Source organism: Nicotiana tomentosiformis, chromosome 1 (genome assembly GCF_000390325.3).
Source record: "Nicotiana tomentosiformis chromosome 1, ASM39032v3, whole genome shotgun sequence".
Taxonomy (NCBI): domain Eukaryota; kingdom Viridiplantae; phylum Streptophyta; class Magnoliopsida; order Solanales; family Solanaceae; genus Nicotiana; species Nicotiana tomentosiformis.
This window is the reverse complement of record NC_090812.1, coordinates 1,631,860-1,703,948: the sequence shown is the minus strand read 5'-3', so window position 1 is coordinate 1,703,948 and position 72,089 is coordinate 1,631,860. Positions and strand designations below refer to the sequence as shown.

General features: G+C 40.0%; 1 protein-coding gene and 1 long non-coding RNA gene across 2 annotated transcripts; both read right to left on the bottom strand.

Annotated features, from left to right (window-relative positions):
- Positions 1–38,720: 38,720 nt before the first annotated feature.
- Positions 38,721–43,060, bottom strand: LOC138892239 (uncharacterized). The gene is made up of 2 exons (XR_011408199.1): positions 42,072–43,060; positions 38,721–41,402 (listed from the first exon to the last, which is right to left on the bottom strand). It is a non-coding gene; the product is annotated as an uncharacterized lncRNA (long non-coding RNA).
- A 4,382-nt stretch (positions 43,061–47,442) lies between these two features.
- LOC104118057 (uncharacterized) lies at positions 47,443–58,028 on the bottom strand. The gene is made up of 7 exons (XM_009629235.4): positions 57,758–58,028; positions 57,548–57,648; positions 49,626–49,694; positions 49,421–49,479; positions 48,908–48,968; positions 48,775–48,828; positions 47,443–47,742 (listed from the first exon to the last, which is right to left on the bottom strand). The coding sequence occupies exons 1-7, from the start codon at positions 57,906–57,908 to the stop codon at positions 47,464–47,466; spliced, it is 774 nt and encodes a 257-aa protein (XP_009627530.1). The 5' UTR covers positions 57,909–58,028; the 3' UTR covers positions 47,443–47,463.
- Positions 58,029–72,089: the final 14,061 nt, after the last annotated feature.

The window sequence follows — 72,089 nt, the reverse complement described above, 5'->3', positions numbered from 1 at the left end:
CGAAATTCTCAAAAGTGAGTTTGGTAATTACTCAAAAGGTTTAAAAAGGAACTCAAAAGTATTAAATTTAAAAGTAAAGACCTTTTTTATTGATTTAAGCCCTAATTCATGATTTTTTCAAATTTTTATCTTGTCCGCTAGTCTGCTAATATCTCCCAAAAGCAACGAATATTTAATTTTTTTTACAAATACAAAAAGAACTACATTTTTCTTCATAGCAGCCAATTCAAAGTTCAAATTGCAGGTTAATCATCCTTTTTGTTCCTCCATATAGAAAACTTTATTCTTTTAGACTCAAATTACTTGTGCTTGTAAGTAACGTATAATAGATTATTTTGATTAGTTTTTTGTGGGGATGAGCACACATATATATAGTTTTCTTCAATATTTATGTAATTTTACCTGTTTATAAATATTAATTGTCATTATATTATTTTATAAAATATTAAAAATTAAATACCTATGGGGCTTACGCCCCGCTGAGGCATATGTAAAATGCCCCGCCTTACGCCCACGCCTTTTAAAACACTGGATGTGGATATGATCAAAGCTGAGGCCGAAGAATGGAAGAAAAACATGGATCGCCTGGACACGGAGAAGGAGACTGCCCGGGCATAGTTGGCTTCGACTGAGGTTCAGCTTCGGGCTGTAAAGGAGAAAAACTCGGTACATGTCAAAAAGATCGAGGAGCTTCATTGTCAGCTGAACTCGGTTGTCTCCGGTCAAGAAGATCTGGCCAAGGATCTTGAGGCGGCCAAGTCAGAGGTTGTCGTTGTCAGGGCCGAGGCCGATGATAGGGTGGCTCTGCACAAGGCCGATGCTGAGGCGGCTTAAGACCAAGCGAGAAATATGGTGAAGCATGCGAAGTGGCAATTCCGAAAGGAGACCCTCGAGGGAGTCCATGCTCGGGATTTTAATTTATTGGCTGAAATCGAGAATGCCAAGATATACGAAGCAAGGCCAGGAAGCTTGCTTATCCAGATGGGTCTGAAAATTCGGGTGAGTCCGATGGTGGCGAAGACCCCGTAGGCGATTACGTATCCCCCGATGAAGACTAAGCCATTTAGGATCTTTTTAGGTGTTTTCTCCTTTTGTTTTTTGTATCATCTTTTTGTTGAGGCCGTTCGGCCTTTGTAAAAAATTTGTATCAGGGCTATTCAACTCTTTGTGAAAGATTTTTTGATATATATATATATATATATATATATATATATATATATATAAGGCTTTTTCCCTTTCATAGCTTTTGAATTTTTCCTTTGATTTTTTGTTTGTATTCGCAAAGATCGAAATGCCGAAATAGTTAGGTTATGTTCGAAGGTTCGAACAAACCTTGCCTTTAACATTATTTTATTTTAAGGAATCGTTGGGATTCGGTGTTACCGAAAACTTTTTCCCAAAGTAGTTTAGGTTTATAGTTTGTCGAGGGTAGCCTTTAGAACCGGTTATGAAAATATTTTGAGCTTGTTATCCCGAGTTATCTGGGCATGCCTAAGATAACAGTCCCCGAGTGGAGGTGGCCGTGGCCTTTGAAATTCGGGCGTTGCCTAATAAGCTTTTGTGTCCTCGGGTTTTGTTAACCCGGGAATGGCCTTAGCCTTTTAATTCGGGTGATGCCAAATAAGCTTTTGTGCCCTCGGGTTTTGTTAACCCGGGAATGGCCTTGGCCTTTTAGTTTGGGTAATGCCAAATAAGCTTCATGCCCTCGGGTTTCGTTAATGCAGGATGACCTTAGCCTTTTAATTCGGGCAATGTCAAATAAGCTTCATGCCCTCGCATTTTGTTAACCCGGAACGGCCTTAGCCTTTTAATTCGGGCAATGCCAAATAAGCTTCATGCCATCGGGTTTTGTTAACCTAGAACGGCCTTAGCCTTTTAATTCGGCCAATGCCAAATAAGCTTCATGCCCTCGGGTTTTTTTTAAACCCGGAACGACCTTAGCCTTTTAATTTAAGCAATGCCTGAAGTGGCTCTCGGGCTTGATGTCTTCGGGGAACCAAACGAAAAAATCTTTGAAAGGACATGAACTTTTCTCCAAAAGGCATAGACTTCATTTTAATTTTGTGCGTAATATAAAAAGTTAAACTTGTTTTTTGTGTCCGGGCTCGGGTGATCTATGTGGGCACGGTTCAATCGATCGTTTGGCCTATACAGAAAATCTTATCATTGAGCGAGCCTAGATTGTTCGAGCACAAGAAAAAATCATCCCCCCTAGATTATGCCCTCGAGTGTTCGGGGTTTATCGTGGAAAAGCCTCAAATACTGTTGACTTTGATTCTAAGTTAGCACGATTTCACTGTTGCCTCGTTAAAAAACTTGCCGAAAAACCCATTTGGGACAAAATCGGATCAAGGAAAAAAGAGTGCAACGCGTGCTTTCAAGCCTAAATAATTGTGTTGGGTACCTGTAAGGCCCCGAAAAATTTCGCTAAGGAATTTAAGGTTCTGTGGTGCCAGGGTTGGCTAATATATTGTATTTTCGGACTTTTTGGGTTGAACAATACGTTGGGGAGTTGAATCATTTCGACCTCGTGTCGCCCAGCTCCTAGTGCGCTAGACCGTGCTATATACCTCGCGAAGCCAAGTCATACTGAGATGGGCGAACAAAATGATCTTCCTGTGACGAATTTGTGAAAATCTCAAATTTCCCAGAAACTTTATGCGGACAAGTGACCCTTTTAATTTATAGGTACACATATGATAGGTTCTGAGATATGCTCTCATGTTACTAGACAGTGAAAAGGATTCATGATAATATTCACAAAGGAGTAAAGTGACTGTTCCAACCATAGGAGCCACATACACCGGAGAGAGAAAGAGTGGCTCGAGAAGGATCTCAATACTAGGCTGCTTTACATTGGATTTGATACCACATAGATAAGCTTTATGACGGTGCATGCATAAGCACAAGTGAGAAGATGTTATCCATTTGAATCAAAAGGTTCTGTAACAAATTCATCAGGTACAATTTCTTGTTGAGAATTTAGGGAAGCAAGTGGGAAATATTAGCCTAGAGTTATAACTCAATCCAAAGAAATAAATATAGAACTCAATTCCTCAAGAGGTCATAAATAAGAGAATTGTGATCAAGAGGCTTCACGAATACTGTGTCTCGTTCAAAGAGTAGGTACATGCAATGTTTTGTGATTCAACGTTTTGGTTAAGACATATTTATGTAGGCCCCTTCAATATGGATGTACATATACAACAAGAAAAATAATGCGGTGTTCACAATGAGGTAGCAAGGAGTGACTTACTTGGTGATTTTAGATTGACAGGGCAATACCGTAAATGATGCCCCTCCACTCCCCATCCATAACATACATTGGTACCATAGTGACATACCCCTGAATGACATCGCCTACAGTTCTCACAATGAGGATAAGGTCTGTTAAACTAACTAGCCCCACTGACTTGATATTTACCCTTTTTGCATAAATCATAAGAATCTCTCTTATCCTTCCTCCAAGCCTTCACGTCAGGAGTAACAATCTCTGTACCGGTTTGCTGTGTGGGACTTTGTAATTCCCCAAACCTACCACTCCTAACATGCTCATGAGCATACTCACAACACGACGAAAAATATTCCCGCCCGCATATCGGGCAGACAGGGATGGGTGTACCCAACCTAAGGGAATTTATTCTTCTTGTGCCCCCTCTTTCTACAACCATAACATATTTCAAGAATCATCCAACATAAATCTGAGTGGCTCTTCTTTCATATCAAACATTTCGGCTTATTGATGCCAATAATCCTCTTTCATTTCTTAGGTGCTCTCACCACATTCTCCGGTGACAAGGTAAGATACTTCCCCTAGCAACCGATTCTTTCAATACCTCTTCGCTGCCTCAAACACGTGGGTTACTCATACGGAAAATGAGATACGATGAGGACATTAGCTTCCTATCTTGAGCTTTACCGCACGATCTGGAATACCAAAGAAGGGTGACATTCCCAAATGCCCATGTAGCCTCCCCATTATAGATGTGGTCAACAACACACCGATCGGAAGGACTCTACTAGACACGGCTCCGAGACATCCTAGGACACTTTAAAACCTTAGGCTCTGATACCAAGTTTGTCACGCCCCGACCTCCTGGAGCGCGACCGGTGCTCAACCGAGTAAACCCGGCCGAGCAAGCCTGTTAGATTTCCTTCTACCCAAACTTAACCATGAATAAAGAGGGGATGCACTCCATTAATCAAACATTGAAAATATTTTATTAACAACTCCCATTTCATTTTCATTAGCAGCTTCATTCATAATTTCTAATATATTACAAGTTTATAGATGTAATGAAAAAAAACATGTTTGCCAAATACCAGTATTTCTAGTTCAATACCCCATATCAAACACCACCCACAACCAGTCTACGGAGCCTCTAAGTACAACGGAAGTGAAGAATGGAAGTGCCGGCAACAAGGCCCCGGCTATACCTCAAAATACAAAGTACAACATCAAATGACATCAGGCCGGGAATAAAGTAGAGCTTACCAAACCTGCTGAATAGGGAGTAATTGCTAACGAGGACCAAGGTTGCCTGTTGATGAACCACTTGCATCCATTGAAGATGCAGCGCCCCTGGCAAAATGAACGTTAGTACATATAGAATAATACTAGTATGTAAAGCTAACTGTCCACTTTTAAAAGAGAATGCCAATGTAATAAAGAGAAACCATGGAAACAATAATCAACAATCAATGATATCCAAATGCCAAGTTAAAACATAATTATTTCCAAAATACAAAGATAATATTACTTTTGGTTAGGAGATCTTTAGCACCGATATACCACCGTTCACAATACCAATACCACCGTACTTTTAGCATGGAGTCCGATCACGACCCGATCGACTAGGCCATCTCAACAGAGACATCAACCAGAATCACAATTTCAATTACAATTTCCAGCATAATCACTACCATGTGTGCGGCATGGCGTCCGATCACTACCCGATCGGCTAGGCCATCTCACCACAATGCCGTGTGGATCGACACCCATTTTTATCAATCATCTCATCCCAAATAAGGGGAATAATATCATCACATCAATCTCATCACAATTAAGGGGAATGATTTCATCATATCAATACGGGAATTTACCCCTTAATCACTCCTACACTGGCACGTGTAGTTTCGGGGTTAGGTTGTTACCTACCCTTCCTCGGTGACTAACGATACTCCCAAAAATATTTTTTATTTTCATACAAGGGAAACAAAAATATAATTGCATTTACCTCATAACCTTTCACACCATTTATAATCTCATTGGTACTTTTAACCACTTTCAATATCATTATTTCATTGGCTCTCTTAGCTATACATATGATTCTTCATTCATGGCACAATGGCCGTATTTCATATTCCACACTTTCATTTATTTCCTTTCATGTATCATCATCATAAATATCAACAAATCAAATATTTCAGAAATCATAACTTCAAGTTCATTAGTAATGGAAACTTTAAACATAATAGGTTTCTTTCCAAAGAATGGGGCAAACTGACCAGCAATAGATACACACGTTAAAATCATAAACGAGCAATACACCATTTATTTTTGAAATATTTTTCCCAAAAGGCAGTGCACAATTTCAACTCACAAATATGTAAAGGCTTAAAACACCTTGGAAATACTTGCAAATATAGCATCAGTTAAAGCAGTCATATTGGGGCATGACTTGAGGACATAAACTTTCAGGCAAATCTATTTTCGAAGTCAATTTGGAACAATTGAATTAAGGCTCATTTCTTAATCTTTCTCACATCACTTCATTTCATTGGCACCACTAGCCACAAGTATAACTTTCATTATTGGCACAGTGGCCACACTTTATATCTTCAACCCACTTCTTTCACTTTCAAGCATCTTTATAGATTATCAACAACAAGGCATTTCAAATCAAGACTTTAGGTACACATATGAGCAATTAAGATTCTTAAGCACATCGATTTTTTCTCCCACAATTTGGCATCATAACTTTCATTTGAAATACGACTCAAAGCCATAGCATTTTAATACACATATCATTCTTGAACACATTCTCGAAGGATAACATAATATGATAGGAGTAATTGGAACACATTTTGAATACATCATTCTCGACACTTTGCTTACTCGGGACAATCGAATTTATTGGGAACAACTCAGAACATGAAAATAAGGAACTTGAGCCAACCATACTTGAAACTTACGGGAACATCATGGAATTCATTTCTAAAAGAGTAGTTTAGCCGATATACCTCGCTTTGAGCTTTTCTTAGATTACTACAATGTTCCAAAAATCCTAGCAACTTCAATCTATTTTGAGACATAACAAAATTGAACAAAATTAGGAAGATATTCATGGTCTCAACTCATTTGAGCATTTTATCAAACACTAGATGTGCAAATTGGTTACAAGGTTCTTCTACAATATTTCCTTCACTCCATAACCCAATCGTTACCCCTTTGAGCTCAACAATCTTCCCACAAACCTTATAGGTACATGCATGTATAGATAATACTCTCACACCCAAGAATCATACTCCTAATCAACCATCTTCTGCCCAAATTCGAAATTAAAAACTAGGGTATGGAACCTTACCTCTTAGATGAAGAACTTGAGGGATTTCTGGATGGATTTCAAGGCTTGAGCAAGATTTGATGAACAAGGCTTAGGAATTCCTCCTCTCACTCTAGGGCACTTTTCCCTCTCTAAAAATATCAGATTAACCATCCAAAATGACCCTAAGATCGTTTTTTAGGAACTAGGGTCGGGTTATGAAATTAGAAAAACAGACCCTCAAAAATTCGGACCGGGTTATAGACTAGGCTAGGCACGCTTTGTAGCAAGCTACATACCAGGCTTCGTGAGGGATATATAGCACGGTCTAGCGCGCTACAGACCAGGCTTCACGAGGAATATAGCACGATCTATCGCGCTACAAACCAGGCTTCGCGAGGGATATAGCACGGACTATCGCGCTACATACCACATACTTGTATCAATTGCAGTGGAATTTCATCTCTCTTAGTGGTGTTACCTATTCTTTGACACATATCACATTGTGCAACGTATATTCGGGCATCTTTGAAGAGTGTCGGCCAGAAGAATCCAGCTTCCAAAATTCCACCTAGATCATGCCTCAGCGAGTAACTCACTTTGTTCCTAGTATTGTAATTGCCCATGATGTGGCCTGGTATTGCAGCTTGAGAGTTATTAAGGAAAAATATGTCTAGCTCATAGCAAAATATTCATTCTCTCTAATCAATACATGATTTCACCCCAATGTTAAGATGTCATAGCTACATGGTTTCACTCGTGTATGGCTGAAAGTTAAGTAGCCTCACCGCGACCTTTCCCTCCCAACCTCAGATGGATGTTTAAGATTCTAGCATATATCATGAGTATATTGATTTGAAAGATAAGTTTGTCGTATCTCTAGTCCTCTCATATAGGATCAACTATTGTGAAGGGTTAAGCTGTCAGAATGATAATAATTTCGTGAGTGTTTAACTTCTTTTTCAACCTCGTGGGCTTGTGGCATAGATTCCTTGTGCTAGTTACTGTTAAGATCATGATGCAACTTCATCTAATTTGAGTTAAACCAATTTTTCTTACACTCAAGAAGGAAATTGGTGTCACGTACTTGGCTATTTCTCCTTAAGGCTTACTATTGCCGAACAAGGCACATAGGGAATGAAACAATTGTTACTGTCCTTTTCATAACTCATAGTCTTCCAAGAATAGTTGATGCTAATGTCTTTATCCTCCCGATCATGCCTCCCATATGTCGCATGTCTAAAACGAATCATTTATTTTAAATCTCGGGATCATGCACATGGTTCTCACTTTATCAATGCCTACTAGGCAATTTTATTATACCCGATGTTTTATGTGTCTATGTCTAAGAAGGTAGTTGGGAATCCTTTGTCTACCGCTCCGGTGAAAGTTAGAGAAGGTGAAGTTAATGGATAATCGGATTATGATGGGTAATTATTTGTCATCCTTGTTAGATAAGTTCAGGAGTTGAGATTGCCTCCGTTAATGTGTTATGGCAAATTCTGTGAGTCGAGAAGGTCACCTTGAAGGCCGAAAGTATTGTGGAAAGAAAATATTTTCTCTTGATTGTATAGCAAATGGTTATGATTTGAAAGGTACTTTCTATGTGTTATGATTTAAATATTTGCAGCTCATGTCCAGATATCACTCTTGATAATATAATGCATGTAATGTTGAGATTAGTGCTGTTGATATACATTGTGATGCTTTGTCGAGTTGTAGATGTGTTGTTAGGAGTGGTTTTGGAGATTCTCTAGCAGGTGGTTTGGGGACGGATTCTACTCCGCATTCGAGGACGAATGATCCTAAGCGGGGGAGAATGTAAGGCCCCGAAAAATTTTGCTAAGGAATTTAAGGTTCCGTGGTGCCAAGGTAGGCTAATGTATTGTATTTTCGGACTTTTTTGGTTGAACAATGCGTTGGGGAGTTGAATCATTTTGACCTCGTGTCGCCCAGCTCCTAGCACGGTAGACCGTGCTATATCCCTGGCGAAGCCTGGTCTGTAGCGCGATAGACCATGCCATATCCCTTGCGAAGCCTGGTCTGTAGCGCGGTAGACCGTGTTATATCCCTCGCGAAGCCTAGTCTGTAGCGTGCTAGACCGTGCTATATCTCTCGCGAAGCCTGGTCTGTAGCTCGCTACAGAGCGTGCCTAGCCTGGTCTGTAGCCCGATCCGGATTTTTGAGGGTCCGTTTTTCTAATTTCTTAACCCGACCATGGTTCCTAAAAAATGATCTTAGGGTCATTTTGGATGGTTAATCTGATATTTTTAGATAGGGGAAAGTGCCTTAGAGTGAGAGGAGGAATTCCTAAGCCCTTGTTCATCAAATCTTGCTCAAGCCTTGAAATCCAACAAGAAATCCCTCAAGTGATTCATCTAAGAGGTAAGGCTCCATACCCTAGTTTTCAATTTCGAATTTGGGTAGAAGATGGTTGATTAGGAGTATGATTCTTGGGTATGAGAGTATTATTTATACATGCATGTACAAATAAGGTTTGTGGGAATATTGTTGAACTCAAAGGGGTAACGATTGGGTTGTGGAGTGAAGGAAATCTTGTAGAAGAACCTTGTAACCAATTTGCACATCTAGTGTTTGATAAAATGCTCAAATGAGCTGAGACCATGAATATCTTCCTAATTTTGTTTAATTTTGTTATGTCTCAAAATAGATTGAAGTTGTTAGGATTTTCGGAACATTGTAGTAGTCTAAGGAAAGCTCAAAGCGAGGTATGTTGGCTAAACTACTCTTTTAGAAATGAATTCTATGATGTTCCCGTAAGTTTCAAGTATGGTTAGCTCAAGTTCCTTATTCCCATGTTCCGAGTTGTTCTCAATAAAATCGATTGTCCCGAGTAAGCAAAGTATTGAGAATGATATATTCAAAATATGTTTCAATTACTCCTATCACATTATGTTATCCTTTGACATTGTGGTGAGACGGTCTAGCCGATCGGGTCGTGATCGGACGCCATGCCGCACACATGGTGGTGATTGTGCTGGAAATTGTAATTGAAATTTTGATTGTGGTTGATGTATCTGATGAGACTGCCTAGCCGATCCGGTCGTGATCATACTTCATGCTAAAAGTACGGTGGTATTAGTATTGTGAACAGTGGTATATCGGTGCTAAAGATCTCCCAACCAAAAATAATATTCTCTTCGTATTTTGGAAATAATTATGTTTTAACTTGGCATTTGGATATCATTGATTGTTGATTGTCGTTTCCATGGTTTTCCCTTTCTTACATTGGCATTCTCTTTTAAAAGTGGACAGTTAGCTTTACATACTAGTGTTATTCCCTATGTATTAACATCCATTTTGTCGGGGGCACTGCAATTTCAATGGATACAGGTGGTTCATCAGCGTGCAACCTTGGTCCTCGTTAGCAGTTACTCCCTATTCAGTAGGTTTTGGTGATCCCTACTCTATTCCGGACCTGATGTCATTTGATGTTGTGCTTTGTATTTTAAGGTATAGCCAGGGCCTTGTTGCCAGCACTTACATTCTTTACTTTTGTTGTACTTAGAGGCTCCATAGACAGGTTGTGGGTGATGTTTGATGTGGGGGATTGAGCTAGAAATACTGGTATTTGGCAAATATGTTTTTTTTTTCATTACATCTATAAACATATAATATTTTAGAAATTATGAATGAAGCTGTTAATGGAAATGAAATGGGAGTTGTTAATGAAATCTTTTTAGTAATTGATTAATGGAGTGCATCTCCTCTTTATTCATGGTTGAGTTTGTGTAGAAGGAAATATAACAGGCCTGCTCGGCTGGGTTTACTCGGTTGAGCGCCGATCGTGCTCTCCGAGGTTGGGGCATGACAGTACCTGCAACTGTTAGTTAAAAATGTAGCTTAGTAAAAGAATATGGTCGGGGTCGTACCTTAATAATAATATCACTTCAAGTGGGATATGTTCCAGTTATTTGGTAGCTGTTCACCGTTCATTATTTCGAGTTTGTACGACCCTTTTTTCGACTATCTCAATAATCTGATATGGACCTTCCCAGTTTGGTCCCAGCTTTCCTTCATTCGAATTTCGAGTGTTTAACGTGACCTTCCTCAATACCAATTCCCTGACATTGAAGTGTCGAAGGTTGGCTCTTCGATTGTAATATCTCTCGATTCGTTGTTTCTGGGCTGCCATTTGAATGAGGGCGGCATCACATCTCTCATCTAGTAGCTCCAAACTTGTGTTCAGGGTCTCGTTATTTGTTTCTTCGATAGCATATCGGAACCTGAGACACGGTTCTCCGACTTCGACCGGCATCAGAGCTTCGGCACCATAAACCAGCGAGAACGGGGTGGCCCCGGTACTAGACTTCGAAGTTGTACGATATGCCCAAAGGATTTCAGGAAGGATTTCCTTCCATTTTCCTTTGGCGTCGACCAACCTCTTTTTGAGGTTTTGGATTATGGTTTTATTAGTGGACTATGCTTGTCCGTTCCCACTAGGGTGGTAGGGAGTGGATAAGATCATTTTGATTTTATGGTCTTCGAGAAACTTGCTTACTTTGCTGCCACTGTTTCCTGTTGTCGCACACACTCTCGACCGGTACTCCGAACCGACATATGATGTTGTTCCAAATAAAATCAATGACTTCTTTTTCTCTGACCTTCTCATATGCATGTGCTTCCACCCATTTAGAAAATTAGTCAGTCATAAATAAAATAAATTGAACCTTACCGTGTGCCCGTGTTAGGGGGCCAACGATGTCCATCCCCCATTTCATAAATGGCCATGGTGACAAAACCGAATGTAGCAGCTCTCCGGCTCGATGAATCATCGGAGCATGCCTTTGGCATTCATTACATCTTCGCACGAATTCCTTCGCATCTTTTTCCATGTCGATCCAGTAGTAACCGACCCTGATTATTTTCTGGACCAGTGCTTCGGTACCTGAATGATTTCCACAGGTGCCCTCATGAATTTCCCTCAAAACGTATTCGGTATCCCAAGTCCAGAACATATCGCAATAGGTCCATCGAATGTTCTTCTGACTAAGGTTCCATCCTTGGACAAACTAAACTGGGCTGCCTTCGTACGTAGGGCCCTCGATTCCTTTGGATTAGAGGGCAATTTTTTGGTTTTCATGTATTTTATTTATTTGTTTGTCCAATCCCATATTAGGCTTGTTGAGTTGATTTCGGCATGTCCTTGTTCGACTACCGATTTGATTAATTGTACGACTGCCCCTGAATTGAGCTCATTTTCTTCTACCGACGACCCCAAATTAGCGAGGGCATCGGCCTCGTTGTTTTGGTCTCGAGGCACGTGTTGTAGAGTTTATTCCTTGAACTGGTATAGTGTTACCTGTAATTTATCTAGGTATCTCTGCATTCGTTCTTCTCTTACCTCGAAGGTCCCATTAACTTGGTTTACCACAAGGAGTGAATCGCACTTAGCTTCGATCATCTCCGCCCCCAAACTTTTGGCTAGTTCGAGACCTGCAATCATGGCCTCATATACGGTCTCATTGTTAGTCAGTCTTACCATTTGGTGATTTTAACACGATGCCAAGTCCGGACCCCTTTGCGTTCGAGGCCTCATCTGTAAAGAGGGCCCATATCCCCGAAGAAGTCCCCGAGTTCAATAATAGCTCTCTTTCAACTTCGGGTACCGGCGCCGGTGTAAAATCGGCCATAAAGTCTGCCAGAATTTGAGATTTAATGGCGGTTCGAGGCCGATATTCAATATCGTACCCGCTGACCTCAACGGCCCACTTGGCTAACCGTCCCGAGAGTTTGGGTTTATGCATTATATTTCTCAATGTGTAAGTAGTCACAACACGTATGGGGTGGCATTGAAAATACGGTTTCAACTTCCTAGAGGCGCTTAGCAAAGCAAGCGCAAATTTCTCTAAGTGAGGGTATCTATCTTCGGTCTCACCTAAAGTTCTGCTAACGTAGTAAATCGGGAATTGCGTACCTTTTTCTACCCGGACCAGGACCCCACTTACCGCTATCTCCGAGACCGCCAGGTATAGGTATAGTTGTTCGTTTATCTTCGGTGTGTAGAGTAGCGGTGGGCTCGATAAATAATGCTTGAGCTCTTCCAGAACCGTTGGCATTCCGGATTCCATGAGGAGTTACTTTTTTTCTTCAATAATGAGAAGAATCGGTGACTCTTATCAGGACCGCGAGATAAATCGCCCCAGAGCGGCTATGCGCCCGTTTAGCCTCTGCACGACCTTTAATTTATCTATGACCGTGATGTCTTTGATGGCTTTGATCTTATCAGGATTAATCTCGATTCCTCGGTTGGATACCATGAATAAGAGGAATTTACCCGATCCAACTCCGAACACACATTTCTCCGGATTCAACTTTATGTTGAATTTTTTCAATACGTTGAAGGTTTCCTGCAAGTGTTTTAAATGGTCCTCTGCTCGTAGGAACTTAACCAATATATCGTCAATGTAAACTTTCATTGATTTTCCTATTTGTTCTTCGAAAATCCAGTTTACTAGGCGTTGGTAAGTGGCACCAGTATTTTTTAACCCGAATGGCATTACATTATAGCAGTATGTGTCGTACTTAGTGATGAAAGAGGTTTTTTATTGATCAACGGGGTTTATTCGTATTTGGTAGTACCCGGAGTAGGCATCGAGAAAACTGAGGATCTCGTGGTCGGTTGTAGCATTGATCATGCGATCGATGTTGGGCAATGGGAAAGAGTCCTTGGGACATGCTTTATTCAAATCCTTATAGTCTATACACATTCTTAATTTATCCCCTTTCTTGGGAACTACCACTACGTTTGCTAATCAATTCGGGTACTTAACTTCCCGAACGGACCCTATTTTAAGGAGTTTAGATACCTCGTCCTTGATGAAAGCATGTTTGGCCTCGGACTGGAGCCTTTTCTTCTACTTGACCGGGTGAAACTTTGGATCCAAGCTTAGCTTGTGAGTGGTTATTGCCGGTGGTATCCCTGTCATACCAAGGTGGGACCAAGCAAAACAATCTTTGTTAGCTATAAGAAACTGAATAAGTTTTTTCCTGAGCTCGGGGTTTAACCTCGTGCCCAGGTATACCTTTCGATCGGGCAAGTGTTCCCTTAATACGACTTGCTCTAGTTCCTCGACCGTTGATATCGTAGCGTCAGAATCATCGGGGGTTATGCAATTGATACTGAACGATAAATTAGATTGCAATTGAAATAGAAAACGATAAATTAACTGCAAATCACATAGATTGAGTGATTTTGGCCTAGGAAAGCTGACCACCCTTGAGTCGGATGTGCTTTGATTGACACCAAGATGACAAAGAAAAAAGAATTTAGATAACGATAATGTATTGCTTATGAGTGTATGCTACAATGTCCTTCATTAATTGTGAGGCCCCTTTTATATATTAGGGGAATCTACTTTTAAGGTGTTATTCTATTATTCCATAAAAGATCCTTGATTTGCTGACCGTTGGTCCCTTTTTTTTGGTATATTCCGTGATTTCCGCCGTAATGCCCGATTAGTTGCGGGAATTTCGGACCCCTGTCGGATAATCTGGCAATGTATTCTTTGAGACCGTTATGATCGGGACCGGTTATGACTTCGATAAATCCGAGGGCAAATCTGGTGGTGTCGATGACTAATTTTAGCAATGCTTTGGGCCCGATCTTAATTATCATATTTTAATCTTAGCTGATTGTGTTGGACGTAAGATCGAACTTCGAGCTCGACTTTCACCCGATTACGGATATTTCGACCTGGCTTTAATTAGGGAGGTTGGAAGCTCGATCGAACATCGAGCCCGATTTTACCCGTATACAATTTAGTTTTTGAAAAAAAAAAGTACTTTCATTATTATTCATTGTTAATAAACAAGAACTTTTGTTAACTTCGTTTTTATCCCATAGAGATATTGAATAGAAGAGAATTTTTTATTTCCCACCATAATGTTAAAAATGAACATTTAAATGCCCTTCAAAAGTAAGAAAATAGACGTGAAACATATAAAATGCGGGATTCTTTCATGGACCCAAATGTTAACGGAACGCAAACGTAAAACAAATTGCAAACGTTAAAGGTATATTTTAAATATATGTATCAAGTCTCATTTTACTATGAGTATTCAACTATCCAGTAGAGAAAATTTAAAACTTTTTATTCGGGTTTTTTTAAAAGTAAGTATTGTTATCCATGTATGTAGTACAGTAGTAAAGAAGATGACACGTGAGGGGGTCAGTATTTTATAGCAGACAGGACCCAGAAGCAAATTTATTATGTTGGCTTTATAAAGTTTGGATCTGTTATTGGTGACTGGTGAGCATAAGCTGGAACTTTTTGTTCTTTTTTCATTTTTCTTTTCTTTCTTAGTGTTAGTTTATTCTTTCTGACCAAATATTAGGCAGTGTACAAGAAGCTAATCTGATTTTTTATTCTTGTTCTAAACTAATTGTCTCGAAATTCGATATTGAAAAAGACTAAAGGATGTCCTGTGCACGTAGTGTTTTTCATATAGTACTAATCAACTATCATCCTCTCTCTTAATGTTAAATCATCTCTAATGCTTAACTAATTATTTAAAAAAAAACTAGAGCCAAATCATTATAGATCTTGATATTCTCATTGTACTTCACTGTGTCACTTTGTAGTTATTATCGTTTATTTTTATTTAAGAACTATTTGTAACGGGCGAAACCAATCCCATGGGACGCTTCGGTTTCCAATGAAGTAAACGGAGCGAGAGACGTGATGGTAAGGAACCGGAATCGAGGCAAGGAGCCCCTCGAGCCGGGGACCTCACAAAACGCCTGCCCTCGGAAGTATCGGGACCGTGACCTCCAAGTTCGGTTCGAATCCCAAAGGCCTCAGAGAGCATTACCAGGTAATCGAGCACGAACAACAGAAGGTCGTGATATCCGTGACCAGCCGGATGCCACTGCGTGAATCTCTACACGTATCGGCAGAAAATCGGTGATTAGTTAAATAGAAGATTTTTACCTTTTATGTAATTGTACTTAGGGTAAAACTCCCATACTATATAAAGGGGGACCTCATTATTTATTAAGGACACTGTAACAGGCATATCAAGGCAATATACTCTTATTTTCTCTGTTATTTAAAGTACTTACTTTTTCAATCCATCAGTAACATGAGCCCGGGATCGAAGGCAAGCATTTCATCAAGCTGTCACTGAATCCGGGATCGCTCCTCTTGATTGGTTTGACAATTTATTACGTCCTTTACTTGTTTAATCTAACACAATTTTATCGTTTGTATTGAATTAACCCGCGTATCCTTAAAATCACTTATAAATTTAATTGTTATCTATTTTTTAAGGTAAACAGTCTGGTGCCCACCGTGGGGATAAGGATAATAGTGGCAATTTGATACAAATTTCCATAACACACTCTATTTTACACATATTCTTTGAGCTTTTAATTTCAGGTCAAATTAAAAATGTCGAACTCCCAATCTGCCCATTTGTTCTTCCGAGTCCGTTTATCTCGTTAGAGCGAGTGACAGATCCAAAAGAGACATTGATCGTGAACCAAGATCGAATAAAGACCGGTATCAACCATAAAATGAAGATCGAAGGGGTAATGGGTCCGGACGCAACATTGTGAGAAGTGAAAGAAGGAGCGACCGGGGTCATAATAACCGTTAACTCATGAGCAAAAGCAGTTTTGACTGACCCATCAGGTCTAAGGAAGCACCAAGTTTATCGGAGTACAACTTCAACGTCGACTCTGCCGCCATCGTATCAGCCATCGGACACATCAAAGATACTAAGTGGCCTCAACCATTGCAATATGATCATGCCCAAAGGGACCCCAACCTAATGTTTAAATATCATGGCACTCACGGTCACAGAACAGAAGACTGCCGATAACTAAGAGAGGAAGTAGCTCGGTTATTCAACAACGGACACCTCCGATAGTTTCTGAGTGATCAAGGCAAAAATCACTTCAGGAATAGCTAAGGACTCCAACAAGCAGATCGAATAAGAGGAACCTCAGTACGTCATTAACATGATCATTGGTGGGGTTGACGTCCCCTAGGGGCCGATGTTAAAGCGCACTAAGGTGTCCATTATAAGAGAAAAATGGACTCGAGATTATGTACCGGATGGAACTGTATCTTTAACGATGAGGATGCTGAAGGCATCGTGCAACCACATAATGATGCACTGGTAATATTTGTACTCATGAACAAATCTCGAGTTAAGCGTGTGTTAATTGATCCAGGTAGCTCAACCAATATCATCAGATCGAGGGTCGTGGAACAATTGGGTCTACAAGACCAAATTGTGCATGCAGTCCGAGTTTTAAACGGGTTTAACATGGCATGTGAGACCACTAAAGGGGAGATAACCCTGCCGGTAAACACTGCTGGAACCGTTCAAGAAGAAAAGTTCTACGTGATCGAAGGAGATATGAGATACAATGCTCTGTTCGGGAGGCCTTGGATTCACAACATGAGGGCAGTACCTGCAACACTATATCAGGCATTGAAATTCCCCACACCTTGAGGGATCAAAACAGTTTACGGAGAGCAACCGGCTGTAAAAGAGATGTTCGTGGTCGATAAGGAGGTCTCGATATCTACACTCTCAACATCAAAGAACCTGAGTTCGGTCACCAAGGAAGAAACCAAATGGTAATCACCGACACCGGCCCCGACCAAACCAGGAAAGTAGGGGACGGGCGATGAGGACGATTACAGAGTCCCCAAGTTTTTCACAACCCCTGACGATTTCGATGCCACCAAGTCGATGGTTGAGGAGCTGGAGTAAGTCATATTGATCGAGCACCTGCCCGTTCGGAAGGTATACCTGGGCACGGGACTCACTCCCGAGCTCAGGAAAAAACTCATTGAATTTCTTATAGCTAACGTGGATTGTTTCGCCTGTTCCCATCTTGACATGACATGGATCTCGCCAGAAATAACTACTCACAAGTTGAGCTTAGATCCGAAGTTTCACCCGGTTAAGCAGAAAATGAGGCCTCAGTCCGAAGTCAAGCAGGTATTCATCAAAGATGAGGTATCCAAACTCCTTAAAATATGTTCCATTCGGGAAGTTAAGTACCCGGACTGGTTAGCAAACATAGTGGTAGTGCCTAAAAAGAAAAATAAATTAATAATGTGTGTAGACTACAAAGACTTGAACAAGGCATGTTTTAAGGACTCTTTTCCTTTCCCCAATATCGATCGCATGATCGATGCGACGGCCGGCCACGAGATACTCAGCTCTCTCGATGCCTATTCTAGGTACAACCAGATCCACATGGATTCGGGCGACCAGGAAAAGACTTCCTTCATCACTAAATACGGCACCTATTGTTATAATGTAATGCCATTCGGACTAAAAATTGATGGTGCCACTTACCAACGCCTAGTAAATCGGATGTTCGAAGAGCAAATAGGAAAATCAATGGAGGTTTACATTGATGACATGTTAGTTAAGTCCATGCGAGCAAAGGACTATTTGAAACATTTGCACGAAACCTTCAACATACTGAAGAAATACAATATGAAACTGAACCCGGAGAAACGTGTATTCGGAGTCAGGTCCGGGAAGTTCCTCGTATTCATGGTGTCCAATCGGAGAATCGAGATCAATCCCGACAAGATCAAGGTCATAGAAGACATCACTGTGGTGGACAATGTCAAGGTCGTTCAAAGACTAACCGGGCGCATAGATGCCTTGGGTCTATTCATTGCAAAACCCTCCGATAAGAGCCATCAGTTCTTCTCGTTATTGAAGAAGAAGAATAGACTATCGTGGACTCCGGAGTGCCAGCAAGCTTTGGAAGAACTCAAACGGTACCTTTCAAGTCCGCCTTTACTTCATACTCCGAAGGCAGACGAGCAGTTATACCTATATTTAGCGATATCCGAGATAGCGGTGAGTGGAGTCTTAGTACGAGAAGAAGAAGGTACGCAATTCCCTATATATTATTTTAGAAGGACTCTTGGCGAGGTCGAAACGAGGTATCCTCACCTAGAGAAATTGGAGATCGCTTTGCTAAGCGCCTCCAGGAAGTTAAGGCCATATTTTCAATACCATCCCATATGTGTCATGAATACTTACCCATTAAGGAACATAATGCACAATCCCGAGCTCTCGGGATGATTAGCAAAATGAGGTATGGAAATTAGTGGGTACGATATCGAAATTTTGTCACACTTCATGGCTGATTTCACGTCGACCTTAATACCCGGAATTGAAAGGGAATTATTGTTAACCTCGAGGACCTCCTCGGGGATATGGACCCTCTTTACGGATGGTGCTTCGAACGCAAAAGGGCTCGGACTCGACATCGTGTTGAAGCCACCCACAGGTAACGTAATTAGGCAATCTATTAAAATTGTAAAATTGACTAATAATGAGGCCACAATTGCAGGTCTCGAACTAGCTAAAATCCTGGGGGCCGAGGTGATCGAAGCCAAATGCGATTCCCTCCTTGTGGTGAATCAAGTCAATGGGATGTTCGAAGTAAAGGAGGAACAAATGCTAAGATACCTGGATAAGATATAGGTAACACTACATCGATTCAAGTAGTGGACCCTCCAACATATACCTTGATATCAAAACAACAAAGCTGATGCTCTAGCTAACTTGGGGTTGTCGGTTAATGACGATGAATTCAGCTCGAGAACGGTCGTACAACTCATGAAATCGGTAGTGGAAGAAGGCCTCGCCGAGATAAAATCGACAAGCTTAACTTAGGACTGGAGAAACAAGTATATAGATTACTTGAAGACCGGGAATCTTCCCTTAGATCCTAAAGAATAGAGAGCTCTGCGCACGAAGGCAGCCAGGTTCAGCATGTCCAAGGATAACACCATGTTCAGAAGAATGTTTGATGGCCCACTCGCTATATGTTTGGGACCGAGAGACGCCGAATACGTTTTGAGGGATGTTCACGAAGGCACCTGCGGGAACCACTCGGGGGCCAAATCATTAGTTCGTAAGATAATCAGAGTCGTCTATTACTGGATTGACATGGAGAAAGATGTAAATGAGTTCGTACGAAACTGTGGCTGTTGTCAGAGGCACGCACCAATGATCCATCATCCTGGGGAGCTACTGCATTCGGTCTTGTCACCTTGGCCATTCATGAAATGGAGAGTGGACATCGTCGGTCCCCTGACATGGGCACCCGGTAAGGCTCAATTTATATTATTTATGACTGACTATTTTTCTAAATAGGTTGAAGCTAAGGAATTCTAGAAAGTCAGAGAAAAAGAAGTCATTGATTTTATTTGGGACCACATAATAAGTCAGTTCGGAATGCCGGCCGAGGTCGTATGTGACAACGGGAAGCAGTTCATCGGCAGTAGGGTAAGCAAGTTTTTCGAGGACCATAAGATCAAAAGGATCTTGTCAACACCCTATCACCCTAGTGGAAATGGGCAGGCATAGTCTACAAACAAGATCATACTCCAAAACCTTAAGAAGAGATTGACTGACACCAAACGAAAATGGAAGGAAATTTTGTTCGAAGTCCTGCGGGCATACCATACGACCTCAAAGTATAGTACCGAGGCCACCCCATTTTTGTTGGTATACGGTGCCGAAGCACTAATACCGATCGAGGTAGGAAAACTGAGTTTCAGGTTCTAATATACGACCAAAGAGTTAAACAGTGAGGCTATGAGCACGAGCTTGGAACTATTGGATGAAAGGCGCGAGGCCACCCTCGTCTGGTTCGCCGCCCAGAAACAACAGATCGAAAGGTATTACAACTGGAGAACCAACCTACGACATTTCAATATCGAAAACTTGGTGTTAAGAAAGGTGGCACTGAACACCTGAAACTCGAACGAAGGGAAGCTAGGACCGAATTGGGAAGGTCCATATCGAATTATCGAGATTACCGATAAAGGTTCATACAAACTCAAACCAATGGACGGTGAGCAGCTACCGAACAACTGGAACGCAACCCACCTAAAATAATACTATTGCTAAGGTACGACCCCATTCATTTTTTTTATTATTACATATATTGCGAATTGGAATAACACTTGCAGGCAACAACCAAAGAAAAGTGTAGTTGTTAGACCTGAAAGCACGCGTTGCACTCTTTTTTCCTTGAATCGGTTTTGTCCCAAATGGGTTTTCCGGCAAGGTTTTTGATGAGGCAACAGTGGATCGTGCTAACTTAGAATCAAAGACAGGTTGTGAACCAGAGTTGTTGGTCACATCAACAGTATCCGAGTCCTCTAGACGATCGACCTCGAATACTAGGGGCCATCACCCTCGGGTAATAATTTTTAGCAAGGAAGGAAACTTTATGCTTGAGCAGTCTAGGCTTAGAGAATTTAGGATTTATTGTAAGGCCAAACGGTCAAATGAACAGTGCTCGCATAGACCACCTAAGCCATAACACAAAGCTTATGCACACTTACAATCTTGGATGTTACGCACAGGAATGAAAGAATTTTTCTAACTTGCATATACATATTTTGTCCCTTAAGACTATTACATTTTGTTCCTTAAGGATACCGAGCCCAAGGGCTGCCTCTATCCGGACCCAATAGATCTCCCTCACTCGGGGACTGTCGTCCAAGACAAACTCCAATGGCTCGGGTTATCGAAGCCCAAAGGCACAGAAGCCTATTAGGTAGTGCCTGAACTTAAAAGGCTACAGCCACCCTAGAAACGGCTCGGAGACGTCCGAAGTCTGTAATCAAAACATAAGGCCTTCAAAATTCCAAACCGGTTCAAACGTTACTCTCGGCAAAATTATAGTCTAAAGTCATCTAAACAAGCACTTCAGGGAAAGCTTCCGGTCATAACGAGCCCCCACAAGTTCCAAACAAAATTCATATAGAGAACAAGTCTTGTTCAAACCTCCGAACAAAAACCTATTACTACGTTTTATTCTGTGCTAGAGCATTTGAAATTTTTGCAATTATAAAGAGGATGCCAAAAGTAACGGACTAAAAAATTGCCAAAAGGGAAAAAATGCCTTGTATACATTCCAAAAACGTCTTTACAAAGGCCAATGAAAACGGCCTCAACAAAATAAATGTACAAAGTGCAAAAACAAAGATTCCTAAGGCACCTACGCATGATCTTCACCAGAACCCGCCTCGTCACCAGAGCCGTCGGGTTCTTCTCCATCCTCCGGGTCATCAGATCCTTCCTCGCCCTCGGGTTCATCCAGTTTTTTAGCCTCGGCCTCAAGCTCTTTCGCCTCTTCAATCTCGGCCAACAGGTCAAAACCTCGGGCATAGATCTCCTCGAGGGTCTCTCTTCGAGACAACCGCTTCACATACTCAATGGTAACTTTTAGGCAGGCCTCGACTACCTCAACATCAGCCCTATACTGGGCCACCATCTCTTCAGCATCAACCCTGGTTATTTTTGACACGAACTTCGCTCTTTCGGGCTCCTTGACGAAGCAATGGCCGAGCCCAGTTGAGACTGGAGGTCTTCGATTTGTTGAGCCCGTGCTTCGATCTTATCTTTCGCCACTCGGAGTTGGACTTCTACCAATGCCAGCTGTTCCCGAGCGGTCTCCTTCTCTAAAGACAGCCGATCCATTTTTTCCTTCGAGATATTGGCCATGGCCTTGACCTTGTTCATTTCGACCCGGAGTTGGTCGATTCAATCAATATTCTGCTGGACCTGCGAGTTTTGATCGTTAGTCTCCATGGCTAACTCGTCATCGCTAACTTCAAAAAATCTTTACATGTTCCACCAGGTTGGCATGCTCCTTCTGAGCCGCGTCCAACTCGGCCCAGAGACTCTTGACAGCTTCTTCGTGTTGCTCGCTGAGAAGCTTATACGCGTCCCTCCTCTCGGCGAGCTCCCTGACCTCAGCCTCAAGCTAATTAGCCTCAACCCGGTACCTGAGAAAGCTTTCATGATGAAGTACCGAGGCCTGCCAAAAGGTAAAATAGAGAAGACATGAGAGATATCAAAAACTAAGTCAGGAGACGAAAGAGCATAATGACACCTTACTCGGCAGGCGCTTCGTTGAACAAGCACGGCACATCTACCTTGTGACCTCTTCTTCAGTTACCAGGCACCGGAGGTAGCTTGCTACACCAATGGGGGCAGAAAGAACCCAGGCATCCTCCGAAACGGTGATGATTATTGACCGCTTTCGGTCAGGATCCATACTCGGGGCGAAAAACTGGTTGATCAACTTTGGGGTCGAATTCAACCCGCTAGTTTCTGAAGACGGGTGCTTCCTTGGCACTTCCAGGTCGCCCAACCCGGTGAATTCTTCCAAAGCGTACGAGTCTACACCCTCAAAAAAAGAATGAAGGGGATTGTCCGCACCATGAGCTCCTTGTTGGATCGCTCCTTCACCGTTAGAGCCTCTTCAAGCATGGACTCGGTGTAAGAAGGTGACCCTGAAATATCTATTACATCGGGTGCCTCCTTAGGGGCATGGCCATCATCTCGGGAAGTCTCAGCCCCGGTCTCTTCATCAACCTCCCTAATCTAAGGGAGATCGGCCTCATGAATCTCATGTTCAACAGCTGCTCGTTCTTCAGGGGAGATCGATTTATGGGCCACAATAATATCATCCTCCTTGGTCTCATCCCTGAGCCGAAAATCGAGTTCGAGTCGGGTGCTCAAGAGCCAGAACTCTCCTTTGGCTTGTGGGCCAACCTCCTCCTAGGCTTCTTCTTCTCTGAGCTCGGGGAACCCATAGCCTTTTTTTTCTTCTTCTCTCCTGTTGCGGCCCCGAGCTGCCCCGAAGAGGAGGGATCAACAGACAAGTCCTCGTCCCCTACTGGAGGTCTAAGCTCAATGGTCTTAGGCAAGCCTGCGAAAAGAAAAGAAAGAAAATGAGAATGAAATGCTAAAAAGGGAGCCTAATGTTACTTATCCGGGAAAAAGATCTTACCGTGAGAACGGGCCTCCCAATGGTCCTTCGAAAGCTCGCGCCATGAGCGCTCCGAATAAGGTATCTGCAAACAAATACCCTTGATCCACTCCTTGAGCCGAGGAATGGCGATTGGGACTCGAGCAACAACTGCACCCTCGCAAATACTGGTAAGGAGAAAGGAGATGAACGTAAAATCGACATTTAAAGAAAAGTTGTGCTTACGTGATACATTCAATTTCTCGGGGAATAGCCTAAATTTGGTAGGGATCAAGTCTAAGGTCCTCACCCGGACGAAGCGTCCCTACCAGCCCCGGCTTCGGTCCTCATCGATGCTTGAGAATGGGGCTTTGCTAGCCCGACGTACAAGTTTTATCAGTCCCCTTCGGAAGATTCGGAGACTGTACAGGCGGAGTAGATGATCGATGGTGAATCGACAAGAGTCGATTTTGTTCACGAAGTATCGAAGGAGGATTACGATCCTTCATAGCGACGGGTGGATCTGACCGAGGCATACTTCATACCTCTTACAGAAGTCCAGAATGACCGGATCCACCGGGCCCAGTGTGAAGGGATAAGTGTAAACACTCAGATACCCCTCCACATGAGTAGTAATGGCTTTCTCGGGCCCTGGGATCACTATGTCCTTATCCGCCCAGCCGCAGTCCTTTCGAACCGCAGGAAGGACTTCTTCGGTGATGGAGCAAATATACCTAGATACCGCTTCACATCGGCCTTGCACCGATGAGGGCTTTTCGACCTTAAAGTCATCAGCAACCGAACCTCCCCCGAGGAAAAATATTTTCAAGGGAGGCTCAGCAGCCGGTTCATCGGTAGTCGCGCCTGGAGCGGATCTCTCGAGGACGACCACATCGGAAGTGGTCTCCTCGACTTCGGCGGTCGGCTGCGAAGAAAAAGAAGCAACCTTTTGGGAAACAGTTTTGGAAATATTTGCCATTGTTATTTGGAAAAAGTCTGAAAAATATGAAGAAAGGTTGGAAGATGAAAGGTAAAAGCTTTGCTGAGAAAATCAAGTGTGCTGGTTTGTTTAGAAAATAAGTAAAAGCTTGCAATTTATTGAAAAATCTTGAAGAACGGAGGTAAGAAAGTTGGAGTATGAAGAAGGGCAGTAATATCCTTAATATTCAAAGGTAGAAACTTGGTCAAAAGGTAAAACATGAATGAAGGAGTGGAGTATTTATAGAGGCTTCACGTCGTTTCGCGTCCAGGGATGGCCTGCCGATGGCTGACACATGTTTGAAGACATTATGACGCGACTTACGGGACGTTCCGAATTCTTTTTCGTTTCTACCACGGCATGTTGAAGAAGGGATTGAAGTGTACATGTCATTTCTCGTCGTTTTCGTAAACTTGCTCTCCGAGAAACGAGGGGACTATATGTATACGGGCGAATCCAAGCCCATGGGATGCCTCGATTTTTGATGAAATAAACGGAGCAAGAGTCGTTACGGTAAGGAATCAGAATCGGAATCGGAATCGAGGCAAGGAGCCCCCTGGGCTGGGGACCGGTCAATCGGGGGTATCGGGACCGTGACCCCTAGGTTTGGTTCGAATCCCAAAGGCCTCGGAGAGAATTACCAGATAATCGAGCGCGACCAACAGAAGGCTGTGATATTCGTGACCAATCGGATGTCATGGCGTGAATCTTGGCACGTATCGGCAGAAAACCGGTGATTAGTTAAACAGAAGATAGTTACCTTTTATGGAATTGTAATTAGGGTAAAACTCCTCTACTATATAAAGGGGGTCTGATTATTCGTTAGGGACACTTTAACAGGCATATCAAGGCAATATACTCTTATTTTCTTTGTTATTCAAAGTACTTACTTTTTCAATCCATCAGTAACGTGACCCCGGGATCGAATGCAGGCATTTCATCAAGTTGTCACTGAGTTCGGGGTCACTCCTCTTGATTGGTTTGACAATTTATTACGTACTTTATTTGTTTGATCTAACGCAGTTTATCGTTTGTATTGAATTAACCTATGTATCCTTAAAACCATTTACAAATTTAATTGTTATCCGTTTTTTAGGACAAACACTATTAAAACTGTTATTATGCTTTAAATTTTCGGGGAGGCTCATAAGCTTCTTTAATATTGTCTACTATGAGAGGCAGATTAATTGAAACTATCCTTAGTGAAAATTGAAAACCTTGGAATAATTTATATTTGTTTTTGTTTTTGTTTTTGTAAGTAGTTTCAAAGAAGAAAAGGTACTCCCTCCGGTCCACTTTAATTGATTTTTTGGCCTTTTTTTTGTGGTCCACGGTATTTGATTTTTTCAGATATCAAGAAGGAATTAACTTCTTTTTTTCAAAGTTACCCTTGAAGTAAAGAAGCTAGAAATATTTGTTGTATTTCTAATGAACAAGTTAAGATTAATATGGTTAATTTTATTATTAATTAATATTAAAAAGTAGATTCATTAATATGTGTCAATACAGCCAAAAAAAATCAATTAAATTGCAATAGAGGAAGTAGAAAGCAACGAAATACTAGTAGGGTTTGATCTATCCATTTGTTATTAGGACTTAGGAGTATTATTTTTTGACATGTTTTGGTCTGTTAAACACACACATAAATAAAAAAGGTCTATTGTGGCACATTGGGTCACGTGCAAGCGGATTAAACTATTACATTATCCTTAATTATTCTATTTTCACCTTTGAGACTGATTTTGCTAACTGTCAAAGATTCACTGTTTTCCAGTTTGCATGTTTGAAGGAATCCTCAGTCTATCTTTTTTTCTTACTAATAGTAATATGATAAAATTATTGAAGAGATCCGGGAATTTGAAAATAGGGTACGAATTAATTAATTTGGAGAAATTTATACCTTGGAATTAAAACTGTGTACAAACCACCACCGACAAAGAGAGGAAGACTAATCTTGAAGTCATATGAATGAATGGGGCCAAATCCCAATTCAATCAATCTCAATAGTTGAAAAATAATTGACCTGAAAATCATGCAGACTTAGAGCTGGATTTTGGGTCATCCATTTATTGCTAAGATAGCTCCATATGATATGACCTGTGAAATTGTCCTTAAATTATTTATTTTTGTACATAGGCATCATATAGCAGCCAAAGTTATGACTTTTGGAGTTTTTTTAGTTCCTCGAGTATAGTTACTGTCAAATGTACATATTACGATGTGATTCATTTTTTGTCCCATATCTTTGTAATTATGCCTATATAAGTATTGCGATTCACAAAGACAAGATTTAAAATCAATTTAAATTCTGGATCAGCCTCGCAGTTAGCCAATTATCATCATATCCATTTCAAATTTCAGACAAGAGATAATAGATAACTCAATGGAAAATGCACGACAATTGTTGAGTACCGGATAAGATGGCCACATGAGCCTATATTGATCTACAAACTCATACAACAACAAACTCAGTGAAATTCTATAAGTGAGGTTTAGGGAGGGTAGTGTTTGTGCAAACCTTACCCTTATCCTGAGAAGGTAGACCCTCGGCTCAAGAAAGATGAAAAGAAATAATAAAAACAAACAATATCAATAATAAAGGTGTTTACCCTCAAAATCGAATAACAATTAAATTTGTAAGTGGTTTTAAGGATACGCGGATTTATTTGATACAAAGCGATAGATTAAGTCAAATTGAACAAACAGCGATAAAATAGATTCAAATCACACGAGGAGGATAGTTTCATCCTTATTGAAATATTTACCCTCGATCCAGGCTCGCTATGGCCAGCACTGATGAACAAGAGAAAGAACTAATAATAGAGAAAATAATAATATATTGCTTTGGAATGCGTGTTACAATGTCCTTAATGAATTATCAGATGCCCCTTTATATAATAGGGGAATTCTACTCTAAGTTTAACTCTATAAAAGGTAAAAAAAAAATTCTCTGATTAACTGATTGTCGGTTCTTCACTGATACGTGCCGAGATCCCCGCCGTGATATCCGGCCGGTCACGGATATTATGGCCTTCCGTTGGCCGTGCTCGATTGCCTGACAATGTTTTTCGAAGTCATTCAAGGCTAAGACCGATTCCGAACCATGACCCCAATATTCTCGAGGGCGGGCGTCATGCCCCCGGATTCTGAGTCGATGAGACTTTTGCCTCGATTTCGATCCCCTGTCATCATGTCTCGAGCTTGGCTTATTTTGTCAGAGATCGGGGTGTACCATGAGCCTGGTTTTACCCATATACAGATAGTCCTCTCCTTTCTCGGAGAGTAAATGACGAGAAACGACATGAGCTCCTGATTCTTAGTTCGACACATCGTGGCAGAAACGACAAAACACTCGAAATGTTTCGTCAGTCATGTCATAATGGCATTAAATGCATATCAGCTGCTAGTCGGCCGTTCCTGGACGCGAAACGTCGCTGAACTCCTATTAATACCTCCTTCTCCGTCCATTTTTCACTTTGCACCAAATCTTCTACCTTCGTACCTTTAGGATTTCAATACTTTCTAGCGTTTTTACTCAAGGTTCTTCAGTACTTTGCAAAAACTTTTACTCATCTCCAACTCAAGACAACAAGTCTAGTCTTTCAACTTTCAATCTTTCTCCATCTTTTCCAAGCTTTTTCTTCCATAACAATGTGAGAAACCTCGAAATCTGTTCCTCAGAAGGATGCTCCTTCCTCTTCGAAACCGACCACTGAGGTCGAGGAGACCATCCCCGATACGGTTGTTGATGAATCGGCGGAAGAGCCCCCCTTGAAGATGTTCATTCCTGGTAGTTGTTCGGTCACCGACGACTTCAAGGTTAAGAAGCCTTCTTACGTATAGGGTCGGCGTGAAGAGTCCTCGAGATACATCTGCTCAATTACCGAAGAGGTTCTCCCCACGGTCCTAAAAGACTGCAACTAGGCCGACAAAGACATAGTGGTCCCCGACCCCAAAGAGGCCATTACCACCCATGTCGAGGTATATCTAAGTGTTTACACTTATCCCTTTACATTGGGCCTGGTAGACTCGGTCATCTTATACTTTTGCAGTAGGTATAACGTATGCCATGGCCAGATCCATCCATCATTATGGAGGATCATGATCCTCCTCCGATTTTTTGTGAACAAAATCGATGGATGCTCGTTTATCATCGATCATCTACTCCGCGTGTACAGTCCCCGAATCTTCTAGGGGGGACTGATAAAGCTAGTACGTCGGGCCAGCAAAGCCTCGTTCTCGAACATCGACAAGGACCGGGATCGAGGTTGTCAAGGACATTTTGTTCGAGTGAGGACCAACGACCTGGTACCTGCTGAGTGGAGGCCATTCCCCGAAAGGTAGAACGCATCACCTAAGCATTCCCTTTAAGCGTCGATTTTATGCCTTATCTTCCCTTTTCTTATCGGTGCTTGTTATGTTGTAGCCCTTTCTCGGGTTCCAAATGCTATACCTCGACTCAAGGAGTGGGTCGAGGGCATTGTGTCACACATGCCCTACTCCGAGCGCTTATGGCACAAAATTTCAAAAGGTTGTTGGGAGGCCCGTTCCCATGGTAAGGTTCTTTTCCCAAACAAGTCGTATTGAACTTTTTCTTCTAACATCCCGTCCTTAACTCCTTTACTTTCTTTTGCAGGTTTGCCTAAGAACGTCGATATTAGGCCTCCGGTCGGGGACGAGGACTTGCCTGTTGAGTGTCCTGCTCTAGGGCAAGCCGGAGAGAGGAAAAGGAGGAGGGCTCCGAGTTCCCCAAGCTCGGAGAGAAGGAAACCAAGGAGAAGGCTGGTGCGCAAGCCAAAGAAAAACACCAGCTCCCGAGCACCAGCTTCGTACTTGCTCTATCAGCTTAAGGACAAGTCCGAGGGGGAAGAGCCTTTTGTTTTTGTGGCCCGCGAACCGTCGCCCCTCGAAGAGCAGGTGGCCGTTGAACCAGAGACCCGCGAGGCCGATCTTCCTCAAGCTAGGGAGGCCGATGAGGAGGCCGTCGTTGAGGCTTCCCGAGATGCGGACAATGCCCCAAATGAGGCACTTGGTGTGATAGAAATCACCGAGTCACCCTCATTTACCAAGTCTATGTACAACGAGGCCCAAACGGTGAAAGAACGACCCAACGAGGGGACCAACGGAGCGAAAGACCCCCTCCGCTGCTTTTTTGATGGTGTAGATTCTACCGCCATGGAGGATGACACCGTGTTAGGTGACTTAGAGGTACCAAAGAAAATTTTATCCTTGGAGGCAGGTAGGCCTAACTCGAGCCTGAGATTGGTCAACCGGCACCCTTCCCCGAGTGCGGATCCTGGTCGGAAGCGGTCAATTATCATCACCGTTCTAGAGGATGCCCGAGTTCTTTCCGCCCCTGTTGGGGTAGCTATTTACCTCCGTGACTAGTAACTGACAAAGACCAGGCAAAAATGAACGAGGTGGATGCGCCATGCCTGTTCAACGAGGCACAACAGGCGTTGAACCGGGTACGGTGTTGCCAAACCTTTTCATTTTTCAATTTTAGCTCTTGATGATTCTAATATTTCTTCTCATATTTGCAAGCCTCGGTGCTTCACTATGAAACCTTCCTGAATTATCGGATGAGTTGAGCCAACTCAAGGCTGAAGTCAAAGAGCTTGCTGAGAAGAGAGACATGTACAAAATTCTGAGCGAGCAACGTGAAGGAGAGGCTAAGAGCCTTCGAGCCCAGTTGGACGCGGCTCAGAAAGAACAAGCCGACCTAGTGGAACAGGTAAAAATCTTTGAAGTTAGTGATGATGAGCTAGACATGGTGACTAATGATCAGAACCCGCAGGTCCAACAGAAGATTAATCGGATCGACTAACTCCGTGCCGAGATGGATAAAATCAAGGTCGAGGCTGAAGAGTGGAAGGGCAAGATGGATTGCCTGGCCTCGGAAAATGAGACTGTCCGGGCGCAATTGGCCTCGGCGGAGGCTCCACTTTGAGCGAGGAGGGAGAAAGTTGAGGCCCGATCCCAAAATATTGAGGAGCTCCAGTCTCAACTGAACTCGGCTGTTGCCGATCGGGGGACCCTCGCCAAGGAGCTTAAAGCAGCCAAGTCAGTGGCTGAAATAGTCAAGGGCGATGCCGATTCCGATGAGATGGTAGTCCAATACAAAGCCGATGCTAAGGTAGCCCAGGACCGCCTGAAAGACATTGTTGAATACGTGAAGTGGCAGTACCGAAGGGAGGCCCTCGAGGAGGTTCACGCTCGGGGTCTTGATTTATTAGCCGAGATCGAAAATGTTAAGGGGCTCGAGGCCGATGCCAATAAGTTAGCATATCCCTAGGACGAAGAAGACTCAGAGGGTTCCGGCGGATTCGGGAGCGGAGAAGACCCCGATGGTCCCGATGATGAGGCGGGCTCGAGTGACGTTCAGGCTTCTAATGTGCCTTGTAATTTTTGGCTTTTTTACTTTTGCATTTTGTTGAGGCCGTTTGGCCTTTGTAAAAATTCATGTAGATATATATATAGGCTTTTTCCCTTTGGCAATTTTCAAGCTTGTTTCTTTTTGCTTTTTTCTTTATGATTGCAAAGATTTCGGATGCCTTAGCACGTAATAATTAGGTCTTATTCGGAGGTTCAAAAATTATTCATTTTTGATATTATTTTGCTTAAGATTCGTGGGGGGCTTGGTATGACCGGAAACTTTCCCCGAAATGTTTACTTAGAATGTTTTATAATTTTTCCGAGGGTAGCCTTCGAACCAGTTTAGAAATTTTAAAGGCCTTGTATTTTGATTATGGATCTCGAACGTCTTCGATCCGTTCTAGGACGGCCGTAGCCTTTTAAGTTCGGGTGTTTCCCAATGGGATTATTACCCCGAGCCATCCGGGCTTGCCCGGGACAATAGTCCCCAAATAGAGATGGCCATAACCTTTGAAGTTCGGGCACTGCCTAATAGGTTTCTTTCCCCCGGGCTTCGTAGCCCGAGCTATCTGGGTTTGTCTTTGGAAGACAGTCCCCGAGTGAGAGTGAACCCTTGTACCCGGATAGAGGTGGCCCTTGGGCTCGAAGTCTTAAGGGGACAGAAAGTAATAATGTTTTAGAGACAAAGTAATTTTCTGCAAGGTAGAAACTTTCTTTCATTTCTGTGCGCAATATACAAAGTTTAAAATGTATTCAAGCTTTCTGTTATGGCTTGGGTGGTCTGTGTAGGCACGGTTCATTTGACCGTTTGGCCCTTACAGTAAATCCTACCCACCGAGCCTAGACTGTTCGTGCATAAATTTTCTTTCCTTGCTAAAATCGTTGTCCGAGGGTAATGCCCCCCAATATTCGAGGCCAAACTTTAGAGAAGCCTCGGATACTGTTGACGTGATCTTTGACACTGGTTCATAGTTGGTCTTCCATCCTAAGTTAGCACGATCCACTGTTGCCTCGTTAAAAAGCTTGCCGAAAAATCCATTTGGGACAAAATCGGTTCAAGAGAAAAAGAGTGCAACGCATGCTTTTAGGCCTAAAATTTGTATTATTCCTTGACTGTTACCTGCAAGTGTTAGTCCAATATGTAAAGAAAAGAAATGAACTGGGCCGTACCTTAGCAGTAGTATTGTTTCATGAGAGTTGTTCTAGTTGTTCGGTAGTCTCTCACCGTTCATTGCTCCAAGTTTGTACTATCCTTTTTCGGTGATCTCGATAATTTGATACAAACCTTCCCAGTTTGGCCCTAGCTTCCCTTCGTTCGGGTTTCAGGTGCTTAGTGTGACCTTCCTTAACATCAAGTCCCCGGCATTGAAGTGTCGAAGGTTGGCTCTCCGATTGTAATACCTTTCGATCCGTTATTTTTGTGCGGCCAACTAGACAAGGGCGGCCTCGCGCCTTTCGTCTAAAAGTTCCAGGCTTGTACTCATGGCCTTGTCGTTTGACTCTTTGGTGACATATCGGAACCTAAGACTCGGTTCTCCCACTTCGACCAGTATTAAAACTTCGGCACCATAGACCAATGAGAACGGGGTGGCCCCGGTACTGGACTTTGAGTTCGTACGGTATGCCCATAGGACTTCGGGCAAGATTTCTTTCCATTTTCCTTTGGCATCTGTCAATCTCTTTTTAAGGTTTTAGAGTATGGTTTCGTTGGTGGACTCCGCTTACCCGTTCCCACTAGGGTGGTAGGTTATTAATAGGATCCTTTTGATCTTATGGTCTTCGAAAAACTTACTTACTTTGCTGCTGATAAACTGTTTCCCATTGTCGCACACGATCTTAGCCGGCATTCCGAACCGGCATATTATGTGGTCCCAGATGAAATCAATGACTTCCTTTTCCCTGACTTTCTCATACGCCTGGGCTTCCACCCACTTATAAAAATATTCAGTCATAAATAATATAAATTGAGCCTTACCGGGTGTCCATGGAAGGGGGCCGACGATGTCCATCCCTCATTTCATGAACGACCAGGGTGACAAGACCGAATGCAGCAGCTCCCCGAGCTGATGAATCATCGAAGCATACCTTTGACACCCGTCGCATTTTCGTACGAACCCTTTGCATCCTTTTTCATATCGATACAGTAATAGCCTGCTCTGATTATCTTTTGAACCAATGACTCGGCGCCCGAATGGTTCCCGCATATGCCCTCGTAGATTTCCCTCATGACATACTCGGTATCTCCCGGTCCTAGACATATTGCGAGTGGGCCATCAAACGTTCTCCTGAATAAGGTACCGTCTTCGGACAAGCTGAACTTGGCCGCCTTTGTACGTAGAGCCCTCGATTCTTTAGGATATGAGGGCAGTTTTCTGATCTTCAAATACTCAATATATTTGTTTCTCTAGTCCCAGGTTATTCTTGTTGAGTTTATCTCGGCATGACCCTCTTCCACTACCGATCTCATGAGTTGTACAACCGTCCCCGAGTTGAACTCATCGTCGTCGACAGACGATCCCAAGTTAGCAAGAGCATCGGCCTCACTGTTTTGATCCCGAGGTACATGTTGTAGAGTCCACTCCTTGAATCGATGTAACGTTACCTATATCTTTGCATTCGTTCCTCTCTGACTTCGAATGTCCCGTTAACTTGGTTCACCACAAGGAGGGAGTCGCACTTAGCTTCGATCACCTCTGCCCCCAAGCTTTTGGCCAGTTCGAGACCTGCAATCATGGCCTCATATTCGTCCTCAGTGTTAGTCAATTTTACAGTCCTAATAGATTGTCTAACTACATTACTTGTTGGTGGCTTCAATACGAAGCCAAGTTCAGACCCTTTTTTGTTCGAGGCACCGTCCGTAAAGAGGGTCCAGATTTCTGAAGAAGTCCCCGAGTTCAACAACAACTCTCTTTCGACCTCGGGTATTAGGGTTCCGTAAAGTCGGCCATAAAATCTGCCAAAATTTGAGATTTAATGGCGGTCCGGGGTCAATATTTGATATTGTACCCGCTGATTTCCACGGCGCATTTGGCCAATCGTTCCGAGAGCTCAGGTTTATGCATTACATTCCTCAACGGGTAAGTAGTCACAACACATATGGGTGACATTGAAAGTACGGTTTCAGCTTCCTAGAGGCGCTTAGCAAAGCGAGTGCCAATTTTTCTAGGTAAGGGTATCTAGTTTCTACCTCGCCTAGAGTCCTGCTAATATAATAGATTGGAAATTGCGTACCTTCCTCTTCCTGTACCAGGACCCCACTTACTGCTACCTCGGATACTGCTAGGTACAGGTATAGTTGTTCGTCTTTCTTTGGAGTATGAAGCAGAGGCGGGCTCGAAAGATACCGCTTGAGTTCCTCCAAGGCTCGTTGGCACTCCGGGGTCCATGAGAAGTTATTCTTCTTCTTCAACAGTGAGAAGAACCGGTGGATCTTGTCGGAGGACCTCGAGATGAATCGCCCCAAGGCGGCTATGCTTCCGGTTAACCATTGAACAACCTTGATGTTGTCCACAACAGTGATATCTTCGATGGCCTTGATCTTATCGGGATTAATCTCAATTCCCCGGTTGGACACCATGAATCCGAGGAATTTCCCAGACCCGACTCCGAATGTAAATTTCTCTGGGTTCAACTTCATATTGTATTTCTTCAATATGCTGAAGGTTTCCTGCAAATATTTCAAATGGTCTTCTGCTCGTAGGGACTTGACCAACATATGGTCAGTGTAAACCTCTGTTGATTTTCCTATTTGTTCTTTGAACTTCCGATTTACTAGGTGTTGGTAAGTGGCATCAGCGCTTTTTAGTCTGAATGATATCACGTTATAGCAGTAGATGTCGTACTTAGTGATGAAGGAAATTTTTTCCTGATCGCCCGGGTTCATCTGAATTTGGTTGTACCCAAAATAAGTGTCGAGAAAACTGAGGATCTCGTGGCCGATCGTTACATCGATCATGCGATCGTTGTTAGACAAAGGGAAAGAGTCCTTGGGATACGCCTTATTCAAGTCTTTATAGTCTGCACACATTCTTAATTTGTTTCCCTTTTTGGAGACTACTAATACGTTTGCTAACCAGTCCGGGTATTTAACCTCCCGGATGGACCCTATTTTAAGGAGTTTAGATACCTCGTCCTTGATGAACGCATGCTTGATTTCGGACTGGGGGCTCATTTTCTGCTTGACCGGGTGGAACTTCGGGTCCAGGCTCTGCTTGTGAGTGGTTATTTCCGGTGGGATCCCTGTCATATCAAGGTGGGACCAAGCAAAACAATATATGTTAGCTATAAGGAATTGAATGAGTTTTTTTCTGAGCTCGGGACTCAACCCCGTGCCCAGGTATACCTTTCGATCGGGCAAGTGCTCGATCAGTACGACTTGCTCTAGTTCCTCGACTGTCTATTTGGTAGCATCGGAATCGTCGGGGGCTATGAAAGACCTGCGAACTTCGAAGTCGTGGTCCTCACCCGTCTCCTGCTTTTTCGATTGGGGAGGGGCCGATGTTAGTAGTTGCTATTTAGTTTCTTCCTCGGCGACCGAACCCAGACCTTTTGTCTTTGTAAGTGCGGATATCAAGATCACCTCTTCGACCGCAAACATTTCCCTTGCGACCGGTTGTTCTCCGTAGATTATTTTAATCCCTCTTGACATTAGGAATTTCAACATTTGGTGTAGAGTCGAGGGTATTGCCCTCATGTTGTGGATCCATGGCCTCCCGAACAGAGCATTGTACTTCATATCTACTTCGATTACATAGAACTTGGCTTCCTAAATGGCCTCGGCGGCGTTAACCGGTAACGTTATCTCCCCTTGAGTGGTCTCACATGCTATGTTGAATAAGCTTAGAACTCGAATTGCAGGCACGATTTGATCTTGTAGACCGAGTTGTTCCACGACCCTTGATCTTATGATGTTGGCCGAGCTACCTGGACCAATTAAAACACGCTTAACTCGAGATTTATTTATGAGTACAGATATTACCAGTGCATCGTTGTGGGGTTGCACGATCCCTTTAGTGTCCTCGTCATTGAAAGACAAGGTTCACTCTGGCACGTAATCCCGAGTCCATTTTTCCCTCGTAATGGATACTTCGGTGCGCTTCAGCATCGACCCCTGGGGAACGTCGACCCCACCGATAATCATGTTAATGACGTGATTAGGTTCCTCCTTCTCAATATGTTTATTAGAATCTCTATTCCTGAAATGACTTTTGGCTCGATCGCTCAGGAACTCTCGGAGATGTCCGTTGTTGCATAGTTGGGCTACTTCCTCTCTTAATTATCGGCAATCCTCTGTTCTGTGGCCGTGAGTGCCATGATATTGGCACATTAGGTTAGGATCCCTTTGGGCTAGATCGGACTGTAGAGGTCGAGGCCACTTGGTGTCTATGATGCGTCCGATGGCAGATACTATAGCAGCATCATCGACGTTGAAGTTATAATTTGATAACCTCGATGCTTCCTTAAGCCCGATGGGCCTGTCAAAACCATTTTTGCTCAATGAGTCCCCGGTTATTTTGACTCCGATCTCTTCTCCTTTCATTTCTCACAAGGTTTCGCCCATATCCATTACCCCTTCGATCACCGTTATACAGCTGATATCAGTCCCTACTTGGCCTTGGTTCACGATCAATGTCTCTTTTGGGTCTGTCACTAGCTCAGACAGGATAAACAGACCCGGAACTGTAGGGGTATCAATGGATATTCAAAAACCGACTAAACCGACCGAATCGTACCGCACCGAACCGATTTTTAGATTTCTGTTAAAGAAATCGTAGGTTTTTATATAAATCTATAACTGCACTGATAATTAGAGTAGGTTTTTTATTTTATGAAAAGAAACCGAAAAAATAACGAACCGTACCGAATAAATTTTACATGTAAAAAATATATTTATATAGTAAGTTTAAAAATAATAATGCATTAAATTTTTCTTTGGGCCTTGGAATTATGAAAACTGTTACAAGCCAACAAGTAATTAAACTCAAAATACTAATTCCTAAAACCTATTATGCTACTTCTACTTAAACTAAGTTATTTCAAGTATCTTCATTAGCAAGACACAAAGTATTCTAGCGATTATGAGTAGCAAATTACAATGTATTGAATATGTTTCCTTTCATATAATTTAAATTTATCTTTTTGAATATTTAATCTTCTATAGACTTTATTCTTGAGTCCCAACTTGGTTAATATCTTTTCACTCGTGTGATTTATATTTTTTTTGCCTTTGCTTGGTTTCTTTTACGGTGTTGTAGAATAGTTGATGGATCTATACTCTAGCCATCTTTTATTTTTTTTTTATTTATCACCCTTTAATTACTAAAAATGTCTAGAGAGTTTTGCTAAGTCCCATAAAAGAATATATGTTATTGCATTCTACTTCTACTGGTGAATTTTACATGATATTTAAAAAAATACCGAAAATTAACCAAACTGTACCGATAACGAAGAGAAACCGACATGATTGGGATGGTTTCGAAAAGTCTAATTTTAGTTATATATAATAGAATAACCAAAAAATTGGTATGGTATAAATTTTATAAAATAACTGGCCGAACCGAACCATTGACACCCTACCCGGAAGGGGCCATAAGCTTATGCACATCGGCCCAAGTTACGACCGGATATTCTACCAGATTTTGCTTCAACTGCTGCGAAGCCAACGAGCTTTGAGTATTGAGTCCTTGGGTGAAGGCCTGAACAGCCCAATCGTCCGCGACCGGAGGCAGGTCCATCTGTTCCATTTAAAAACGGAACACGAATTCTCTGAGCATCTCATTATCCTTCTGTTTTACTTTGAAAAGGTCTGACTTCCCGGTCTCGACCTTGATAGACCCGACGTTTGCTTTTACGAAGGAATCTGCAAGCATAGCTAACGAGTCAATAGAATTAGGAGGTAGGTTGTGATACCATATCATAGCTCCTTTTGACAAGGTCTCCCCAAACTTTTTCAGCAAGACAGATTCGATCTCATCATCTTCTAGGTCATTCCTCTTGATGACACACGTGTATGAGGTCACATGTTCATTTGGGTCAGTTGTCCCATTGTACTTAGAAATTTCATGCATGCGGAACTTTTTAGGTATCGGCTTCGGGGTTATGCTCGGAGGGAAGGGTTTCTGAACAAACTTTTTAGAGTCTAGGCCTTTCAATATCGGTGGCGCTCCGGGGATTTTGTCGACCCTGTAGTTGTAAGTCTCCACCTTCTTGTCGTTGGTTTTGATTTTCTTTTCTCCCGTTTCCCCCCGCTTTTTTAATTCTTCGATCGTCTTTATTATCTCTGGGTTAATTTGTTCTGGTTTCAGCATCATTTGGCTTATTTGCGGCTGGTTCATTTCTGTGAGTGTTTTTCCGGGATGATTCGGGCTCAACTTTACTGGGAGCGTGGCTTCGGTTCTGCAGTTGGGCTATCGCTGCCTGCTGAGTCTGCAGCATTTCGAAGATCACCCCTAAGCTATCCCATCTCCTTCACCGTCACGAGCATTTTGAACTACCGATTGAACTGCCCCGCGGATGTTGTTCTCAGGATCAGTGGACAAATTCGTGTTGATGGCCACATGTGAGCTGGCATCGATCGGGTCAGCGACCGGAATTCCGTTGGGATCGGCGGGGGGCACCTTATTACCGGGCACTATATTGTTGTTCTTACCATGGTGGCCAGACTCAGCATCCGTGTTTAGAGGGGCAGATTGGGAGTTCGATATTTTAAACGCAGACCTGAAATCAAAAACACTTCAAAGAATAAGCGTGAAGTAGGGTGTGTTATGAAAATTTGTATCAAATCGCCACTATTATTCTTAGCCCCACGATGGGCGCCAAACTGTTTACTCTCAAAATTATATAATAATTAAATTTATAAGTGGTTTTAAGGATACGCGGATTTATTTGATACAAAGCGATAGATTAAGTCAAATTGGACAAACAACGATAAAATAGATTCAAACAACACGAGGAGGATAGTTTCAGTCTTATTGAAATATTTACCCTCGATCCGGGCTCGTTATGGCCAGCACTGATGAACAAGAGAAAGAGCTAATAACAGAGAAAATAATAATATATTACTTTGGAATGCGTGTTACAATGTCCTTAATGAATTGTTAGACCCTCCTTTATATAGTAGGGGAATTCTACTCTAAGTATAACTCTATAAAAGGTAAAAAAAAAAAAAATACTCTGATTAACTAATTGTCGGGTCTTCACTGATACGTGTCGAGATCCCCGCCGTGATATCCGGCCGGTCACGGATATTATGGCCTTCTGTTGGCCGTACTCGATTGCCTGACAATGTTCTTTGAAGTCGTTCAAGGCTAAGACCAATTCCGAACCATGACCCTAATATTCTCGAGGGCTGGCATCATGCCCCCAGATTCTGACTCGATGAGACTTTTGCCTCGATTTCAGTCCCATGTCATCATGTCTCGAGCTTGGCTTATTTTGTCGGAGATCGGGGTGTACCATGAGCATGTTTTACCCGTATACAAAAGGTCAAAAAGATAATAACAATTTAAGAGCCAAAAAAATAATTAGAAAGAAAGCAATAACAAGCAGTAACAACAGCAATATAATACTAAAGAGATTTACGAATGCATATACATGACCAAAAAAAGGGAGAAAGTAGATATTCCATTTGGGATGAAATGCTTAAGAAGAAAAGGGAAAAAAGGGGAGGAAAATAACAATAATTTTATACAACCATTCTGTTTCCAATCATTTTCATTTTGAGTTTAGATAATGCAATGCTGTAAGACCAAACACTTCATATTCGGGATTAGGAAATAGTCCTTTCGCACAATTGAAGAGAACGTGGAATTGTGTTGTCTGATAGAAACATGAGCTTGTTTTTGTCACATGTAAGTGTCAAAAAGCATACATTAGGAGGCAAAAATCAATTCTACAGTGGGTAAAAGAAAACAAACGGAACAAAACACTACACAATTATGCCAAAAGCCTTTTTAGTGCACAAACTGTCTTTTGAAAATTGAAATTAAACAACTTAATTAAACCTATAGTCAATTTTTTTAATTTAAATAAGCTACTAAAAACTGACCTAATTTTATCGAAGACATAAAACAGGAACAATGTAGTAGAGTGAGACTAGGCAAAGCTTCTACAAACGAACTTTTGAGAAAAAGAGGGCAACCTCAATTCTCGATACAATTATGCTTGCTGTTTAGCGCTTACATTTATTCATTACCGTGTACTACTACAATTGCTTGGATAATAAATACTACTCCATGTATGAATTAACATAATAAATGAATTGGGTTGAAAATTCATACATGAAAATTCATACTTGCATCATACCGACAAGCAAGGACGAATACTGTAACTTGGCAAACCAACCAGCTAAAATAACTCGTCATATTCTAGGGTTAGATTAGATATAGTAGAGCTGGCAAAACTACTTTAGGCCATGGTATACAAACCGAACCGCAAAACCGTACTAAATCGAAAAGTTAAATTAAACTGATTAAAAAATCTGACTAGGTTTAGTTTGATTTGGTTTGGTATTGGGTAAAAAAATCCGAACCAAACCGATGTATGTTTAAGATTTTATATATAATTTTCTTTAAAAAATATCTAGAAATATTTGAGATTCTCTCATGGGATATAATATTTAATAGAATATGAAGTGCTCCATATTTATTAACCTTAAATAATTAGTTGTATGATCACTTTCTTTATCAAGTGTTACTGAAATGCGTCAATCTCTTAGTTCTTCTATATTCATATGTCGGGATCTATTAAATACTTATATCTTTTTCGAATTTGAAGTGGTTATTATTATTTAGGTATCATATTAATTTTTATGTTTAATTACTAAATCCGGTTAACCTTGAAAGAGTACATTAACGATAAATTATTGTCAGACGACTAAAAAATTAACTATCATGTGTTACTAAGAAAATTTCACATAAGAATATTTTAATAGATAATATGTTTGTAATTTTTTAAATTTTTATTAAACATATATTTACTTATAAAAAATTTAACAAAGTAAGATTGAAATAATATTTAAGTAACAAAAAACCCGAAAAGCCCGACAAAATCGAACCAATCCAAACCGATATAGTTAATTTGGTTTGATTTTGATAAAAATCGAACCAATGCGGTCCATGTACACCCCTACTTTAGACTATGATTATCCCTGTCTTTTTGTAACGAAAACGACATTTCTCATGATAGTAGTTGTAATAATGGATTGATGGGTGTATCTAATGGAGAGGCTATGGGTTCAATTGAACCCGTAGCTTTTATCCATACCCTATATTTTTGCCCAAAAAAATAATAAATTTTGAACTCATAAAATTAGATGAGATGTGATAGAATTGTGAATCTGAACCCATAAAGTTCAAATCCTTAATTCGCCTCATCCACAAGTATTTGCTTGATTAACTTGAAGAGCTCGCAGCTGGTGGACTTGGGCTTATGTATGATGGGTGCCTCGCTTCTAGTCTTCTACTCATAAAGCATCAAACTAGTGATAGTTTCTATTGTTGTTTTTTTCAGAATTAAATTTGGAAACATATCGCAAAAGTGAGGTTGGAATCTCCATAAGTCTATAATTTGATTAAAGCACATTTAAATTTAGTTTGTAATACTAAAATATATAGTTCTTAACTCTTTAGAAATCAAACCAAGCACAGAAAATCTACTCTTTGTTAAGTTCAGCTCAACTCGTTTATGATTACTCAAAGTAATGTGTTAAACTAAGAGGCTGCTCTTGAATTGGCTTAAAAAAAATAGCTTTTAAGCATAAATGCTTAAAAGCACTTTTTAAATGTTAGAGCTTGTTTTATAAATAAGTAGTTAAGTGTTTGGATAAAAGTGTTAGAAACAGAAAAAAAAAGTTATTAAAGTGTTTGGTAAACAAGTGATAGTAAACACTTTTTCTATTAAAATGACTGAAATATCCTTAAAATGACATAATAATAATTTGACTAAAGAAAGAAGTGTGATGGTGAAGGGAGCAGCACTGGGAAGAAAGAAAGGAAAGGAAAAAGAGGGGAAAATAATGAATGAAAGAGTAAAAAAGAAATGAAAGGAAAAGAGAGGAAAGTTATGGAAGAAGAGGAAGAAGAAAGTAGAGGTTGCAAAAAGAATGGAGAAAAGAAAAAGATAGTATGTTTTGAGGTTTTCTACTGAGGGATAATTTCGGGATTAAAAAATATTATAAGGGATAAGAATGTAATATCCTTGATCAAAGCAATATGGCTTTTAAGCCAATTTCGAAAAAGTTGGGATTACCCAACTTATTGGTTTTGGCTTTTTTAAAGCAAATTTTAACTTTTTTAAAGCCCTTTTTTTGGTTGTCAAACACTCCCAGAAGTTAAAAAGGGCTGACCAGCTTTTAAGCCCATCCAAACAGGCTCTAAATACAGTATACTGTATACTGTTCTGCATTAGGGAAATTGAAAAAAGAGTCCCAACTAGCAACAGTGGATCTATTCTCAGTGAACTTACACGAACAGACTTTATCTTGTGATGTTTGGCATATTTCGATATGTGTTGATGTTACTTTACCCATATTTTAACCGCTTTTTGATGCTATTTGATCTTTAAAATGCCCAATATGGTTTAATTATTGGTTTTATGACTAATTGAGTTGTGTGTGGTGAATTAGGGTGTTTGGAGTGCAAAAATATGAAGAAAAGGTGCTCTAGCTAGAGGAAGAGGGGTTGGATGCGTCGCATCCAATCTAGAAAAAAATCAGATTTCGTGCACCCTTAGCAGTGAAGTCGGCCCATAGCGTCCGCCATAGCATCCGAGACTGGGAAGAAGAAGAGAAGGGTGCGTCGCATCCACCCTCGCATGCAAAGCTGAGAAATAGAGGACAAGGTGGATGCGTCGCATCCACCTTCGCAGGCAAAATTGAAATGGAGGACGAGGTGGATGCGTCGCATCCACCTTAGCATCAATCCCTGAAGCTGATTTGGATTAGAAATAGGAGAACTTTGGCCCACGACTTTGGTACGCAATATATAAGCCAAAAACGCCTCTTTTAGGTCATCTAACATATTAGGAAGAGGGAAAAAGCCACGACAAAGCTGTGGAGGCCGGAATTCATCAAGTTTCATCTTTCTCCTACCAAACTTAGTAATTTTTATGTTTCTTTATATGATTTGTTGTTTGGCTACCATGTCTATATGGAGCTAAACTTCACGTTCTAGGGTTGTGGTTCTTTCATGACTATTGTTATTCGGATATTGATTTTGACTTCTTGATTTATCATATTAGTTTATTTATTCAATCTTGCGCTTAATTATTTAATTGCTTGATCACCAATTGAATACTATCTACGAATCTAGAATTGAACTCGAAAGTGGGAATTCTATATTGCATATAGGATTGAGTAGGGCAAGTTCTTGAACTCGGGCATCGGGGAACGGATTCGTAGTTAGGATAGACATATACCTAATTGCCTTGCTTGGTTGATTTACAGGAATTATAAATGCGTTCTTGTTGATTCTAACTCCATAGACATATAGGCGTTAGGTTAGCTTGAATAGGCGAGTAAGAACTCGACAGATTCTTATGAGCATTAACCCTGTCAACCAATAAGCTAGATAAATTAGTCGGTCAATTCAATTGAAGAATACAATAGGATTGTTAGATAGCCCATAACCCTAGATCGTTTTCATTACATTGATATCATAAAAATCTGCTCTTTCTCTGTTCAAAGTTTATTATTTATATTTTTTTATTTAATTAGTTTAGAATAAAATATTTTTAGGTTTAATTCTTGTTTAGATAATTAGGATAGTCTAATTTAGTTAATAGTTAATCATAAGTCCTCGTGGGTTCGACATCCGACTTTTAGTCACTTTATTACTTGACGACCGCGTATACTTGCGTGAGTGTGTTTGGTCGCAACAAGTTTTTGGCGCCGTTGCCGGGGACTTAGAAATTTGCTATTTTTCTAGATTAGACATTTTTTTATCTATTCATGTTTTTTTTATTATTTTATTTTAGTTAGTATTGCATCTTGGAATGAAAATTATTCGAATGATGGTTATTCTTATTTTGATGATCCTTGTCCATATTGTGGAAGACCCCACTGGTGGAAAAATTATCAGAATATTCCCGGGACCGATTTGTGCGCACAATCTCAATCCTTTGAGTGGAATATTTGTAATATGTGTGGTGGTCAAGATGGCCATTGGGATGGTTGTCCTAATCCTGTTCATCCTTCTCTGAGCCCTTATTATGATCTTTCTAATGATGTTTCTGAGTTTGATAGGGGCAATGAAGTGCAGGATATGGAGCCTGATGTATATATTAGGGATATTCTGAGGCAAGTAGCAGAGCAACAGGATGAACTCAAAAAAGATATGAAAAGAATGAGGGCAGCAATCACAAGAATGAAGGCCAATATGGAAGAATTGAATGAAGAGAGCGAGTACCAGCAAACAGATAATTTTGAAAAAGTGGAGATTTTGAGCCATATGTCGCTGGTGGAACAATCCGAAAGATTAGAAATATATGAGGCTCAATGTGAGGAAATTACAAATGAGATGAGATACTTTATAGAAGGAAGAGCCAAATTGGGACAAGAGATTGATAAATTTGGTACTACTATTCACGACTTAGAGGCTCAATTGAATACAAAGGTTGATGCGTCTAACGCCCAACAAAATAGTAATGAGTTGTCAGAAGCTGAAAAGGAGCTTATACGCCAAATTGAGGAGCTAAAAGTGGAGAGCCAATCATTCGAGCATATTTCTGTTGATGATGCCCATGTTGAGAAAAGTACACTAGAGCCATGCGAGGTAGCAGATAATGTTATATTTGAAGACTCTAATGTGTGCACATATGAGGATATAAATAGTAATACAATTCTAAAGTTGGGGCGTGTTGGTCCTCATTCTAAACATTTTTCGACATTGTATTTGGATGATGACATGAAAATCGAGTCATCTAAGCCTTTGGAGGAGTCAATGGAAGAGGAACATGATGCCTATATTTTTGAATTTGTCATGCCAAAAAGCAAAAAATACATTCCTCATCTAAAGGCCGAGAAGTGTAGAGTGAAAAATTTATTACTTGGCCTGGTTATCTTTGTAGCCCCACCACTGGAGCATAGCCGCAAACTGGATGCCATGTTAGGGGCTCAATTCATAAGTTCGAGGTGGAGGCAAAAAGTGGTTCACGTCGTGCCGCTACGTTAAATCAGGCGCTTGTTGGGAGGCAACCCAGCGTTACTGCTTTCTTTTATTTTTGTTTACTTTTTATTTTATTTTATTTTTATTCTTTTGCACTCTTCTAATGGCTTTGCTTCCTATGCTCATAATCCTACAAAACAAAAATAAATACTACAAAATAATAAAAATAAAATAAAATAAAAAGTAAACAAAAATAAAAGAAAGCAGTAACGCTGGGTTGCCTCCCAACAAGCGCCTGATTTAACGTAGCGGCACGACGTGAACCACTTTTTGCCTCCACCTCGAACTTATGAATTGAGCCCCTAACATGGCATCCAGTTTGCGGCTATGCTCCAGTGGTGGGGCTACAAAGATAACCAGGCCAAGTAATAAATTTTTCACTCTACACTTCTCGGCCTTTAGATGAGGAATGTAATTTTTGCTTTTTGGCATGACAAATTCAAAAATATAGGCATCATGTTCCTCTTCCATTGACTCCTCCAAAGGCTTAGATGACTCGATTTCCATGTCATCATCCAAATACAATGTCGAAAAATGTTTAGAATGAGGACCAACACGCCCCAACTTTAGAATTGTATTACTATTTATATCCTCATATGTGCACACATTAGAGTCTTCAAATATAACATTATCTGCTACCTCGCATGGCTCTAGTGTACTTTTCTCAACATGGGCATCATCAACAGAAATATGCTCGAATGATTGGCTCTCCACTTTTAGCTCCTCAATTTGGCGTATAAGCTCCTTTTCAGCTTCTGACAACTCATTACTATTTTGTTGGGCGTTAGACGCATCAACCTTTGTATTCAATTGAGCCTCTAAGTCGTGAATAGTAGTACCAAATTTATCGATCTCTTGTCCCAATTTGGCTCTTCCTTCTATAAAGTATCTCATCTCATTTGTAATTTCCTCACATTGAGCCTCATATATTTCTAATCTTTCGGATTGTTCCACCAGCGACATATGGCTCAAAATCTCCACTTTTTCAAAATTATCTGTTTGCTGGTACTCGCTCTCTTCATTCAATTCTTCCATATTGGCCTTCATTCTTGTGATTGCTGCCCTCATTCTTTTCATATCTTTTTTGAGTTCATCCTGTTGCTCTGCTACTTGTCTCAGAATATCCCTAATATATGCATCAGGCTCCATATCCTGCACTTCATTGCCCCTATCAAACTCAGAAACATCATTAGAAAGATCATAATAAGGGCTCAGAGAAGGATGAACAGGATTAGGACAACCATCCCAATGGCCATCTTGACCACCACACATATTACAAATATTCCACTCAAAGGATTGAGATTGTGCGCACAAATCGGTCCCGGGAATATTCTGACAATTTTTCCACCAGTGGGGTCTTCCACAATATGGACAAGGATCATCAAAATAAGAATAACCATCATTCGAATAATTTTCATTCCAAGATGCCATGTTAAAATAAATAACAAATACTAACTAAACTAAAAAAATTGAATAGATAAAAAAAATGTCTAATCTAGAAAAATAGCTAATTTCTAAGTCCCCGGCAACGGCGCCAAAAACTTGTTGCGACCAAACACACTCACGCAAGTATACGCGGTCGTCAAGTAATAAAGTGACTAAAAGTCGGATGTCGAACCCACGAGGACTTATGATTAACTATTAACTAAATTAGACTATCCTAATTATCTAAACAAGAATTAAACCTAAAAATATTTTATTCTAAACTAATTAAATAAAAAAATATAAATAATAAACTTTGAACAGAGAAAGAGCAGATTTTTATGATATCAATGTAATGAAAACGATCTAGGGTTATGGGCTATCTAACAATCCTATTGTATTCTTCAATTGAATTGACCGACTAATTTATCTAGCTTATTGGTTGACAGGGTTAATGCTCATAAGAATCTGTCGAGTTCTTACTCGCCTATTCAAGCTAACCTAACGCCTATATGTCTATGGAGTTAGAATCAACAAGAACGCATTTATAATTCCTGTAAATCAACCAAGCAAGGCAATTAGGTATATGTCTATCCTAACTACGAATCCGTTCCCCGATGCCCGAGTTCAAGAACTTGCCCTACTCAATCCTATATGCAATATAGAATTCCCACTTTCGAGTTCAATTCTAGATTCGTAGATAGTATTCAATTGGTGATCAAGCAATTAAATAATTAAGCGCAAGATTGAATAAATAAACTAATATGATAAATCAAGAAGTCAAAATCAATATCCGAATAACAATAGTCATGAAAGAACCACAACCCTAGAACGTGAAGTTTAGCTCCATATAGACATGGTAGCCAAACAACAAATCATATAAAGAAACATAAAAATTACTAAGTTTGGTGGGAGAAAGATGGAACTTGATGAATTCCGGCCTCCACAGCTTTGTCGTGGCTTTTTTCCCCCTTCCCAATATGTTAGATGACCTAAAAGAGGCGTTTTTAGCTTATATATTGCGTACAAAAGTCGTGGGCCAAAGCTTGTCCATAAAATGGCAAGACAAGAGGAGTGAGAACTCAATAACTAAGATATTAAACATTTTAATATCTAGATATGTTTATCTTTCTCGTTTGCTGCTTCATTGGGTAAGACACATAACAGGATTAGTAGAAGTGCAAAACAAAGAAGTTAAGCATAAATATCTTCAGTAACAAATGATGTTTCGATATCCATACTAGTGTCAGGTGGACACTGAAGTTGTTCATAGTTTATTTGTCGAGAAGCTTCATATACAGCAATACCAACACTTACCGATAAATTCAAGCACCTAACGTATGTTTCAACCATGGGAATACGTAGGGTTCCTCCTCCAAGAGATTCACTCTTGCAATCAAGTAGGGCTTCAGGTGGTAATCCTTTAGTTTCTGAGCCAAATACAAGCCAATCACCCTTTTTGTAGGAGAAGTCCTGCATCAATGATACTAGAGTTACATCAAATTCGCGTTATAAGGAAGGATTTGCTTGTATTAATCCGGCTTTCATCGTGAAAGGGAGTGGATCGGCACGAATACCCTTAATTAACATAGTGTGTTTCATTAGACAGATAACCTTAGATGAGAAAAGCAACAATGCTTGGCTTGGTAAGAACTGTAAGAGGAAAATCTTCGGCTTGTCAATAAAAAATACTTCTGGAGCCAAGAAGAGTTCCAATTTAGCCATGTTCCTTACAATTTTCAAATGCAGTCAAGAAAGCAAAGTGGAAACATAATTTTTGCTCCTTTCTGTCCACCTATTGGAAACAAATAATTAAAGTGGTGTCGTCTACCATTTCCTTGTTCTATCGAAATTATTTTCCTTTGTGCCTTCTGCCTCCTACTTCTCCAACCTCAGCAGCCAAATAAAAGGAAATAACATAAAAGAAACGACTGCCAATTTTTTGTATGGCTAGATCAGCAACAGCTAAAAGTAGTTACTTTTTTCTTTAGACAGACACAGACAGCATTTGGCTTCTCGGTAAAACGCTCACCAGTAACTCAACTATGGCTCAGTTCCAAACTTGTTGGAGTCACCGAGGAAGAATAATAGTATAAAACTGTAAGGAAAAAGGAAAGCTGAGAGCAACTGAAATGATATGCTCAAAATCATTTGAAATTCTTAGAACATGAGAGAGAGAAGGAAAGTATTTAAGACAGCAAGAGGTGGTTGATCAGAAAAACTGTAGGGCATCATCCAAAATAATTTCGACTAGGCCTAAAATTAATTTAATTTAAATTAGTCTTGCACCCAAATACTTTATGGCCTATGTCAGATAAACTAGACGAAAATCTGCAGCACCAGCATTTAGTGTACCATTACAGAATTTACAGTGACAGCAAAAAGATTTCATTCTATGTTTTGTTCCCAAGTCAAGACAGAATAACTTATTTTCAATTTGCTAATAAATTTCCCGGGGGTAAAAGCTGAGAGAAAATATGAGTAGAAAAAAAACATCTAACTTACTGAATGTGTAGTTGTTCCTCTCTTTGTAAATGCCAACAGCCTCTTTTCCCCAGCCTGAACAGAAGGAAAAAGAATGAATTTAGTCCAAGTCATCTGAATGTTTTGAATGTAGACGAATGGGGTAAAAAGAGACCTGTCCCCTGAAATACTCGCGGAATTCATCCCAAGACCGATGCACTTTGACAACAACGTATCTGTTGCGAAGAGTTAACAGTTGAAAACTTTCTGAAAATCGCCAACCATACAATATAGAGATCTACAGACTACAGATACACGCACTATAAGAGAACTCTTATAATTGAAATACTGACATTTGAAAACATGACTAACCGAAGAAATGATTAAATGCAGCAAAACAGGACAATCAATGAGTAAAGCTATGGGTATTGAGCAGCTATTCATAACTCTCCAACTATATCAAAAATAGATGTCAAAAGATCTGGCAAGTCAAGAAACAGGCAAAGAATCCGAAAATAAAACTAACAAACTAAAGAATATAAATGATAATTTGCAGTTTCACAGCAATTAGTAAAAAAACAAGTATAAAAGATTATGAAGAGTTTCGGATATCAGTACATTGCACAGGAACACTCTCCTAGATCAAAGATATTATAAAATCACAACTAGTGAACTGCTGAAAGGATACGGCCAATAATCAAGTCCAGCGCGCTTCAACTTTGTATTATCAATTGGAAATCCTAACGGCTGCAGAAGCAAAGAAAATTAAAATACGGGTCTTGATGTCACTAGTAAAAGAAGCCAGTATATTTTACTGGTCAAAAGTAACAGCTGTTCTAGCACCATGCAAAATTACTACAGAGATACTTAAACTAAAAAATGTGCATAGATACCTCAACTAGGTGCAGTCCAACAGCTGAGGCTGCACAAGTTCTTGCTATGCTTCCAGTGTTTCCAGGTATCTGTTGATACAGAGAAATAGAAGAGATGGAACCATTCAGTTGTTTTGCAATCCAATAATATGTGTTCTAATGTTTATGTGATCGTTAGTTTCCCTGCTTATGAAGATGAAGTAATAAATACACCATCAAAGAGAAAATGTAAACATCCTATGGCATAGAATGATAACGTTGTATGATTCACCTATTTAACTTCTTTATACACTAACAAATTGCAGACAAAAATCCATGTATCTCCAGCTAGACCAAGCTGATGGAAACTGTCAAATCTCAAACTGTATCAAAGCATCGGCTATCAATACCTTTTAATCAAAAGAATCTTTTTTACAGACTCTTTAAGTTAGAAAAAAATACCTTTAATTACCTATGGGAGGCGGGGCCGGGGAGAGGGAAGAGAAAGAGAAATTTCCTTAATTTGTTAAGATAGGGGAAAGAAATAGAAAGTTTCTCAAGACGGACTAAATGAACTGAAAAGTTAAGTCAGGTTAACATGGTTGGACACTGGACGGTCATACACTTCTGCCAGACTCCTACCTGTTTTTGTCACCTTCTCCAGTTCAAATACCACACAGAGGAAATAATTATCCAACACGCTGGCGACAAACAGTGTAATAACTTTGGGAAGATAAACAAGCTTATTTAGCTAGGTTACATCATACGGCCCATCAAAATTGAATCTGTAACTTACACTAAACCCAAACCATTCCAAAATCTTGACATTTGTCAAGATCTTAATAAGTAAAAGAACCATTAACACTGTTACAGTCCCTTATATCCTTAACATGTTAATTATTGCAAAACCACCCAACCAACTGATAAGCTCAAGAAAACTGAACTAGGATACTTAAGGTTGCAGCACCTGATACTTTTGCCTCAGATTTATTTAAAAATTACTATATATTTTGGCCTCAGTGTGTGTCTGTAGCTCAAAAGACATTCACTAACACTGCGTATTAGATTTATGATTATACTATAGTTACTTCTAGTACGAAGCAGACACTAATAATTGATTGCATTTAGTGGAATTCCAACCCATCTAGAAATCAAGAAATGCCTAATTCACATTGCAAAACTAAGTAATTTGATTGGCAAAATAATATTTAACTTCCTTTATAGACAGGCACATATTCCAGCTCACAAATTCCAATTCATTCATGTTCAGATAGTACTCTATCAATAGCATATCCAACTACTTAACCGTTTTATAGGTTGTGAAAAGAAAGTGTAAGATCCCAATTCCACTTAATACCTACTACTCCCTCCGTTCCAATTTATGTGAACCTGTTTGACTGAGCACGGAGTTTAAAAAAAAATGAAGACTTTTGGAATTTGTGGTCCTAAACAAGTCAAAAAGGGGTCCAGAGTATTTGTGTGGTTATAAAAACTTCTCATTAAGGGTAGAATAGGAAGTTTAAGCTAAATTGTTTCCAAATTTATAAAGGGGTAATTCTTTTTGGAACGGACCAAAAAGGAAATAGGTTCACATAAACTGGAACAGAGGGAGTACTAGTCTACTACTAGTCTCTCCTTGAAATTGTATTAAGAAGAAGAAGAGCAGAAAGGTACAGACCCAGTAGAGAAGAAGAGGAAGAAGACGGAAGAGAGAAGAAGATGATGAAAAATGAGAAAATGTTATTCTTTCATTATTGTTTCAAGCGCACATACATGTGTATATATATATTAACACTTGTCTAACTAACTTAACCATCTACTTAATTCTAAGTAGTTGAGTATAGTGAAATGACTAATCTACCCTCTAATGAGTTATGTAACACCTTTCTCAACACTCCCCCTCAAGCTAGGAAGTGCAAAGATGTTCAAAGCTCCTAGCTTGGAATTGAGATATTCATGTTGAACTCGATTAAGTCCTTTTGTCAGAATGTCAGCTGGTTGATCTCTTGTAGGAATGTATTTTGTTGTGATCAAGCCTTGCAAGATCTTTTCCCTAATGAAATGACAGTCGATTTCGATATGCTTGGTACGTTCATGATAAACTGGATTTGCCGCAATCTGCATAGCTGCCTTGTTGTCACTATAAACATTCACATGCTGTTTAACATCAATTCCCAGTTCTTTTACTAGTCCAAGTAGCCAAATTAACTCTGCTACTGTTGATGCAAGACTCCTATATTCAACTTCTGTTGAGCTTCTGGAAACAGTAGTTTGTTTCTTAGACTTTCAAGCAACTAATGACTCACCAAGTTTGATCAAATAACCAGATACAGATTTTCTAGAGTGAGGGCAGGCTGCCCAATCAGCATCACAGTATGCTGTAACTTCATTGCTGCATTTGTTGGACAGAAGAACTCCTTGTCCTGGTTGTTGCTTTATAGCCTGTTTGGCCAAGCTTCTCAAGAGGCTAAAAGTGTTTTTTTCTCAAAAGCACTTATTTTTCTAACTTGAGGTGTTTGGCCAAGTTTTTTGGGGGAAAAAAAGTATTTTTGGGAAGAAGAAGAAGCAAGTTTCTGAGAAGCAGAAAAAAGTAGCTTCTTCCCAAAAGCAGAAGCAGAAACAGTTTTGACTTTTCTTCTTACCAAAAATACCCTTAACAAAATATAGTATATACCAAAATAACCGTTAAATCTAATACTTATGATATTAATGTATAAAAATTTCTTATTATTTTTAGGATAGTTTTCTAATATATAGTGAATTTAGAGGTGAATGCTTTTATATTTGTTGAATAATTTTTAATACATTTAACTTATATTAAAAGAATTAAGTACTTTTAAATTTTATTTTCATATTTTATTTAAATAAAATGAAAAGATTTAATTATTTCTTGCAATAAAAAAAATTTAAGATTATTTATTTACTTATAATATTAACTATTAAGTAAATTTATTAATGTCCTTATTCGTAATTTGATACTTAAAATCACTTTCTGAAAAGCTTGGCCAAACACAAATTATTGCTCAAAAGTGCTTTTCAGAATGATTAGCCAAACACAAACTGATTCTCTCCAAAAATACTTTTTTCAAAAGCACTTTTAAAAAAAGCACTTCTCAAAATAAGCTGATTTCTCCAGCTTGGTCAAACAGGCTATTAGATATCTTACAATTTTGAGTGCAGCTTCCATATGACATTTTTTAGGCTTCTGTAAAAATTGGCTCAATGTTTGAACACTGAAGGAGATGTCTGGTCGACATCCTTGTCTTTTTTGACATATTCATCATACTCTCTGGTAGCTAACTTCATGTTGAAATCCAAAGTAGTTATGGCAGGTTTTGCTGCTCCCAGGCCTGTTTCCGAGATCAATTCTAGTGCATATTTTCTCTGATGCATTAGGATTCCTTGACTGGATCTTGCAAACTCAATGCCAAAAAAATATTTGAGTTTACCTAAATCTTTCATTTTGAATACTTGTGGTAGACCTGTCTTAGTGTCTTCAATTAGCTTTAGGCTATCTCCAGTTATAAGCATGTCATCAACATAAACTAAAACTATAGTGATACCTTATGATGTCTTTTTGAAGAACAATGAGTGATCATATTGACTCTGATGGAAGTGAGTTTTCAGTAAAGCCTCAGTTAGCTTGGCATTCCATTGCCTTGGTGCTTGTTTTAATCCATACAAGGATTTAATAAGTCTACATGCTGGTTTCCTCTCCCCCTGACTGTTAAATCCTTGAGGTAAATCCATGTAGATATCATCATAGAGGTCCCTTTGAAGAAATGCATTATATACATCCATTTGATGTATATGCCAATGTTTGGCATCAGCTATTGCTAGGACAGTCCTTATAGTCTTCATTTTTACAACTGGTGAAAACGTTTCTTGGTAGTCAATTCCTTCTTTTTGGCTAAATCCTTTTGCGACCAACCTAGCTTTAAATCTTTCAATTTCCCCTGTAGCTTTATACTTTATTTTGTAAATCAACTTGCATCCTGTAGGTGATTTACCTTCAGGTAGTGGAACTATATCCCAAGTGTGATTGTTTTTTAAGGCTTCAATCTCAGCCTTCATGGCATCTATCCATCTAGGATCTTTGACAGCCTCATGGTAGTTTGCAGGTTCAGATACAGAAGAAGATGCAGCAATAAAGGATTGATAGGTAGGAAAAATGTTTTCATATGTTATGAATTTAGAAAAGGCATAGGGAGGCTCCTGTTGAATGTTTAAAGACACAAAGTCTTTCATCCAAAGTGGTGGTCTTTTGTCTCTATTTGATTTCTTCAAAGTCTCTTTTGTTGACAGAGTAGAATTTTGTTGACTAGATGATTGAACTTGAATAGTATTTGAAGGTAAGGTTTCAGTTGCTACCTCAAATATTGTGTTCTGTTGTGATGCTTCAGAGGTAGTATGCTGTAGTTGATCAGCTGATAAGTTTGGGCTTTGTCGATTTGAATCTTCTGTACCATTGTGGAAATCACCAACTTCAATTGTTTGAAAGTCATTATGACTTGGTTCAATAACTTCAGTAGTGAATGGTTGACTGGTTCCTCTGATATTTGTTGAAGGCTGTTAGTCATGAAAATAGGCTGAACTTTGGTTTGATTGAGAGTTTTGAATGGAAGGATGTCTTCTTTGAAGATAACATCTCTGTTGACAAAGAAGGTCTTGTTGTTAATGTCATATAGTAGATATCCCTTTTGAGAGGTTGCATATCCCATAAGAATGGTTGCCTTAGACCCGGGCATCAGTTTATCTTGTTCTTGCACTATTTTTGCATAGCATAAGCATCCTAGTACTTTAAGATGTTTTAGTGAAGGCTTCTTCCCATACAATTTCTCATATGGAGACTTGTTTGCTAGTACAGAACTTGGCATTCTATTAATCAGATAGGTTGCAGCTAATACACAGTATCCCCAAAACCTTATAGGTATGTGTCCCTGAAATCTAATTGCTCATGTGACTTCTAAAATATGTCTGTGCTTTCTTTCAGCCACACCATTCTGTTGTGGTGTGTAGGCACAGGTTGTATGATGGATTATCCCAAGATTATTGAACATATTGTTGTAGGTTGTATACTTGTATTGACAAACTCAGTATCATTGTCAGTTCTGATGACTTTAATTGTTTTGTTAAATTGAGTCCTTACAAGCATTATGAATTGTTGAAGAATAATGCAGACATCAGACTTAAGTTTGAGCAAAAACAGCCATGTTGTTCTGGAAAAGTCATCCACCACTGTTAAGAAATACTTGTTACCATCAAATGTAGCTACTTTATATGGTCCCAAAGATCTACATGAACCAAATCAAATGAAGCAGTAGTTTTAATGCAACTAGTAGGAAAAAGTTGTCTTGTTTGCTTTGCACATGGGCATACAGCACACTTATTCACTTTTTCTGCTATAAGCTCTAGTTTAATAGGTAGTAACTTCCCAAGTACATTTGCTGATACATGTCCAAATCTCCTGTGCCATAAATCTATATCCTCTACTGAGCTGAAATCATAACTGGCTGAACTTTCAGTAGCAGTAAGAGTAACTTCACTTCTGTTTCCAGCTGCTTGACTTCTTAGTATGTACAGACCATCATCTTCCTTACCAATCGCTTTCACCTTCCCAGTGAAGAGCTCCTGAAAAATACAAAAATCAGGGAAGAAGGCTACTAAGCATCTCAACTCTTTTGTCAGTTTAAAAACTGAGAGTAGATTGAATTTGAATTGAGGAATGTAAAACACATTAGTTATTGTGTTTCTACTTGCTAAGGTACTAGCTCCCGTGTGTGTAACATGTGTCACATCTCCATTAGGCATAAACACTCTTTTTGGATACTGAGTTTGAACTATAGTAGACTTGTCCAACAAGTCCATGTCTGCTATCATATGGTTGATAGCCCCAGTGTCTATTATCTAGTCTTTAAAATACTTAGATGTACCTGCTACATTGGCATTAGAAGTTGGCCCAGCATTGTTGTTTAGCATATGGAGGATCTGCTCATACTGCTCTTTAGTAAAGGTGCAACTGGTCAGCTGACCTTGCAATTTAAGTTGATTACTCATGTTCTGCCTCATTGATTGGTTTGCAGTATCTATTGATCCAGTGAACTGGCCAAATGCATTTCCTGCAGTCTAGTTGTTCTGCAAATTGTCTACATTTAGAACATTATAGGCAGCTGCATTATTGAACCTTGTGTTTCCTGTGTATTGATTGTTTTGAGCTGCAGATTCAGTCAGTGTGTTATGAGCAGTATAGTTCCCAACTCCCCCTTTCTTCCGGAGTTTAAAATCTTTAGGATACCCCACAATTTTGTAACAATTTTCTTTGCTATGACCTCTGAGTTTGCAAAACTCACATTGAACATTGTAGTTCTTCTTTACTTTCTGATTAAACCTTTGATTTCCACCTGTTCTTGAGTACATAGCCACATCATATTGTCCGGCAACATTAGTTGAATTTGCACCTAATAATCTTGTTGAAGCTGCTACTGTTTTTTGGCTTTCATCACTTATGATCATTGCATATGCCTGATTGACAGTAGGCATGGAGCTCATTAATAGAATATGGCTTCTTGCTTGACTGTATGAGTCATTTAACCCCATTAAGAAGTGAAACAATTTCAATTTCTGCAAATGCACTACAAATTCTTTTGATTTTTCACAATCACAACCAGGGGATGGAACCAATGCTTCAAATTCTTCCCACAAATCCTTCAATTATGAAAAATAAACAGACACAGAGGCAGTTCCTTGACTTAAGGTTGCAATTTCTTTATGCAGATTAAAGGATCTTGCACCGCCTACTTTGTTAAATCTTTCACACAAATCATTCCAAACTGCTTGAGCACTTGAAGCATACATAATTCCACCTAATAATCCACTAGCTACAGAATTCATGATCCAAGAAAGGACTATTGCATTAACTCTTTCCCAATGATTCCACATTATTTCTGAAAAAATTTCTTTAGTACAAGAACTATCTACCAACCCCAATTTGTTCCTTCCCAATAGAGCTACTCGCATAGATCTAAACCAGATAGAATAGTTTTCAATACCTGTCAATTGGAACGATATGATTTGAATTCCACTGATATCTGAAGGAGACAGAAATAACGGATGATTGTAGTCTATTCCAGGTGCTTGATTCACTCCCAATGTAGGAGTTGGAGCTGGTGCATGAGTATGGTGCTCAGTTGTATGATTCAGCTGATCTTCAATCGCCATTGTCAACCAAGAACTCAAGAACACTAACAGTAATTGGCAAGTAGATTCTGTGGGATTAAGATCGAACCACAGGCTAGTAAAAGTAGATTTTGTGGGATTAAGATCGAACCACAGGCTAGAGATTATTAGATATGGCTCTGATACCATGAAATTGTATTAAGAAGAAGAAGAAGAAGAGCAGAAAGGTACAGACCCAGTATAGAAGAAGAGGAAGAAGACGGAAGAGAGAAGAAGATGATGAAAAATGAGAAAAATTATTGTTTCAAGTGCACATACACATGTGTGTGTATATATATATTAACACTTGTCTAACTAACTTAACCACCTACTTAATTCTAATTGGTTGAGTATAGTGAAATGACTAATCTACCCTCTAATGAGTTATGTAACACCTTTCTCAACACTCCTTGTTTATGACGCATTCCTCTTATTTTTCTTGTTTTTATTATGACCGAGAAATCCATCTGAGACCGACCCTTAGGACCAACCGCAATCTTCAAAACTTCGGGATAATGGACTCACCCTTCTATCATTTCCACTTAAATAACAGGCTTAGTTCGTATAGTGCAGGGGCGCATGGCTCGAACCTATGACCTAAGTCTGAAACCTCTACCTTTGCCGCTTGAACTAAACCCTGGGTGCTTTTCTCGTTATTTTTCACAATATATTCCTAAAACTAACTAATTGTATGTCCAAAGCTAGGCTAACGTAGGAAGACAAAAAAGTAGATAATATTTGTTCAGTACCTGAGGAGAGACTAACACAACTTGCAGAAGTTTATTCTGAGCTTTTTCAACTGCTGTCTCGCCGGCTTCATTAGGCATAGTTATAGCATCACTTCTTACACCTGCAACAGATAAACCCAGCTTAAAGAAAACTAATTGGGAGTTCAATATATCAATAGTTTAGATAAGCCCGAAGGGGAAAATGAGAAAATGTTCGATTAATAGACGTACATAGAGAACGAAGTGGAGATAAACGTGTAGATGGAGATAAGAGAGGGAAATGGAGATTGTGCAATAAAAATGGACGGAATAGTGAAGTTTTTGCCCTGAAATGGAGAGGGGAAGCTACGGCGTTAAGGGTTTTCAGAGCAGCTCGGTCCATTCCGGCAAACTACCAATGTCATTCTCCGCTATCTCACCATTATCAACTAAGCTAAGCACTTTTCTGCACTGGTTTTCTCTTTCTTTTCTTTTTCTGTTTTGTCTTTTGTATACATTTATTTGTTCATTTTTGTAAGGCTGTTCGGAAGTCACCTTGTAATTAAATTTGGCTATAATTGAATGTAATCACCGTTATGTTTTGAATCTCTTTTCTTTTTGCTGGTCATCATACTGTATAATTACAAAGTTATTTTTTAATCTATTTTCTTTTATTTTTAATTACTTTTTATTTTTATTCTTTTTTCTTTTTTCTATTTTTAACTTTTTGATTTCTTTTTTTCAAATATTATTTTTTTATATTATTTATGCTTTATTTTCTTATTTCTTATTTCCCAACCTTTAGTTCGCGTGTTTCTACCTAATTCTCATATTTTGTTTCTTTCTTAGTTATTTTTTATTTTTTATTATATTTATCTATGTTATTATTCTAAAATTTCTAAAAAATTATACCTCGTAATTTTAGAAAGAATAAGTCATCCACAAACTTGACTTATAATGAGTGATGTCGTTAAAGTTGAATTTTGTTATTGGATGAGGTTATATGCAAACTTAACTATGTTAAAATGATAGATTACTTTTTAATATGTAAATAATAGTCTCGTTTTCCAGCTTTTATTTTTTGTGATTCTATGTAGTTGCTCGTTTTTTCCCTTCATTTAGCACAATTGTGTTATTAGTCTAGTTTTGAAACTACTCCACCTAATATTAGAAATAATTAATCATTAATAAATTTAGCATATAATGAGTGATCACTAAAGTAGAATCTCATTTGAATGAGGTTATAGATTTATGTTTTCTTTTCTTTTGAATTATATTTACTTAAATTATATTGAAACTTATTTTATGTTATGTTATAATTTTAGATATGAGTATTATGTTTTTTTTGGATTTTGAATTTATGTTATATTTTAGTTTCCATTTTATTTGCTTTACTGTATTCACTTACTCCATTAATTTAGATTGCATGACATTCATTTTTCAGTTAGAATTGACAAATTATTTTTTCGTAAAACATTTGAGTAATGTTATGGCATTATTTATAAATAATCATTTTATCAAGTATGCAGTCCATGATGTTCTTATAAAATATGCACTTTTCATTTTTAATTGATTAAAGTAAAATATTATTAATTTGAATATATATATATATATATATATATATATATATATATATATATATATATATATATATATATATATATATATATATTAGTTTTATAATATTAGTACAAATATATGATTAGTAATTAATATATTTCAAGAAACAATATCTATCTTAAATGTCAAATTTAATATTATTTATAAAGATATATATTTGTTAAATCTTAACTTTAATTTTTGATAATTAATTTTACATTTAAAATTAATCTAGCTGTGTAATTACACTAGTGTAACCAAACAGTACAATGGTAATTACACTGTAATTACATAATGACAAACAAATAGGTCATCGTATTTATAATATTGTGTAATTATTAGGATGTGTAATCACTACCCTAATAATTATACTAATTTCAATTACCTGATGACTTTCTAAACAGATCCACTAGAGAGAAAATGCCATGTTTTGTTTATGTGGATCAATACTAAATAGTCTACTAACTTTTGTGGAGTTGTTTTTTTGACTCCCCAAACTTTTAGTTCACTACAAGAATTCAGCCTTCTTGTGGCGACCAAAGTCGCTGCAACTTTATGAAAGTCATCGCTAAAACTTATTAGTGGCGACTTTCGTGTTGCTGCAAGTACAACCATAACTAAATGTCATTTGCGGTGATATTACGAGTCGCCACAAAAACCACACATTTGTAGTGACATGGTCGCCACAAAAAGTATACAAATACACTACAAAAAACAATTTCACAAGAATAAATATTATTCGGGTCGACGATGTTTATTCACCTTTAGCTGCGACTACTATCGCTACAAAACATTACATATGCAGTGGCAAGTTTTGTCGCCACTGTATATGAGCTTTAGATGCGACTACCATCACTACAAAATAATATATGTTTAGTGGCAAGTTTTTGTCGCCACAAAAGTGGTAAATCCATGAAAAGATTAATGTCTTTTTGTAGCGACTTCGGTCGCTACAAGATAAAGAAACCAACAGTGTCAACTTTCATATCGCAACAAATACTAATTTTTTTGTGAAAAAATTATGTCGCCACTAATACCTATTTTCTCAACAACTTTAATGACCATAATTATATACATTTCCAGTAACAACATGTTACTCTAAAATTTAATATAGGGATATTCATATCAATTTCCAACCAATATTAAAAGCATTCAATAATATGTAACAAACATCAAAAGAATTTCTCAAGCCGAATATTATAAATATTCCAATTACTAAAATAGCAATTACATATATACTATATGATACTTCAATGTGCATTGGCATTGTATGCATATACATATAACCCAAAAAAGAAAATAAAATATTAAGTGCCTTGCAATTGTTTCTTGGTGGACGACATCCTTGATCGGCACTATTGGTTAAGTACCATGTCCCTGCTAGAAGAAAGCAGAAAGCAGTGTAAGGAACATAATGAAATTAGTTATATCCAAAATATGCATAGACAAATAAAGTACGATTTTTGAGTGGGGAATGATATAAATGCAGTCCTAGAGAGTGAGAGTACTGCTAACATATGTTTCATGTATCATAGGAAATGATCTTGACAAAGCAAGGAATAAAATCTTAAGAAACAAGAGTTATAGGCTATGATACATGCCTTGTAAGGATTTAAGGAAAAACTGTGACCAAATGGACTGACATATACGCCCCAAAAATATTAATTTCATTGGAGGTTCTTCATATACAATTATAGCCACAAGAAGAAACCGAAACACTATGTGGTCCCAGAAAATTAAGCTAACATCTAGTTGCATTAGAAATCTTCACTAATTAACTACGGTTGAAGCAAACTGGATGGCATTTGGAACATGGTCAACCAATTCAAGGACTTAACGTAGGAGCACTTTTTGTATGAGATAGCAGTTTAAATCAAGGAGTTATAGCAGTAAGGTGAATTATAGCAGGTGATTTGAGAAAATCTTCCCATTTTATCAAAATAGGCAAGTGTACTACTATTTTGACTAGTTCTACCATTCCAATACACATCCCTATCAGGGTTAGGCCAATATATGCTTGAAACTCGAGGGGAACGATTCTTACAGAACAGATCAAATAGAAATAAAATGCAGCGGAGAACAAAATAATAATACTAATTTTAACTAAAGAAGTTGTAGCAAATTTTAGGAAAGCCTCCTCGTAGACTTTCAAATTTGACTAAACTTTCCGAGAAATCTGAAAGTGTCACGACCTGAAATTCTCACCGACGGGACCGTGATGGCGCCTAACATTTTATTTGCTAGACAAGCCAACGTTAAAATAATTTATTCTTTTTAACAATTTAAAATTAATTAATGAAGATGAACTGATGTAACTGCAATAATCCAAATATAAATGCGGAAGCTAAAACCGTAAAACATTTGCTACAAATCTCTGAGCTCGATGTCTCAAGTGCACGAGCTTCTAGAGTAATACATACAAGGGTCTGAAATAAATATAAAGTTGTCTGAATGAAAATACACGGCTAAATAAAAATAAAGACGGGGACTTCAGGAGCTGTGGGCGCTAAGCAGTTGTACCTCAAGTCTCCGCAGGCTGTCCAATCTGAGCTCTCTAGTAGTCGCCACTGGGACCGTCTCCAAAATCTGTACAGTGTGCAGAGTGTAGTGTCAGTACAACCGACCCCATGTACTGGTAAGTGTCGAGCCTAACCTCGACGAAGTAGTGACGAGGCTAAGGCGGGTCACCTACACTACAACCTGAATGCAGTATATAATAATGACAGAAAATGGGAATACTGAACAGAATTAAATAGCCAACTGAAAATAATAACTACAGCCTCAAGAATAAACCAGTGTTGTCCAAAATCACCAATCCTTAATAATTCAGATACAAACACCAAAAAGAAAACCAACACAACTCACAAAATGGAAACATATAGGTTGTTGCGGCGCGCAACCCGATCCCACCATACAACACCAATTCCTCTCTTATTTTACCGTAGCGATATCAACAACAGTAAATAATATATATTTCACCATGTCAATCCATCCTTATTCCACCTGTTGCGGCGTGCAACCCGATCCTACCGTATAGTATAAATTCGCCTTTATTCTACCTCAGCATATCACTTTTATTTCACTTGTTGCGGCGTGAAACTCGATCCCACCATATCAATATCAAGTACTCAATAAGCACAGTAAAACTCACGATTCAAATTATAGGAAAACCATTTACAATTACAAGACACCAACTGAACAAATGAAAACCTTGTACAATATGATAATCCGAATAAGTAATACTACACAGCGAGACCAATCCAGAATTTACAACTACAAGATACAGATAAACCAATTGAGCAAATAGTAGAGGATTATGAAACTATGGAAAGAACTAACACCATGAACATGAGGAAACAATGTCTATACGTAGCAATTAAGCATGGAAACACAATTAGAGCAGGTAACAGTTAAGACAGGGAAAGAGATAATATGAGAAAAGAGGGAAAATAAGGAAAACAGATAATTTGGCGGCGCATAAGTACTCGTCACCTCACATATACGCCGCTCACATGAAATTCACATAGCAATTAGTTCGAGGGTTCCTAATTCCCTCAAGTCAGGGTTAGACATAACACTTACCTCGCTCCAAACCCCACTCAAGTCTCAACCACAACTTTGCCTTTCAAACAAGCCTCTGAACCAACAATATCTAGCAAATTACCAACCAAACGATTCAAAATAAGCCTTAGAAATCACCCACGATTACAAAAGATTCAATTTAGGTCATTATTGAAAAAGTCAACACCCGGGCCCGCTTGGTCCAAACCCGAAATATATACCAAAACACAATTATCCATTCACCCCCGAGTTCGGTTATGTAATTTATTTTGAAATCCGACCCCAATTTGAGGTCTAAATCCCAATTTATCAAAAATCCCTAACTCTACCCAAACCCCCAAATTTCCACCATGAAAATACTAGATTTTAGGTTAAAAACTTGTGAAATATAATGAAAATTGAAATAAAATGGGTTGGAATCACTTACCAATGATTTGGGGAAGAAAGAGTCTTGGAAAAATCGCCTCTAATATTTTAGGTTTTGAAAATTTGAGAAATGAACCAAAAATCCTGTCTAAGTTATATATGTTCAGCTGCAGATGTCGCATTTGCGACCTGGGCTTCGCAATTGCGAAGCCCGCAAATGCGAAGATTTCATCGCAAATGCGAGAAACATCACACCTCTGCATTCTTCGCAAATGCGAAGAATGGTTCGTAAATGCGAACTCAGGCTTGATCGTAAATGCGACCTAGTGATCGCAAATGCGAAGAATGGCTATGCTGCTGCCTTTGCAAATGCGAACTAGTGTTCACAAATGCGGACTGCCAGGATCGCAAATGTGATCAAAACTTCGCAATTGCGAAGGTCTTCCCCCCAGCCCACTGCTCGCAAATGCAATGGTCTCTACGCATATGCGAGGCTCGCATTTGCGAGCCGGACCTCGCAAATGCGAAGTTTGCAGATCAGTTGCAGCAACTGCTATATTTTTCTAATTTCAAAACACTGTGTAGCCTATCCAAAACTCACCCGAGCCCTTGGGGCTCTAAACCAAAAGTGCACACAAGTCTAAAAATATCATAAGAACTTGCTCGCGTGATCAAATCACCAAAATAACACCTACAACTACGAATTGAGCACCAAATCAAATGAAATTTTTAAGAAAACTTTGAAACTTCTATTTTCACAGCCGGACGTTTGAATCACGTCAAACCAATTCCGTTTCTCACCACATTTGATAGACAAGTCATAAATATGGTATTGGACTTATACCGGATTCCGAAACTAAAATACGGATCCAATATCTAAAAGTCAACTATGGGTCAAACATTCCAAATTCATTAAGCCTTTAGGTTTCAAATTTCAACAAAGTGTGATATCTAGGGCTAAGGACTTCCGAATTTAATTCTGGGCATACGCCCAAGTCCCAAATCACGATATGGACCCACCCGATTGTCAAAATATGAATTTGGATCCGTTTGCTCAAAATATTGATCGAAGTCAACTCAAATAAATTTCTAAGGCAAAAATTCTTATTTTTATCAGTTTTTAACATAAAAGCTTTCCGAAAACACATCTGAACTGTGCACGCAAATCGAGGAGGGTGAAAATGAAATTTGTAAGGCTTAGGATCACAAAATTAAGTTTTAAAACATAAAATGACCTATCAGGTCATCACATTCTCCACCTCTAAAACAATCGTTCGTCCTCGAATGGACATAGAAAAGTACCTGAACTGATGAAAAGGTGTGGATATCTACTCTGCATGTCTGACTCGGACTCCCAAGTAGTTGCCTCGACGGGCTAACCTCTCCACTGCACTCGCACTGAAGGATAACTCTTCGATCTTAACTGACGAACCTGCCATGCTAGAATAGCCACCGGCTCCTCCTCGTAAGTCAAATCCTTATCCAACTGGATAGAGCTGAAATCTAACATGTGGGACGGATCGCCATGATACTTCCGGAGCATGGACACATGGAACACCAGATGAACTGCTGATAAGCCCGGTGGCAACGCAAGCCTGTAAGCCACCTCTCACACTCTCTCAAGAATCTCGAAAGGTCTGATATACCGAGGGCTGAACTTGCCCTTATTTTCGAACCCCATCACACCCTCCATGTGTGATACTCGGAGCAACACTCTCTCTCCGACCATGAATGCAACATCACGAACTCTACGATCGGCATAACGCTTCTGCCTGGACTGAGCTGTGCGAAGTCTATCCTGAATTATCTTGACCTTATCCAAGGCATCCTGCACCAAATATGTACCCAATAACCGAGCCTCCCCCGGCTCAAACCATCCAGCCGGTGATTGACACCGTCGACCATATAATGCCTCATAGGGAGCCATCTGAATGCTCTACTGATAGCTATTGTTGTAGGCGAACTTTGCAAGGGGCAAGAACTGATCCCATGATCCTCCGAAGTCTATAACACATGCGCATAGCATATCCTCCAATATCTGAATGGTGCGCTCGAACTGTCCGTCTAAGGATGAAACGATGTGCGCAACTCAACTCGTGTGCCCAACTCATGTTGTACTGCCCTCCAGAAGTGCGAGATGAACTGCGTACCTCGATCAGAAATGATAGACACGGGCACACCATGAAGACGGACGATCTCGCGGATATAAATCTCTATCAACTGCTCTGAAGAATAGGTAACTGCCACAGGAATGAAATGCACTGACTTGGTCGGCCTATCCACAATGACCCAAACGGCATCGAACTTCCTCTGAGTCCGTGGGAGTCCAACAACGAAATTCATAGTGATACACTCCCACTTCCACTCAGGAATCTCTATCTTCTGAAGCAAACCACCAGGTCTTTGATGCTCATACTTTACTTGCTGACAATTTAGACATCGAGCTACATAAGCAACTATATCCTTCTTCATACTCCTCCACCAATAATGTTGTTGCAGGTTCTGATACATCTTGGCGGTACCCAGATGAATAAAATACCAGGAACTGTGGGCCTCCTCAAGAATCAACTCACGGAGTCCATCCATATTAGGCACATAAACACAACCATGCATCCTCAAGACTCCGTCATCTCCAACAGTAATCTGCTTGGTACCACCGTACTACACTGTGTCCCTAAGGACCAATAAATGAGGGTCGTCATACTGCCGATCTCTGATACGCTCAAACAAAGAAGACCGAGCGACTGTACAAGCTAAAACATAGCTGGGCTCTGAAATATCCAACCTCACAAACTGGTTGGCCAAAGTTTGAACATCTGATGCAAGCGGCCTCTCACCGACTATAATAAACACAAGGATGTCCATACTCACTGCCTTTCTACTCAAGGTGTCGGCCACCATATTGGCCTTTCCGGGATGATACAAGATGGTGATATCATAGTCTTTTAATAGCTCCAACCACCTCCTCTGCCTCAAATTGAGATACTTTTGCTTGAACAAATACTGAAGGCTCCGATGATCCGTGAAAACCTCACACGACACGTCGTAAAGATAGTGCCTCTAAATCTTCAGTGCATGAACAATGGTTGCCAACTCTAAGTCATGGACAAGGTAATTATTCTCGTGAACCTTCAACTATCGCGACGCATATGCAATCACCCTGCCCTCCTGTATCAATACTGCACCGAGCCCCACATGGGACACATCACAATATACCGTATAAGATCATGAATCTGTGGGTAACACCAACACTGACGTTGTACTCAAAGTAGTCTTGAGCTTCTAAAAACTCACCTCACACTCGTCTGACCATCTAATGGGGCACCCTTCTGGGTCAACCTAGTCAATGAGGTTGCTATAAATAAAAATCCCTCCACAAACCGATGGTAATAACCCGTCAACCCCAAGAAACTTCGGATCTTTGTGGTTGAAGTGGGCCTAGGCCAGTTCTGAACTGCCTCAATATTCTTAGGATCCACCTGAATGCCCTCCGCTGATACAACGTGTCCCAAGAAGGTGAATGAGTCCAACCAAAACTCGCATTTCAAAAATTTAGCATATAACTGGTTGTCTCTCAGAGTCTGAAGTACAATCCGAAGATACTGCTCATGCTCCTCTTGACTGCGGGAGTAGATCAAGATATCATCAATAAACACAATCACAAAGGAATCCAGATAGGGCTTGAACACCTGGTTCATCACATCCATAAACGTTGCTGGGGCATTTGTCAGCCCAAATAACATCACTAGAAACTCATAATGCATGTATCGAGTTCGAAAAGTTGTCTTAGGGACATCAGATGCCCTAATCCTCAACGGATGGTAGCCAGATCTCAATTCAATCTTTGAAAATACCTTGGCACCCTGAAGCTAATCAAATAAGTCATCAATCATCGATAATGGATACTTGTTCTTGATGGTGACTTTGTTCAATTGCCGACAATCTATGCACATCCTCATCGATCTATCCTTCTTATTCATGAACAGCATAGGTGCACCCCAGGGCGAGACACTAGGTCTAATGAAGCCCTTATCAAGCAAATCTTGCAATTGTTCCTTCAATTCTTTCAACTCTGGCGGGGACATACGGTATGGTGGAATGGAAATGGGCTGAGTGCCCGGAGCCAAATCAATACAGAAATCAATATCTGGAAACTCACGAACAACTAGCACTGAATCCATGTAAGGAACCTTCGCACTAGAATCGCAGACATAAGCCAAATAAGCTAGACATCTCTTCTCGGCCATATGCCGAGCCTTCATATAAGAGATAACCCTACTGGTGGAATGGCCAGGAGTCCTTTTCCACTCTAATCGAGGTAACCCCGACAAGGCTAATGTGTGGACACATACATAGGAGCACTCAAAGAATTACGGGGCACAACCAAATATGAAGCAAAATAGGATGACACATAGGAGTAAGTAGAACCCAGATCAAATATAACTGAAGCATCTCTACTGCAAACTGAAATAGTACCTGTGATAACAACGTCAGATGACTCAGCCTTAGGCCTGGCTGGAAAAGCATAACATCGGGGCTGGGCCCTACCACTCTAAACCACATCCCTGGGACGACCTCTAGCTGGCTGGCCTCTAACTCTAATGGCCTGACCTCCACCTTTAACAATCTGGCCTCTACCTGTGGCTGACTGACCCCTGCCTCTGGCTGGCTGAGCAGGTGGTGCAACAACTGGTGCCGGAACCATGGCACGAGAACTCTGTTGTGGCGTGCCAACCAATAACCTCGGACAAGTCCTCCTGATATGCCCATAACCACCACACTCAAAACATACATCCTGGTGTTATGGCAGTGGAAACTGAGACTGACCCGAACGGGCCGGATGACCACGGTAGTAACTCTGAATAAGGGGTGCACTAATAGGAGCTGGTGGTGCGATGTAGGCTGGATGTCCAGAATGGGGCACATAAAGACCACGACTCCCTGAAGCGATGAATGAAACGGCCTGGGAGGATGGCCTCTACCAAAAGTACTCCTGCCTTGAGATGAGGCACCGCTGAACCCACCGGAATGACGAGGTCTCTTGTCAGACCCCTGACCTCCCTAAGCAAGAACCATCTCGACTCGCCTGGTAACATTGGCAGCTACCTGAAAAGAAATCTCACTCCCAGTCTCCTTAGACATTTGCAATCTGATAGGCTGAGCAAGTCCGTCAATAAACCTCATCACCCTCTTTCTCTCTCAGTAGGAAACAGAAGAAGAGCATGACATGCCAAATCCACAAAACGGGTCTTGTACTGAGTAACAATCATACTGCCCTGCTGGAGACGCTCAAACTGACGACGATGCTCCTCTCTCAATGTGATAGGAATAAACTTATCTAGGAAGAGCTGAGAGAACTAGTCCCAAGTAAGAGTAGGCGACCCAGCTAGTCTGGTCAACAAATAATCCCTCCACCATTTCTTGGCGGAACCAGTCATCTGAAATGCAGCAAAATCGACCCCATTGGTCTCCACCATGCCCATGTTCCGTAGCACCTCATGACAACTGTCAAGATACTCCTGGGGATCCTCTAAAAGAGCACCATTGAAGTGAACTGGGAAGATCTTGATAAACCTGTCCAATCTCCATAAAGCCTTAGAAGACATAGCTGACCCATCACCGGCATGTGCCGCAATAAACGGCTGAACTACTCCGACTGGATGAGCTGCTAGAGTCTGATACTGGGGAGACATCTACTTCGGAGTGTGATTAGTAGGAGTTTGTGCTCCTCCTCCATCCTGAGAAACAGGTGGTGCCATGGGGAATGCGCCAGTCTGGGCCACACTCTCCATAAGGCCTACCAAACAGACCAAAGCATCCGGAAGCACTGGGTGGCAATGAACCCCTCCGGGACCTGAGCTGGTCCTACAGGAACAGCCTGGGCTGGAACCTCCTCATCAAACTCTAACTGAGGCTCAATCGCTGGTGCTCCTGCTCGAGCTCTGGGCTGAGATCTGCCCCTGTCTCATCCTCTACCCCTCATAGGAGCTGCCACTAGGGGCGCTGGCATCTACTCAGCTGAAGATGCGATACGCGTTCTTGCCATCTGCCAGAGAATAGAATAGAAGGGTCCAATCAGCAATGATAGAATAAAATCACACGACAGAGAAGAATAGAAGTGAAACGGTTCCTAACTTCATAGCCTCCGGAAGATAAGTACAGACGTCTCCGTACCGATCCTCCAGACTCTACTAAGTCTACTCGTGACTCGTGAGACCTATGTAACCTAGTGCTCTGATACTAATTGTCACGACCCGAAATTCTCACCGTCAGAACCTTGATGGCGCCTAACATTTCACTTGCTAGGCAAGCCAATGTTAGAATAATTTATCCTTTTAACAATTTAAAATTAATTAATGAAGATGAACTGATGTAACTGCAATAATCCAAATATAAATGCGGAAGCTAAAACCGTAAAACATTTGCTACAAATCCCTGAACCCGGTGTCACAAGTGCACGAGCTTCTAGAGTAATGCATACAAGTGTCTGAAATAAATACAAAGTTGTCTGAATGAAAATACACAACTAAATAAAAATAAAGACGGGGACTTCAGGAGCTGCGGGCGCTGAGCAGTTATACCTCAAGTCTTCGCAGGCTGTCCAATCCGAGCTCTCTAGTAGCCGCCGCTGGGACCGTCTCCAAAATCTGCAGTGTGCAGAGTGTAGTATCAGTACAACCAACCCCATGTACTGGTAAGTGTCGAGCCTAACCTCGACGAAGTAGTGACGAGGCTAAGGCGGATAACCTACACTACAACCTGAACGCAGTATATAATAATAACAGAAAAATGGGAATACTGAACAGAATTAAACAGCCAGCTAAAAATAATAACCAAAGACTCAAGATTAAACCAGTGTCGTCCAGAATCACCAATCTTTAATAATTCAGATAGAGATACCAAAAAGAAAACCAACACACCTCACGAAATAGAAACATATAGGTTATTGCGGCGCGCAACTCGATCCCACCAGACAACACAAATTCCTCCCTTATTTCACCGTAACGATATCAATAACAATAAATAATATATGTATGTAGCGGCGCGCAACCCGATCCCACCATATGTCAATATCGGTATCATAATTCACCCTTATTTCACCATATCAATCCACCCTTATTCCACTTGTTGCGGCGTGCAAATCGATCCCACCGTATAGTACAAATTCACTCTTATTCCACCTCAACATATCACCTTTATTTCACCTATTGTGGCGTGCAACCCGATCCCACCAGATCAATATCAAGTACTCAATAAGCACAGTAAAACTCACGATTCAAATTATAGGAAAATCCTTTATAATTACAAGACACCAACTGAAAAAATGAAAACCTTGTACAATATGATAATCCGAATAAGTAATACTACACATCGAGACCAATCCAAAATTTACAACTACAAGGTACAGATAAACCAACTTGAGAAAATATTAGAGGATTATGAAACTATGGAAAGAACTAACATCATGAACAGGAGGAAACAATGTCTACAAGTAGCAATTAAGCATGGAAACATGATTAGAACGGGTAACAGTTAAGACAAGGAAAGAGATAATACGAGAAAAGCGGAAAAACAGGGAAAACAGATAATTTGGCGGTGCATAAGTACTTGTCACCTCACATATACGCCGCTCACATGAAATTCACATAGCAATTAGTCTGAGGGTTCCTAATTCTCTCAAGTCAGGGTTAGACACAACACTTAGCTCGCTCCAAAGACCACTCAAGACTTAACTACTGCTTTGCCTTTCAAACAAGCCTTCGAACCAACAATATCTTGCAAATTACCAACCAAACAATTCAAAATAAGCCTTAGGAATCACCCACGATTGCAAAAGATTCAATTTAGGTCATTATTGAAAAAGTCAACAAAAGTCAACACTCTGGCCCGCTTGGTCCAAACCCAAAATTCGGACCAAAACCCGATTACCCATTCACCCCGAGCCCGGTTACGTAATTTGTTTTGGAATCCGACCCCAATTTGAGGTCTAAATCCCAATTTCTCAAAAATCCCTAACTCTACCCAAACCAACAAATTTCCACCATGAAAACACTAGATTTTAGGTTAAAAACTTGTGAAATGTAATGAAAGATTAAAAGAAAATGGGTTAGAATCACTTACCAATGATTTGGGGAAGAAAGAGTCTTGAAAAAATCGCCTCGAATGTTTTAGGTTTTAAAAATTTGAGATATGAACCAAAAATCCCGTCTAAGTCATATTTGTTCAGCTGGAGATGTCGCATTTGCGACATGGGCTTCGCAATTGTGAAGCCCGCAAATGCAAAGATTTCATCGCAAATGCGAGAAATATCACACCTCAGCATTCTTCGCAAATGCGAACTCAGGCTTGATCGCAAATGCGGCCTAGTGATCGCAAATGCGAAGAATGACTATGCCTTCTCCCTTCGCAAATGTGAACCAGTGTTTGCAAATGTGGACTGCCAAGATCGCAAATGCGATTGAAACTTCGCAATTGCGAAGATCTTTCCCCCCAGCACACTGCTCGCAAATGCGAGGTTCGCATTTGCGAGCGAGACCTCCCAAATGCGAAGTCTACAGATTAGTTGCAACAACCGCTATGTTTTTCTAAGTTCACAATACATCGTAGCCTATCCGAAACTCACCTGAGCCCTTGCGTCTCTAAACTAAAAGTGCACACAAGTCTAAAAATATCATACAAACTTGCTCGCGCGATCAAATCGCCAAAATAATACCTACAACTATGAATTGAACACAAAATCAAATGAAATTTTTAAGAAAACTTTGAAACTTTTATTTTCACAACCAGACGTTCGAATTACGTCAAACCAACTCCGTTTCTCACCAAATTTGACAGACAAGTCATAAATATGGTATTGGGCCTATACCGGATTCCGAAACTAAAATACGGACCCTATATCCATAAAAAGTCAAGTATGGGTCAAACATTCTAAATTCATTAAGCCTTTAGCTTTCAAATTTCAACAAAGTCCGATATCTCGGGCTAGGGATTTCCGAATTCGATTATGGGCATACGCCCAAGTTCCAAATCATGATACAAACCCACCGGGATTGTCAAA

What these genes read in the sequence shown, in the direction of transcription:
- LOC104118057 (XM_009629235.4), bottom strand. Translation starts at nt 57,908, where the DNA reads ATGGACCGAGCTGCTCTGAAAACCCTTAACGCCGTAGCTTCCCCTCTC. An exon ending in TTGGACTGCACCTAGTTGAG is followed by an intron (nt 49,480 to 49,625) that starts GTATCTATGCAC and finishes TTGCTTCTGCAG; the next exon opens with CCGTTAGGATTTCCAATTGA. An exon ending in GAGGAACAACTACACATTCA is followed by an intron (nt 47,743 to 48,774) that starts GTAAGTTAGATG and finishes TCATTGATGCAG; the next exon opens with GACTTCTCCTACAAAAAGGG.